The following is a 72,089-nucleotide window of genomic DNA, read 5'->3' as shown; positions in this document are numbered from 1 at the left end:
TTTGTGGCTTTTCGAGGATGCTGCAATCTGAATGGTCGAGGGGAGAGATCGATCCTCTCGCTTCTTCCACAGGTCCTAGCTGTGCTGGAGTTAACGCTGGGCTCTTCTCAGTTTCCTATTAGAGGAAGTGCCCGCAGTAAGGTAGAGGGTGAGTATAAATCTATGGAGCAGCAAGCACTGTTCATTCGCTGCTCAAAGCAACTTACGGGCCAATATTTAAAATGAACAGTTTATTGCCTGTACTAAAACAGCAGCTAAAGAAATGTCATACAAAATGCTTCTGTTCACATGCTAATATCACAAGAGTGATTTGTAGCCTAAGAGATCTGAGGGTGTGGGGGAGGAAGAGTTAGAGAGGAACTGAGAGGGTAGAGGATGGAGAGCAGGAGGGGATTTGAGAGGGTGGCGGAGGTAGAGGGGATCTGAGAGGGTGACAGAGGGAGAGCTGGAGGGGATCTGAGAGGGTGATGGAGGGAGAGCTGGAGGGGATCTGAGAGTGTGGGGAAGAGAGATTGGAGGGGAAGGGAAGGGAGAGCAACAAGTACTTTGAAGGGGTGGAGGATGGACAGCTGCAGAATATGTGAAGGAGTGCAATGGGGGAAAGTTACAGATTTAGAGAAAGATTTTAAGCAATGTAAAGGAAATTAAACTTTGTCATGAATACACCACAGAATTATATTCTTTAAATATCTGTTGAGTTTTATAACATATTGTGGGCATATTTGGAGTCCGTGGAGACATTTAATGACTAGGGGGTGCAATTTCCTATATGTTTCCCACGGGCAGTTAGTAAATAGTCAATAATCACGACATGTCGAGACCAGATTCTCACGTTTTCTAAAAAAAAAGAACAAAGGGATTTCACAAAGGAACAGGAGCAAATTCTTGAAGTAATACACACCACAGGAATAAGCCACTGTGGAGAAAACCAAACTAATAATTAAATTATTGGCATAAGTGGTGCACCACAAGAAGATTGCAAATGTTTCTGTTTGTAATTAATTGGTGTGGAGAAAGACATGTCTCTCAGTGATATTTCTAGGGCTTAAGATGCCATTTGCTAACTTGTACAAGAATCACAAAGCTCTTCTGTTGGCATTCTCCAAAGAGCTGCACTGGTGAGCCAGGTCAAAGCACCATGGAGCAATCTAATGCAGCTTTGTGTCTCCACAGCATGTCCTCAGTCACAGCCAGACAGTTACATAGAAGGTGCCAAGTGGAGTCTAGCCATTTACTGAGAGGATGAGAGAAACAAGGTGGAGAGTCTATTGGACTCATCTCATGCACCGTGCGAATATTCAGATTTAAATTGAAATTCATGGCTTTTTATTGTTCATATCGCACATTGTCAATCATAATCCTGTTTCAGTGCACAGGACCAATATGACCTCAAGCGCTGAGGTCATTTATTTAATTGTGTTTTTTTCAGATTCTCTTCACTTCTTTCCATTTACCTCTTAAAGGTGATAAATTGTGCCAGGGTTCAGTTCAATTGGCATTGGCAACATCTGGGACCTAGGCCAAGTTCCATACATTACATGTCAAAGGCTGTTTGACCAAGCCTGTGGTAGGGGAGAGATATCACCTGAAAATCTAGAAACATGTCCTTTCCAGCAGTAGTGACTGGAGGTGACATCATTAGTTGCCACCCTCACCCCCAAACCAGCAGTTGAACAGCTGGCTGGTACACACTGCCTAGGCTCATGCACAAAGAATAACAGCTTGGGTGAAGAGCCCATGGAACTGGACCCCGACAGGAGTCCACACCTTCAGGAGAAAATTTTTATAATGTTGTTTGATTTTAGTCTCCCTTTTTAAGCTTCTGATATATTGGCTAAAGCTCCCTCCTATGTGTCAACCCAATCAACCACTCTATTCTCTTCCCCACCTTTCCTCCTCATGGTCTATTCCTACTGGTCCCTAAGCAGCCATTGCAGGGTCTTGCTTAATTGATGTTGACTATACACTAACCAAAGAATTATAAATCAATAACAGTTCACAAAAGTCCTAACATCGAAAATCCTGTTTTGGAACAAATGAAAAGAAACTAATTTTGAAGCATGGAAATTTAATATGCTTTAAAGGGCTTGGAATATGTAATATTACAATGCATATCGTGCAATACATATTTTTTAAAAATTCATTCTTGAGATGTGGGCATCACTGGCAAGGCCGGCATTTATTGCCAATCCCTAGTTGCCCTTGAGAAGGTGGCGGTAGGCCTTCATCTTGAACCGCTGCAGTCCGTGTGGTGAAGGTAGGGAGTTCAAAGGTTTTGACCCAGCGATGACGAAGGAACGGCAATATATGTCCAAGTCAGAATTGTATGTGGCTCAGAGGTGATGATGTTCCCATGCACCTGCTGCCCTTGTCATTTTGGGTAGTCAAGATCGCAGTTTTGGGAGGTGCTGCCGAAGAAGCCTTGGCGAGTTGCTGCAGTGCATGCTGTAGATAACATACACTGCAGACAAGGTACGCCAGTGATGGAGGGGGTGGATGTTTAGGCTAGTGGGTGATGAGGGTGAATGTTAATCGTTTAAAGGTATGTATAAAATACTAGATTACTGGATGTGATTTCATTAACCATTGAAGGATTTACCACAGTTGGTAGAGTCTGATGATGGAGAAAGTCCTTGTTCCACAAGATAGAGTAATGGGGCAACCTAAGCTCTGGCCAGGTCAATCTAGTTTTTCCTTGGTAACATCTGAAACCACGTTAATGAGTCTTTCTTTGTTGAATTCTTTTTTTCACCATGACATTGATTATAAATTATTGCCGTTCTTGAAACTTTAGAAACTTTATTGATCTTCTTTAGCAGCAATGAACTGACCATAGGAAGAATAGAAAAACAGAATATTTTTTAAATGGTGAGAAACTATTAAATGTTGGTGTTCAGAAGAATGAGAGGTGATCTCATTGAAACATATAAAATTCTTAGCGGGCTTGACAGGGTAGATGCTGAGAGGCTGTTTCCCCTAGCTGGAGAGTCTAGAACTAGGGGTCATGGTCTCAAGATAAGGGGTTGACCATTTAGGACAGAGATGAGGAAAAATTTCTTCACTCAGAGGGTTGTGAATCTTTAGAATTCTCTACCCCAGGTGGCTGTGGATGCTCAGTCATTGAGTATATTCAAGTCTAAGATTGATGGATATTTGGACACTAAGGGAGTCAAGGGATATGGGGATAGAGCCCGAAAGTGGAGTTGAGGTCGAAGATCAGCCATGATTTTGTTGAATGGCAGAGCAGGCTCGAGGGGCCATTGGCCTAGTCCTGCTTCTATGTTTTATATTCTTATGTTCAGAGGGATTTGGGTGTCATTGTACATGAAACACAGAAAGTTAACATGCAGGCACATCACGCAATCTGGAAGGCAAATGGTATGTTGGTCTTTATTGCAAGATGGTTGGAGTACAAGAGTAAGAAAGTCTTTCAGCAATTGTACAGGGCTTTGGTGAGACCACACCTGGAATACTGTGTTCAGATTTGGTCTCTTTACCTAAGGAAGGATATACTTGCCTTAGAGGCAGTACCACAAAGGTTCACTAAATTGATTTCTGGGATGAGAGGGTTGTCCTATGAGGAGAGATTGAGTAGAATGGGCCAATACTCTCTGGAGTTTAGAAGAATGAGAGGTGATCTCATTGAAACAAAAAAGATTCTGAGAGGGCTTGACAGGGTAGACACTGAGAGGTTGCTTCCCCTGGCTGGGAGTCTAGAACTAGGGAGCATAGTCTCAGGATAAGGGGTCGGCCATTTAGGACTGAGATGAGGAGGAATTTCTTCACTCAGAGGTTGTGAGGCTCTAAGAGAATCAAGGGATATGGGGATTGGGTGGGAAAGTGGAGTTGAGGTCGAAGATCAGCCATGATCTTATTGAATGGCGGAGCAGGCTCGAGGGGCAGGATGGCCTACTCCTGCTCCTATTTCTTATGTTCTTATGTTCATAATGATGGCTGACAGTGGGAGGTAGTGGGCTTTTTGTGCCTAGCAATAGATCTTCTCATCATGTAAACTGCGTATCAAGTACTCTGAGTGCTGCAAAAAATATTTCTGCCGTCAAGTCTACAGTACAGAAACAGGCCATTCGGCCCAACTGGTGTATGCCTGCATTTATGCTCCACACGAGCCTCCTCCCTCCCTACTTCATCTAACCCTATCAGCATACCCTTCTATTCCTTTCTCCCTCATGCTTATTTAACTTCCCCTTAAATGCATCTATACTATTTGCCTCAACTACTTCATGTGGTAGCAAGTTCCACATTTTTACCGCTCTTTGGGTAAAGAAGTTTCTCCTGAATTCCCTATTGGATTTATTAGTGACTATCTTATATTTATGAGCTCTAGTTTTGTACTCCCCCACAAGTGGAAACATTTTTTTCTACGTCTACCCTATCAAACCCTTTCATTATCTTAAAGACCTCTATCATGTCACCCCTTAACCTTCTCTTTTCTCGAGAAAGGAGCCCCAACATGTTCAGCCCTTCCTGATAAGTATATCTGGTATCATCCTTGTGAATTTTTTTGCACCCTCTCCAATGCCTCTACATCCATTTTCTATAATATGAAAACCAGAACTGTGCACAGTACTCCAAGTGTGATCTAACCAAGGTTCCATACAAGTTTATCATAACTTCAATTCTATCCCTCTAGAAATGAACCCCAATGCTTGGTTTGTCTTTTTTATGGCCTTATTAATCTCTGTCGCTACTTTTAATGGTTTGTGTATCTGTACCCTAAGATCCTTTTGCTCCTCCACCCCATTTAGACTCTTATTATCCAAGCAGTATGTGGCCTCCTTATTCTTCCTACCAAAATGCACCACCTCACACTTATCTATATTAAAATTCATTTGCCAATTACACACCCATTCTGCAAGTTTATTAATGTCTTCTTGCATTTTTATGCATTCTTCCTTTGTATTAACAATTTGGTGTCATCTGCAAATTTTGAAATTGTACTTCCGATTCCCGAGACCAAATTGTTAATGTAAATTGTGAACAACAGTAGTTCCAGCATCGATCCCTGTAGAATGCCATTTCCCAATTCCTTCCATGTGCCTGAACTCAGTACTGTTTCCTGCTCTATCACCTGTGAAGGATGTAATAGAAGTTATTTGCAATGGTCAGTGTTTCATTTCCTATAGTTATAGTATTTTAGAATTATAGAGTGTTACAGCACAGAAGGCGGTCATTCAACTAATCAGTTCTGCTCTGGTGTTTATCTCCACATGAACCACTTAGTCTAATTCCACTCTCCTGCTCGCTTCCCAAACCCTTTAATATTCCTCCTTTTCAAACAACTCTCTAATTCCCTTTTAAAAGAATTTACGGACTCTGCTTCAACAACGGTTTGTGCTGAAAAAAATCCCACATTTTAATCCCACATCTGTGTAAAGAATGTTTTCCAAACCTCCCCTGTAATTCTTTTTGTAATTATCTTAAGTTCGTGTCCTCTCATTACCAGCTTGCTTGACCAGTGGAAACAATCTATCATATTTACCTTATCAGAACTTTTCATAATCTTGAAGACCTCTGTCGGTTTACTCCTTAAACTTCTCCACTTTAATGAAAAGAAAGCCCTAACTTCTCAAGTCTCTCTTCATAACTCTAACCGTTCATCCTCATGAACCTACATTGCATCTTTCCCATTGCTTTTTTTATACAGTACTTCTTATAACAGGGTCTCCAAAAGTATATACAGTATACTTACTGTGGCCTACCAAAGGTCTTGTCCAAGTTCTACATTACCTCCTTGCTTCTTGCATTGAGTTCAATGGAAAGGAAAATTATGTTAGGTGTATAATGAGTGGTTAATTCAGTATTGCCCATTTCACACATCGGCCAAAGTTAACATTACCCCCTATGGCTCAAGATATAAAACCAAGGATTTCATTTGCCTTTTCATGGTCTTATGTATTTGAGCTGTCATCTATTATGCCCTTTGTATCTGTACACCAAGCTGCCTCTGTTTCTCTACTTCATTATGAATTATTTTAGGTGCCTTATTTTTCCAGTCGAAAAATGTTTTCACGAACAGATTTTTCAGAGCCAACATGAGAAAAATACAGCATAATGGATATTTTTCCAACTGCTGAAAAAGTTTCAACCTCAACACTTTTCGACTCATAACCTGGATTGATTCCCTTCTTCTGTCTATGTAAAAGTTTTGAGAGTGTGTAACAGGCCAGATGTCATACTCCAAATGTCTCATTTCAAGGCATCAAAAAGTAAAAAGAAAGACTTGATATTAATTCCTGATCTGGAGCTGGAAATCTACAGGCACCAGGATTTGCTCAGTGACCTTAACGATACAGTTTAGATTAGCAGCTAAACATCACAAATGTGCTTCAGTCCCGAGATTACCCATGAGAAATGCCATAGGTGAAAAGAAAGGCGTTGGTGGAGATGAGGAATTTATTTACTTATTCTTCAATGTAGGTGTCATGTAGAGGTCAGGAATAAATAAAGTAGATGGACCTTTATGGTTCTGGGTTGGTCAGGAAGAAATAAAGGAGAAAGTAAACCAGAAAGACCAGATTGTAACAAACCTGTACCCTAGGAGGGTCTGCACCAACATGCTTTGTCTAAGTGTTGCACAGTGTGAGCTTCAGCTCATGGTTAAGATTTTAAGAGATAGAGAAAAAGTTTAATGGCAGTGAACAAAGGGACACCAGAGTTAGGGTAGGAAAGAAAACTAGAGCTCTAATGAAAGGAGGTAATAAATACAGGTGACTGCAAGGTTCGAGATGACAGACAGTGGTGTAACTAAGTTAAGATAATAAGATCCTGAGGTTCTAGCAGGTCTGCACCTTCAGTCCACCCCAGCAGACAAGCCAAGACCCTGTCCCGAATGACAGGGAAGGGGTCATTAGCACACGCAGGATGGGCACATCGCACCAGTAGGGGCACATCTGCAGGCTCCAACCCAGCGAGCCGCCAAGGAAGTTAGAGCAGCATGGTGCCACTCTTAGGTTGGAGGAGAGACCTGGGGAAGGTCCAACAGTAATAAACGGAGGAGTGTCTTCAGCTCCATTAGGAGGCAATGGGGCCATTGTCAAGGTTAATGGGTCCCCACAGATCAGTAACCCCTCTTCATGTTTGGGCCTTTTGTGATGTCTCAGCAGGATGTCAGCTGATGAAAGTTCTGCTGGGCCCACAGAGAGGTAGCTGGGTGGAATTCCTGGGGTAGCCCACAAACTCCCCTAGGCCCGCCCCCTCGATATGGGGGGCAGTGGGTGGAAGATCCATCATGCCCACCCCCTCTCACCCCCCACCACCAGAAAGTGACAGAATGGAATCCTGGCAGAACTGGCCCATTCTCCGAACCCCCACGGGGAATCGACTTTCGGGTCCAATCGGAATTTCATGCCCAAAGTGTCACCGTGGAAGGCTGGAGGACCAGACGAGCGGATAAAAAAGCTTCAATTGAAAAATATAATAAAACAGGAGATAAAAATAGGTTGGCTGCATTAATCTCCACAATTGCAATTTTAGGCAGGATAGTCCCTTCAGTTGGTAGTACGAGCTGTTTAAAGTGTGTTAGTGTGTGTGGGGCGAAGGGAGAGAGGACGGACATAAAGCATAATCAGCAATGGAATTTCCATGAAAAACAGTGTCATGAGCAAATTATCACGATCTTTTCGCAAGTTAAATAAAAGTTAACATTCCTTGGGCGGACTCTGTCATTTCTATTTATTATATGTCTGCCTGGTTTTAAACAAAGTAAAAAAGAAATGCTTACACGGGATGCAATGCTTTTAACTGCTACGGTGCCACAGGCTTTATTACAATAGAGCTTTGAAAGTTCACCAACATCCACAAATACTTCAGATGTTTTCCTTAGAAAGATTGGAAATCTTTCACCTTAACTAAAAAAAACATATTTCGGCAACACTCCATTTGCCGTGACTGGGGAGGAATTGCTCTGGAGCAACATTGCTCATGGAGATTTCCGCTCATAGATGTTTCTATTGAAATCATAAATGTGCTTATGATCTTACTAAACTTGGAGTTACTGTGTCAGATATTAGCATATGAACACTTGGCATGTTTGGTAGTATAATGGCTGTTATACTGCTACTGGAAAGAAAAAGATAACTTGCATTTAGATAGCACCTTTGATCAGTTCAAGACATCCAAAAGTGCTTCACAACCAACAAAGTGCTTTTGAAATGCAGTCACTGTTATAATGGCAGCCAATTTGTACGCAGTGAGTTAATGACCAGCTAATTTGTTTTAGTGATGTTGGTTGAGGGATAAATATTAGCCAGAATACGAGGGAGAACTCCCCTGTTCTTCTTCGAATAGTGATGATGTGGAGATGCCGGTGATGGACTGGGGTGGACAAATGTAAGCAATCTTACAACACCAGGTTATGGTCCAACAGTTTTATTTGAAAATCACAAGCTTTCGAAGCTTACCTCCTCACCTGACGAAGGAGGTAAGCTCCGAAAGCTTGTGATTTTCAAATAAAACTGTTGGACTATAACCTGGTGTTGTAAGATTGCTTACATCTTCGAATAGTGTCATTGGATCATTTACATCCACCTGAGGCAACAGGCAGGGCTTCGTTTAACATCTCACCTGAAAGATGGCTGCTCTGACAGTGCAGCACTCCCTCAGTACTGCACTGAAGTGTCAGCCTAGATTATGTGCTCAAGTCTCTGGAGTGGGACTTGAACCACACAACTTTCTGACTCAGAGGCAGGAGTGCTAATATTAAGCCACGGCTGAGACTAGCCACCATGGCAAGTTGTGAAATTGAATTCAAATAATCTGATAATTTGTGGGCTAGCACTAGGGGAGAAAAATCACCATGAAACTGTCAGATCGTCAAAAAAAAACAATGGTTTACCAATATCCTTCAGGGAAGGGAACCTGCTACCGTTACCTGGTCTGGCCTACATGTGACTCCAGTCTCACCCTCAGTAGTTGACTCTCAATGCCCTCAGAAATGGCCCGCCAAGCCTCACAGTTACAAAACAATTGCTATGCAAGTAGAAAGCTCACTACCACCTTCATAAGTCAGCTAGAGATGGGCAATAAATATAGCCTTGCCAGTGTCACCCACAGCCCGAGAAAAAATAATAATATTCTTATTTGAAACTCTTTTCTGTTTTAGAGGACGTACTAATCTATTTATTTGAACTGGGTTAATGTCTCCTCTAAAATTACTTACTAAGTAATTTCAGACGAGCGTTCAGGGTAATTTTAAGATAGTGACTAGAGCAACTCTCCTGTAATTTTAAGTTAGACCAATGCATCTAATTGTTGCTGCAAAATGCTCACAGTAATCACAATATGAACTGGACCTGATGGGCAGATGTAACTAACACAAATTTCAACACTACAAAGATTCCGTCATCTGGCACAGAATTCCTGGGACATTCTACGCAAACTCCCTCAAGTTCTTGGATCATTGTACGATTAGAATCAGAGGAGAAAAAACGCATTACTTCTTTAGAGGTTGGGGCAAGATTTCTTCAGTTTGCTATCGGTAGTGGAATTGTAAAGATGAGTGCAGAGAACGGGGGTAAAAATTCCTCTGGTCATTATGAGTAGTGAGGTGGTAAATGTGTTTGCGCAAGCTAAATAAAAGCTACAATTTCCTCTGATGCTTTAGCAAAATTATAAACAAGCTTTAAGGAAGCTGTTCAATTTGAAAATCATCAAATGAGTAGGAACAACAAATACCAAACAGAGGAAATCTTCCCTCCAACTGCCGACACAATTCACCAGCCCTGTTACCAGAGAATTTATCATATTTTCTTTTAATTAACCCACAGTGGCCTCTCTGAGTGTGACTGCAATTGCCATTTAAGCATGCTCTGTTCTCAGCCCCATTAGAAACTGAGATTGCATCTACCTTGAACTGGGTTGACATTTCTCAATCTGCAATACGTTGAAAGGCCAAACTTGGGTCGGGAGTGCAGTTTTCTGTAGAATCAGCAAATCTGCTGAGTCCTGTCGGTTTTGGAGCTTTGTGTGTTGCTGCTGGTTTGCTCACCAGTGCTGTTTAGGATTGCACTTGACAGTTTTCCGATCAGGCCCAGCCTGGCTGAGTTTTTTAAACAGACGGTCAGTCATGTTCAATACGACAGATACAAGAACCCAAGAAACTGTGAATCTGATTCACTGTTTAAAAAGTCAGAAACAGCAGTTCATATTCACAGTGTCAAGAAGGCAAAAACCCGTCTAATGGATTTTTTTTTTAGTTCTTAACTGTTCCCAGGTAGTGGTGCAGAGAAGGACGATCAGACTGATGATTACTGTTATTGGACTGAACTATGGGGAAAGGTCAGAAAAACCCAAGCTCCTCAGCTTTGAAAGGAGGGGATCTTATAGAGGTGAGGAAAATACTAAGTGGAAAAGAAAAGGTTAATCTTGAGCATAATTTCAAGTTATATTGTGACTGTAGGACAAGGTACAAACTAGTAAAAGGCAAGTTCAAGACTGATGTGAAGGAGCACTTTATCATATAAAGAGTGATTAATACCTGAAATAGTCTTCTGAGTAGGTTAGGCCAGAACTCTGAAATCATTCATGAGGCAGCTACATGCTGTGATGATGGACTACAGGTTTTTAAGGTAGGATGAGGTACATGGCCCAAATATCCTTCCTCATCTGGACTTATCTTTGTGGCATAAAGTTGGATATTTGATAAATCAAAGGATGTTGCATATGCTGTAGGAATGTGACTGGCAGGCCCGAGCTGGCAAGAAGTACGGCCAAGTGGCAACCCAATTTCAGGATATCATATTTAAATTGGAACCACCAGGCAGTACAGCTCCAACCCCTTTCACATTGGGCCTTCGAAACCATCAGAGAGAGGAGAGAAGCTCAAATCTACGTCCCAGAATTGAAAGAGTGCTGTTCTAACCCATTGTAGCTCTTATGCTCCTAGCTATACTCTTAATTATTATTATTATTGTTCACTTTAAACCCTGAAATATCAAACTTCAGAGTAAACCAAACAACCTGTCAATTAAACTCTCTCTCTCCCTCCGACAGGGAATGTGCTGTTTTCTTGATTGTTGTGAAATGCATTAAAGAAGGAGAAACATGTCAGCGTGATTTATGAAGAAATGTACTTCCTGGCTCCTTCCTAGTTATCTGAAGGATTTGCAAATTGAATTTTTATGTACTGTATTTCAACTCTCAATACTTTTCAAAGAATGAGGCTGCAGCTGTCTGCATTTAACAAGTGTTTGTCCAGTCAATCAAAATTCTTTAATAACCATTTTAGCAGTCTAGTAAACTGCCATCAAACCAAAGACTATCTCACAAAGTTTTGGATTACTGCAGTCTTGTTACGCACATGTCTTTAAGATATGTTTGTACTTCTCTTATGTTTGAGAACAAAAGAAAATGTCACAACTAATGCCACGTAACTTACTGTTATCAGTGAAATGATCAGATATTTCAGCTTTTCAGTTCTGGAACTCTTTCCTAACCATCAATTTATTTCAGTTAAAAGCAACCGATATTGTAATGATCACAGCTGCAAGCAGAAGAGTATGCATCAGCAGGAGAAGGATTGTGAGTGAACTGTAAAGATATTCATAACCACCGGTCTTACACTGTACCGTATATTTTGTCGAATGTTGAGTGATAACCAGGGCCATTGGATTATAGTGACTGAATAAGTCAAATTCTATTTTCATGACATGGGATTCCAAGATTTGTGTCAATGTTCTGAGGATTAGATTTCAGGTTTTACCATTTCTCTGAAAATATGGAGGCCTAGCCAGTTGAAATTTTAACATCAAATTGGGTTACCGCTGACATTAAAATAACACTATTTGGAAAATCTAATTTACAAGGCCCATTGCAAGCACGCATTATTTGGCATTTTAACACTCCTGAAAGAATGACATCAAAACAAGGCAAAGGGTACAGTGACTGGGAATTACATTATCATATTTTAGCTGTTCCCTGTCACCACAGCCCTAAACAATGCTTAAAAAACATTTTAAGGTGACCAGGAACAGATGAAAAAATATATATAAAAATGCTGTAACACTACAAGAACTCTACACCAGTCACCCTCCAGTACCTTTCCCAAGTGCCCGTTATTCATTGCTTTGTTCTTACAGTAAGTGCCAGCTGGCTATCCAGCTGAAGTTAACATCACGTGCAAAGCCAATCAGGTCCTCGCCGAATGACCACACGTGCACTTGCAGCAGGCTAGAGACAGGAGTGGAAACCCTCGTCAATCTTCCCTTCACAACCCAGGTACTGCAGCTAATTGTAGCACACAATATCACTCCTTGGCTCGCATCAGGGAGCTGAAAATGAACTTGCACGGGGGAATGCAAAATGGGCGGTAGCGGATCAGCCTACCATTATACACCCTGCCCGAGTTTCCTTTCCATTGAAGTCAACGGGTAGGAAAATACAGTACATGGAGTAAATAACCAGCGGCCGATCCGCGACCCACTTTTGTGCCCCTGCCAGAACTGAATTGTACCCCCAGATGTCGTCGCTGCCTATAAACATGGAGAAATGCCGTGCGCAAATGTTTACAATAACAATACCACCCTCTCCAAAGTAAGAGTAGTAGAATCATAGAATCATAGAAAGGTTATAGCACGGAAGGAGGCCATTCTGCCCATCGCGTCCGTGCCGACTCTATGCAAGAGCAATCCAGCTATTCCCACTCCCTCCTAGGGGGTTTCTAAATCTTCAGAAGTCTTGCTATAAAAACACAGGATTATCAAAGTTTTATTTCCACCAATGTTAGAACCCCAAATCAACATCTCCCCGCCTATTGTCACAGTGACCTCAAATGAAGCTCCAGGACTTGCTAAGAGATGTACATTTTCAATGGCTGATGTCTGCCATGTTTTAAACTAATTACAAAGATGTTTATTGCATTGTGGCCTGATTGCAATAAAATGTCACAGGTCAAATTTTATTTATTTTTTACCCTGCTAACAGCATTCCAGAAAGTATTCAGACAAGATGGAGTCTAGAGTAAATCACAGGTACCATAACTATCTACTGAGTGCTGAAGGGTTGGGCCATAATTACATGGTAAAGTGTTTGACAAGTTTACCACTTCACTGGTTATGTTTACCTCGACAAATGTTTAAAATAATATATTTTTAAAAAGTACTGCAGACGTCCATTACCACACACTTGTCCTGAGGCCAGTTTGCTGGATTTTTCAAAGCAGTCTGTTGCAAAATTATCCACCTGAAAAGTGTGACACCGCCCCTTTTAAAATCATTCCATTGAACTCAGTACAGGCTTTAAAACAGGAATAGATTTCAGATAACGAAAATGTTTGCACATTTTATATGTCGCCAACATTTTTCACCTTTTGCCTTCACACTTCCTACTATCTTGGTAAACTTTTCGTTCTTTCCTACATTTAATTGGCTTTTTCCAATAGATTGCTTTTCAGTGTCTGCCTCTTGATGCACTAAACTTCTCCATTTGTTGTTTATTAACTTCATTTACTTCCTTATTTCTTTTTTTTCTGATAGAAAGCTTATTTCGTCATCGGAGAGAGGAATGTTAGCATTAGAAAATGGAACACTTTCTCATTACTGGTTCCCAGTGCCAGCATCGGGCAATCCTAATAGAGGCTGAGTGCAAAGTAAAGCTTCCCCCCGCTCTACCACAGCCTCAGATGGTCAATGCTGATTGTACCACTGAGATACTTCCATTTTCCACACCAGCTTTCCTGGTTCATAATATAACCCTGGAAATTGCTGTTTTTGCGCTATTTGAGGGTGAACTGGGAGTTACTAAAAGTTTTAGGGAGGGTTTACTCTTGCTGGTTGACACACAGCTTTGCTGTTTTCAGTCTGTGAGCTAAAGTGTGGGAATTTTCCCCTCCACAGTGGGCCAGTCAATGAAAAGGGAGAGTCACCAGGAGACCGAAAATCTGCAGGCATCCAACGGAACAACTGCCAACTCAGCCGTAACCCAGAATTGCCTGGTCCCATCCTTCTGCCAGTGTTTCCTCTATAGCCTTGTTGGGGTAGAGTCTTTGGTGTTCCTGTAAAGCCATCAATGGAAGGGGGCTGGGCCGGGGGGGTTGGGCACTTTCTAAGTCAGGAGTAGCCGTACCCTGCCCTCAGTCAGGGCCCGGCATTGTGTCAGCGTGGGCACAACTGGACTCACAGGTGTATAGTTGCACTGGTGCCTCATTGACAGGGGTGGACGTGGGGAACACCTGTGATTGGGGTCTGAACCCTGAAGTGGAGGGGACAAAAATGTGACGTTTTTCCCCTAAGCAGCCCCCAACCTGCCAAAGGCCTGCAACTCATGGCCCCTCCCCCTGACCCCGTGAACTCTGGCTGGGTCAGAGACGGAGGCCGCAGACAAGCTCAACCAGCGCTTAAGCTCATTTCTGACGCTCAGTTGATTAAGTGCATGGGGGACTGTGTTTGGCAGCTAGGTAAACATCAGAAAAAAATACTGGGAAGGCAAAACCAGCTGTTTACTCACCAGATTGCTGTAGAATTGAGTATTACTGAATTAGAAAAGCCAGTTTGACAGGCTACAAGCTGCAAGCCGTGTTGCAAGGACTTAAGGGGAAAAGCACACAATTTAAGGGACTGACATCCCTTCACCAGAAGCAACTGGTGCACCAAACCTGGGTGTTAGTACCTGCCAACACCAGTCAGCCACTACAATCCTGGCCGTGGCTGACTTGTATGCTCAGCCTTGCAATGCACAGCTTAGGGAGGTCAAGGGCCACCAGCATCCCAGTAGGCTGACCTTGAAACTCTACAGCAAGCCAACACATGCACTTATTCCACAAGGGAATCACTTGGAAGGAGTCATAAATAAGGTGTCACATATATGAAACCAAGCAAAAACGTTAAGGAGGAGCACTGTGTCAGCTCAAACTGCCAACATTAGAAGGACTATGCTGCAGCTGACCAGTATTCTCTTAAACCCTAGGAAGGGAAGTCTGTACTGTAAAGCTGCCCCTGATCAATCCAGATATGTGAAGCACTGTTTTAAGATGCCAATAGTATATTCAATCATTCTGGCCAAAGCATGAGCTGCTTTGTGCCTATGCTGTTTTTGTCTGTGATTGGCACATGGATTTCATAAGTCATGGCCACACAGGGTAGTCTTCATCTGCCTGGAGCCATCCTTACACTCTCCATTCCCCTTGAAATAAGAGTGGCACAGATGATAGCCTTAAAATGATGGTATTACGAGAGCTTCCAGGGAAGTAGGCATTGATCTGATCTGCATGATTCTGTTCTGTTGGATATGCACCATGTCCACACAGAGATTTAAAAAAAACACTTCTTGAGTATTTTAGGATATAGTATTGAGCACTGGGGTCTGAATTGCAACATGGGTACTGCCCCCATAGACTCTAACAAAGCCAACAGTTCTGCAGAATTGTGTTACCTTTTCATATTGCTGCTCATGTTGGTGGCAAAAGTAGTAAAGTCATTGGTCCTGCTGGATAAAGTGAGCTCCTTGATACTGCTGTGGACAGCAGCCTGACTGACACACCTGATACATAGAAATTAAATGCCAGGTTGACTTTGGCAGCCACTGACAGTGCCAGACTGATGTTACATATTGTGCAGAGGTCTTTGTGAAGGCACAGCTCTGTTAATACCTCCCTGCTTAACCTCAGCATCCTTATGAGGTAGCTGTGCCTGGTAAGGGAGCGGTAAGACTTTACTGTACTGCATTCATTACACCTGACATCACAAAAAGCCCTTTTGTGTTCCTGGTGGTTCTTCTATGCCAAGTTCAGTGATAGTTGCTCTCTCCTCCTTCTGGAAAATGCATTTGTATGGACACTGGGTGGACAGGACCAGGCTCAGTTATGATTGCCTCCATGTTCAAATAGCCACTATTCAAAACCCACCACTCATTCTAAAGGTGTGCAAGTGAAGAATGGTCAAACAGTATTTGTTTTATTATACCTTGACATAATATATTTTAAAATGGAAATGTTTTGATTTATTCTGGCTAAGATTTTTCCTCTTGTACTTCCCTCTGTTACTCACTGAAGAGTATTAACTGTTGAAAACTGTTTATTCGCACAGTTCTGGCTTTATAAACAATTGTGCTCAGCTTGGCTCAGTGTAGCATTCGTGCTTCTGATTCCAAAGGCTGTGGATTCAAGGCCCACCCCAAGACTTGAGCATATAATCTGGGCTGACATTTTAGTGCCATAGTCAGGGAGTGTTGTATTATTGGAGGTGCTCAAAGCTCGCTTCCTCTCATTTTCACCACGTGGACTGAGAAGGCTCACCACCACCTTCTCAAGGGCAATTAGGGAGGGGAATAAATGCTGGCTTGCTAAAGATGCCCATACCCTGAGAATGAGAAAAAAAACATTCAATGTTGCAATCAAAATATTATATTAAAAAATGTTAGAATTCTGTGAGTTTCCTACATTACAAACTTTTATGATTAAAAGAATGGAAAATTCTGTCGGTTATGAATCATGCTTGCTAATCCCAGTACGAGAATTCCCAAAATGTACCCTTGTTTCACAAAGCTTTGTGCCAGGAGGATTACCCTTATCCCTTATAACGAATAGAAAGTGGAAACGTTTTTTTGTAGCACTCTCACCTTTGAATCAAAAGGTGGCTTCAAGTCCCATTCCAGGATCTAGGCTGACTCCAGTGCAATATTGAGAGATAGCTGCTTTGTTGGAGGTGCTATCGTTTGGATAGCATCACCGGCCTCTGCCCCTCCCTCAGCTCATCTGCTGCTGAAACCTTCATCCATGCCTTTGCTACCTCTAGACTTGACTATTCCAATGCTCTCCTGGCAGGCCTCCTATCTTCCACCCTCCATAAACTTGAGCTCATCCAAAACTCTGCTGCCCGTATCGTAACTCTTACCAAGCCCCATTCATCCATCACCCTTTTGCTCGTTGACCTACATTGGCTCCCGGTCCGGCAACACCTCAGTTTTAAAATTCACATCCTTGTTTTCAAATCTCTCCCTGACCTCGCCCCTCCCTATCTCTGTAACCTCCTCCAGCCCTACAACCCTCCGCGATCTCTACACTCCTCCAATTCTGGCCTCTTGCTCATCTCCAATTTTAATCGCTCCACCATTGGCGGCTGTACCTTCAGCTGCCTAGGCCCTAAGCTCTGGAATTCCCTCCCTAAATCTCTCTACCTCTCTACCTCTCTCTCTCCTCCTTTAAGGTGCTCCTTAAAACCTACTTCTTTGACCAAGCTTTTGGTCACCTGTACTAATATCTCCTTATGTGGCTCAGTGTCAAATTTTGTTTGATTATGCTCGTGTGAAGGGCCTTGGGACCTTTTACTAAGTTAAAGGCACTATATAAAGGCAAGTAGTTGTTGTTCTTGGATAAGATACTAAATCAAGCTTCAGGAGTTTGTTAAAGATTCTATGACACTATTTGAAGAAGAGCAGGGGTTTCTCCCAATGTTCAAATAGCACCATCAAAAATAGATTCACTGGTTGTTTGTCTAATTGCTGTTTGTGAGGATTTGCTTGTGCAAATTGTTTATTCATCTGTCTGTATAACAGTCAATGTAATTCTCTGTCTGTGAGTGCTTTGAAAATACAACTATCACCTTTCTTGTTATACCAGGTTGACAAGGTAAAAAGACCTGTACTAATTCACTGTATCACCCAATTCCTTATTTCATAGTTCTGAAAGAAGCAACATGAGTGACATTGGTCAAGTAATTTTTTTGCTCGCAGCCAGCTCTAATCTGCACAGGAGCATTGCTTAGAAAATGTTACAATAAATCAGAACTAAGTTAAATGGACCTTTGTTCACTTTTGGTAAACTTCACCATTACTTTATATTCACTCGGGTACATTTTTGTTCTAATGCTGCAGCACAAATATGTTTTAGCCCTGCTTACTGGTACTGACACATAGTTCAAGCCCGGAACTGTGACTCTTGGCATCCTCAGGGCTATTTTGTCGATGAGAAATCACTATTTCCACGAAGCAGAGTGATTGTTTTATTCAAACATGCCAGACTAGTGTCCAGAGGGAGCTGTGAGTCCCAAAATAATGTTGCTGAAGTTGATATTTGGGGTCAAATTAATTTTTTAAAATTAAAATAATGGAACCTATGTAGGTGCATTTAACTGCCTGAATTTTATATTCCACTTTTCTGTGCAGAGGCAACACTTACATTCTGTTCCCCCCATCAATTTTATTGTAATTACCAAAAACAGAACACTTAACGTTAAAATACCATTATTTGATTTTGAATTTTTCTTAGATAGAAGTATTTTATCTAAATGTGTCTTTTGATTTGGCCTTCATTCATTGGACATCACGCACACATGTGAAGCCATGGGTGGTACAGGTGACATCAGTCAGGATTTGGTTAATGGAAGGTATTCTTTACAGGGGATATTTCCTCAAATGCCAATTGATTTGAAATGGATTTAAAACATAACTGACGGGTTTGGGTTAATGGGATGATTCATTTCTCACACAATTTGGGGGCCGGGAGTAGAGATTTTCTCTGTTAGCTATTTTTAACAACGTTGCAATGACATTTTTTATACATTTTATGTTGCAATTTTACCACAAATATTGAACAGATGAAACCTGCTGGCATGGTTTCCTGGTAAGCAGTTTTAGTTTTCTGCTCTAGAAGCCTAACTGAAGGTGTCACTGCTTGGCCTCGCATGTTATACAGTGCAAATGTGAATGGCATGCAAATAATGAAAGTCTCCACTGACACATAATTATGGTCAGACACTGATACAATCCCTATTCACCAATAGAAAATCTGCAAGCAGATTTGTTGGTTTATGCTGGATTGGTGCTTTGTATGTCCATGTCTTAGCAAGTGCTCCCACGGGCCCATTTGTGGATTAGTCTCTTGTGATAAAAGCACAGACAATGAAGCACAGCGATGTCCAACACTGCTATGTCCCAATGTTCAAAATCCTTCATAGTAACGTACAGTATTCAGGCATCATGGGTGCAGACGGATTATATTCCTCATTCTCGTCTGGCCTGACTCATTGAACAGGATAGGGATCCACTCTTAACCTTGTATTGCAGTGATTGCTGGTTATGTTTCTCATGTGTGAGTAGAGTTTGCACAGCCTCCAACTATTGCCATTCAATACACCTATACCCAAAGAAGCTCAATGTTCCAGTTTAATTCAAATACAGCTTTACACCCTATTATTCCCCAAATTAAATCAGTTTCACAATAACATGCTAGATTTTATATACTTAGAAGAGGTGTTATCGAAAACTGGGAACAGTGCATGTCGTTTTAGAGGGGTTCCCTTAATAGGAAAAATTAGACAAGGGAGACATTTTGTTTGACATGAAGGAGTTTCACTCTACAACACAACTGCACAGAAATATTTATAGCTTTAAAATAAACTAGACAGAATTGCATGTATTTAAAATAATATAACAACTAGATAGCAATCCAATCTCTGTCACTTCCTGCTGGTTTTGTAATTGGGTTCTAAGTTCTTCTATAGGTGAACAAAATACCACATCAATCTGGGCCAAAAATATCTTACAGCCCATGGAGTTCTCATTTCTACTTATCTTTTGTACCACAGGTTAATGGTGACTAATTAAGAAAAATTCTGCATTTGTTACTTGGGATTATGGGATTTTTACTGGTATTTTCGGGTACATATTTTGTGGTTCTGTCCATTTTTCTGTGGAAGCCACAAACCAGTACCCTTGCTCATTATTGTTTTATAGCCATCCAATTGAGGAACACCAGATTCTTGAATAATGAGAGGCTTCTGATCTGTGACACCCATAATTTTTCTGACAACATATTTCAGCTTCACCCTTAAAAAAGTGTATCCTGTGCAACATTGAGGCAGTTTCAGTCTCTACGCTCTACCTCTTCAGGAAACCCCGAAGCTAGGTTTATTGATTGAATGACAGGCGGTTCTACCTGAACTTTCATTTCTAAAGGGATAGATTCAGCTCCAAAACAGACCTTGTCTACCAAATGGAATAAGCTGTTGATAGAATTCTAGCAAAGTACCAGAATCTGCTTCTAAAATATTTAGGAGCGTGATGCCCCTATAAAACAGAGCGCATTTTTACACAGAGGGTCATTAGATCTTGGAATAATATTATTTTAAAGGGAATTGGATATTTTTTATTCTTTCTTATGACATGGGTGTCGATGGCAAACTCAGCAATTATTGCTAATCCCTAGTTACCTTTGAGAAGGTGGTGGTGGCCTTTCTTCTTGAACCACTGCAGTCCATGTGGTGACTGTACTCCCACAGTGCTATTAGGTAGGGAGTTCTAGGATTTTGACCCAGCCACGATGAAGGAACGGTGATATATGTCCAAGTCAGGATGGTGTGTGACTTGGAGGGGAACCTGGAGGTGATGGTCTTCCCATGCACCTGCTGCACTTGTGGTGCCTATGTGGTGCAGATTGCGGGTTTGGGAGTAAGTATTTGAAAAAGAATATAAAAGTATGTGGAGAAAGGACTTTGAAATGGGATTAGAGTAGATAGTTCCAGTTGAAGAGCTAGCACTGGCTTGGTGCAATGGGCTTAATGGCCTCTTTCTATGCAATAATTTGTACAACTCATTATATTTGAGCATTAGCTGGTCTTCCTGTTAGTTGACAGTTATTGCCATTGGTTCACTGTGAAGTTTATGAACATCACCTCAGGGTAGGGTTAAAAACCACCACTGATCTCAGACAACTGTCACACACATAGGAGGATTCCACTCGGCTGTCTACAATAGAGTCAAGAACAAAAAAAGGAAACCCAAATGGAGCTCACTGTTACAGCGATCAAGAACAAAATGCATCCTAAAAATAGGAAATAGTTTCTCTAAGACTTTTTTTTTCTAATGGTTAGAGATATGCACAAGGCTGTAACACTCTCAGGACTTGGGTACCTTTTATGAATTAGGCCATTCAGCACCTCGAGCCTGTACTGCCAGTCATTTAGATCATGGCTGATCTGTATCTCAACTCCATCCACCCACCTTGGTTCCATAACCCATAATACCCTTGCCGAACAAAAATCTATCAATCTCAGTTTTGAAATTTTCAATTGACCTAGCCTCAGAGAAAGTTCCAGATTTCCACTACCCTTTGTGCGAAGAAGTGTTTCCTGACTTCACCCCTGAACGGACTAGCTCTAATTTTAAGGTTATGCCGCCTTGTTCTGGACCCCCACCAGAAAAAATAGTTTCTCTCTATCTACCTTATCAACTACTTTGGTCATCTTAACCACCTCAATTAGATCACCCCTTAATCTTCTATACTCAAGGAAGACAAGCCTCGTCTATGCAACTTGCCTCGTAATTTAACCCCTTTTAGCCCCGGTATCATTCTGGTGAATCTATGCTGCATCCCCTTCAAGGTCAGTATATTCATCCTGAGGTGTGGTGCCCAGATCTAAATGCAGTACTCCAGATGGGTTCTAACCAGAGCTCTGTACAGCTGTAACATAACGTCCACCCCTTTGTAGTCCTCATAAACTGCCTGCACCTCTTCTTGGTTTATCACAACACCCAAATCCTTGAATGAGCAGACAGCCTCAGGCATCATCACCTGCCAGTTCATATTTAACAAACTCAAAGAGGGATTTTTAATCAGATTTTTATGAAAAATTTTGTGATTTAAAAAAAGAGCTGGGCAACACAATAGATTGAAATCAATATGGTTTAATTTATCTCAGGATTGACTGTTATAACTCGTATTGTTGTCTGTGGGGAGAATCTGGATGTGTTGTTATAGGTTATATTTTAGCAATTCTGGTTGGCTTAGAGCATTGTAGTCCCCTGGTATTCTCAGTGAACGTCACAGGAACCTTTAACTACATTGTCCGTTTGGCTCTGTTTAAACACAAGACAGGAATCTAACATCCTTCAGCTGCCTAGGCCCAAAGCTCTGGAATCCCCACCCTAAATCTCTCCGCCTCTCTACCTCTCTTTCCTCCTTTAAGACGCTCCTTAAAACCTACCTCTTTGACCAAGCTTTTGGTCACCTGTCCTCATCTCTCCTTAGGTGGCTCGGTATCAAAGCTCCTGTGAAGTGCCTTGGGACATTTTACTACGTTAAAGGTGCTATATAAATGCAAGTTGTTGTAACAGCAACAATGAATGAGAAGGTATATGGACTCTTCCCGGCTTCTCCTTGTGCTTAAAATAAATCACGGTCATAGTGAAGCCCCAGATAGGCACAGGCCTTTTCATTCATTAGCGTGAAACAAGTGGTGAAATAGTACAGTGGGCACCACAATATCTTTTCACCTCTGAGACCTTAGTTTGAACACAGCTCTGATTGAAGGATGAAATCTCATTCCTCTGCTGGCTGTAAGCGTCCTAAATGAAAAGAGGCTCAGGGAGTCTCAACCAGGTCCCTTGTGGGCAAGAGACAACCGCACAAAACCACCCCTAATTTGGCGCTAAACTGGTAATCTCACATAGAGAGGCCCCAGGAACTTTTTACAATGGGTGAAGAAAATGTCGCACAGGTGCTGTAGGGGTGGTCGTCTGAGATTAGGGCTCAGGCAAATTGTTTAGGCAGAGCACAGAGAGCTTTACTCTGTATCAACTCCACTATCATTGTATAATGCGACCACCAGGATGGTAGAAGGCGAACCAAATGGACCTTGGTCTTTTCTCGTCTAGCAATTCCTATGTTCCTTACCATTTTGCCATTCTAGTTCATATCTTTCCCTGTTGGCAGTGCCAAATCTGGCTGTTCTGTTCCCTCCCAAGTGTGTTGCTATGGGTAAGCATCCTACATTACTTTGTAAAATTTAATTGACAGGATAAGAGAATGAGGTGAAGATTGCCCCACAGGCAAAATACATGAAACAGCATTAGAAAAGGTACTAACAGGTTACTGTTTGAAATGTGTTACCAAATTTGTAATTATATTGTACATTATAATACAATTATCATTCAGAAGGTGTGTATCTGTAAATAACCCTGACATGCATCATCCATCAGTATTGAAATTCTTATTCAGCAGGGTCTCGTTGGAGTTTACAGTCTGGCAGTTACATCAGAGAAAAGCATTGCACTCCACACCCCCAAGGGTTCACACAAGTTGGATACTGGCAAGTAGACTGTGCCAGGACATCAAACAGCAACTTAGAAACTGGCACCCAAACAAGTCATAAACTACAAACAGTGTTGCCAATTATTTCATTGTTAATCATGATTGCATTTTAATAGAAATAAGAGGCCAATTTTAAACTTGCATTGGTTAACTGTGGGCCTTGGGATTTACCAGGGAAGTTAATGGTTAAGCAGGAATACCCATATCACACCAGGGTTGGCTTCTTGTGGCCACTGTACACATCCCAAGGAAAAAATGAGCCGAGTGTTTCACTGTTTGGATCCAAGTGCGGTTGTTTATTCTGCACCATGCAGTTGTTTTCATGGTCTCTGGCAGCCATCGTGGGTTCAAGGTCCAAGTTTCCCACCAGGAATTTTTCTGTGGGAGGCTCCTGAAAGCTGTAGTGCAGCCGTGAGATCATCTGCTCATGTTGCCGCTGCAGACGTCTGTTTTCACTTCGCAGCATTCGAAGGGCTAACATGACCAACAGCACCAAGATGAAAGCGCCCGCAATGCACACGGCTATCACAGCTGCCCTGAACCAGATCTCCTTGGCATTGGCCTTCTGCTGGTAGGCCAGGTTCCTATTCCCGGAGGTCCTCTGCTTCTTGGCTCCTCGGTCTGAAATCAGATCGAGAGGTCATGTTAGCTACTTTTTACAACTCAGTTTATTTCTAATCAGTGTAGATTTTTGATTATTCCAAAGCAGAAGAGGAAAAAATACACCAATTCACAATTACATGCCTTTCACTGTACGGCATCAATACAGTGTACTGGTGTTAAATGTCAAATGTCTTAAAATCACAGAATCATACTGCAGAGAAGGAGGCCATTCTGCCCATTGTATCTGTGCTAGCTCTTTGAAAGAGCTGTCCAATTAGTCCCACTCCCCTGCTCTTTCCCTACAGCCCTGCAAATTTCTCCTTTTCAAGTACATATCCAATTCCCTTTTGAAAGTCACTATTGAATCTTCTTCCACCATCCTTTCAGACAGTGCATTCCAGATCAGAACAACTCCCTGCATAAAAAACAATTCTAATCTTACCCCCTATACTTTTTTGCCAATTATCTTGTGACAATACACTTATTAAGACTATACACTTGACAGTGTATATAAAAGGGTGAATTTACTCGTCTCGCACTCCCAGCAAGGGAGACGCACTCAAAGGGAGCACAGACTGCAGCAAAAGCCACTGCACTGCGGCGTCGAGTTTCTAACCTTTGAGCACAGCAGCCTGGTGGGACCACGGGATCAGTTGATCTACCCCGTGGAGTTAGCTGCAGTATGAGAACTCTTTTATTCAGGAAGTTATTATTCTACTCAACTTAAAGATAGTTTGATATGTGTAAACTGACAAGATTAAAGCTGAAGTGAACAATTAACAGATTAGGATTCACAACACCGCTAGAATTGGACTACAGGAAGCATGCCCTCAAATTGCATTTAACAGAATTGGCCTCCATATAAATGATGCTGATTTGATTGTCTTTCGAAATATTAAATTACATTTAACAGAAATATATTTAAATGAAAATGGTAGTATAGACAACATGCGTAATGATTCATTTTAATGCAAAAATATTCTCAACATTTATTTGCGAGTCTTATGTCCTCTTTCTTGAAGCCGTTCTGCAATACAGCTTTTCAGGCTGTTGACATTGTGCAATCTGTCTCTTTAATACTGTGGGGTGGATTGAACAACACTAGAGCAACAATTGTCTGTGCACTCATAGCTGTTTAAGATTTAGGGTTCGTGATTTTGGTTTCTGTATGTTGGCTGTATACAAGATAGCATGTGAGAAACTGTACCTCTGGCCTGTTCTGGTGGGATAAGCCACTTGGCCCAATGGAAGGCCTTTGGCCTCTGAAAGGGATGCTGCTGTATCCAGTGGTGCTAGCACTCTAAAGCACTGATATTGAAGTGATCCCTGTTACGTGCAAATCATTAGCACTAAAAGAAAATTCTGCAAACTGTGGCACTCAAGAGGGATTTGGCTATTTCACTGACTTAAGTGGAGACTTTTTGGATTGGTACAGAATGTTAATGTGAAGCGCATGTGTTCTCATAAACATGAATTTCAGGTATAAGCAGGAATAACTCTTGTAGGGCTGCTCCCTTGACAAGCTCTGTGATGTTGTAGAGGGTAGAAATAAGGCACTGAGTAGGCTACCTCATCCAGTCCAATGGCCTTAATAGATTTGGATCTGCATTGAGTCTAGGAGCAAGACATGGGTTTTCTCTGTAGTCTGTCAAATAGGATTACAGTGTTCCAACATGGGCAGTGAAAGACTTTGGAGAACATATAAATAAGGATCCCAACATTTGCACACTGCCTACAGTCGCCTCTTGAATGAAAGGAATATTCCAGGATAAAATTCTGGAGCAGCCCCATTCTAGAGTTTCCATAACAGTTGCATAGTCTCATCCTTGTCACTCTTAACCCTTTCGGGTGCTAGCCATCAGATATCTCATTTTGACAGTACCTGTTCTAATAGATAGCCTTTAAAAAAGTGTTAGTTTGGACCTGGTCAGTTCAATCACATAATGAATTCAAACTCGAGTGGTTGAAAAATGGCCATTGGAACCAACTTTCATCCAATTGGGGTCCCATCTCCATAGTGAATGGTACAATGCCAAATGTATAAGGGTTAGATTCATACCTTTAAACTACGTAGAAAAGCGAAAACATAGATTATTTAGAAATGTAAAAGTAAAATCAAAATAGTAAAGATGGAAGAGAGAGCAAATGGAGAAGAGACGATAGGAAAGAAAGGGTGGTCAGGGAGATTAAAAGTAAAGTAGAATGTTATTTGCATTTTTTCAGTGATTTATATTTTTAGTAAAATAATATTGCAGTAATAAAGATGTTCCTGATGTCTCCGTATCACTGTCTTGTAACTTTAGGATATGTTTCTGAATCATGGCGCATGGGTCAATGTCTTTAAAGAGTGTCCAGCCCAGGAATCAAAGAATTCCCTGGCTGTCAGAAATCTATGGGTTAAATAGTAACATTTAAAAATTAAGACTTTTTTAAAAACTGTATTACCATTTGTGGTGCCCTCCAGAGCTACCATTTTACCACTTGAAAGAGGGGAGGGAAGGCTTTCAAACAACTGAAGCTATTTCAAAGTTGATTCGCAGGATCTTACAATGGCTCGGGCTTGATCCCAGCAGTAGCTGAGCTGCACAGACCAGGAAAGTGCCAGGTTCAATCTCTGGTCTGTGCTGAGTTAGCAGATCTCAGCTTCGGCACTTCTGGGTTAGGGAGGGGGAAATGGGCCAGAGTTCCTTCTCCTGAGTTCTATGCAGGATCCCTTGCTGGAAGTATGTTTGTGCGGATGTCAGGATGAGGAGAAGATTGAGCTCAGCTGTGATGTCCTTCAAGGTTGAGCGCCATGCCGTCACTTGTGTTCTCAGCAAGGAGTCAACGCCTTCAGATGAAAAGGTGGGGGGGGGAATTTGGCAGAGAGAGAGTTGATCCATGGCTGTAGAAATGGCCCTTTAATGTAAATGGTATGGTTTCTACAGCATCAACCAGTACAGGAGAGCTCCTTTTGAAAGAGGTTTTCCAATATAATTGGGCGCCAGGAGTGCTGAGTTGCAGGAACATCCTGGTCTCTCATCTTTGAACACTTTCCAACACAACAATGCCATTTTGAAGGATCACAAAGGGGTCTAGTTTAATTATAACAAAGATAAAGTTCATACTTCTTGCAATACTCCTCACCGTAAAATTTGTTTTCTTTCCAATACTTTAATTAAGAAATTACACATGAGCTAACATATAGTTAGATAAGGGTGGAAGGTGCTTAGTGATTATGGGTAGACGATTCAGTGATCATAGAGAAGCATTTTCAAAAGGATCATTTTTTTTTCTCTCAGGTTGTGCATCACATGGTATTTGAGAGTGGTATCTGCCTTCAGATTGGTGCAAGCCAACAGCACTGAGCTATGGTGTGTTCTACAAAGAGAAGCAACGCATTGTACATGGGTAGTCTAACTACATCTGTTATGTTCCACTAACCAGCAGCAAAGTGCTGGTAAAATTTCCCATATCCCTTTGGCTCTTTACTAACATTAAAACCTTAAGATGTTTCAGGAGATCACTTGGGAATTCCTTAACCTCTAGCTTTAAAAGGTTAAAAAGTTGGCTTTATGTTCACTGGTTGTCATTATAGTGCGGCTGAAGTTGTATTGGAATACCTAATCAAAGTGATCTCATATCTCGAAGCCAAAACCTAAACTCACACTGATTTTGATAGTTATGCTGCATATTTTTGCATTACTGTGCTGACAAAACCACTTCACAGCCATGTAAAATGTGTCATATAACAGATCCATAAACTCACTGTTTACAATGATTACCTCTTCAGAAGGATTCAGCTACTGGAATCAGCTATCACGGAGTTTATACTTCATGTACATGAAAAGTCAAATGAAGATTTGAGTTCTACATTCTGTTGTATCTTTACATGTAGGGGTAGATTTGTGTCTTCACTGTCTGGGTCGTAATCTGTTCGAAGGGGTAGACCGCCCTTTGTAGAGCCTGCCCGATTTTCATGCCATTGATTTTAAATGATTCCAAGGATTTTGCCTTCATTACACTACCATGTTATCATTTCCATATGTTGATCTCCCTCTGTGTGGAGAACAGCTTCTTGATATCAGTCCTAATTTTCTCTTTCACCAGTTTGAGCCTGTGCTTCCCTTGTCTTACTGCTGTGGTTTAATTTGAAGTAATGTTCTGAATTTACCTATTCTATTCTGTTTACTATCTTATACATGAAGTGCACTGCCTTTTCACCATCTCCTTCCGAGGCTGAAGAGTCCTAATTTTTCTAGCTTTGCCTCATGATTCAGCAAATTGACTTAAGGGGTCAGCTACATGGCTCTTCTCTGCACTGCCCCCAAGGCTTGAATGTCTCTCCTTGCGTTTCATTGGTCAAAACTGGACACAAGTACCCAAGATGTGGTCTGGCCAGGTCACTGTACATCCCCCAACTTGTAATCTTGTAACAGCAATACACAGAGGTCTGTGGTCAAAAATGGCTGGTTGTGTTGGACTTCTTCAGATCAAACAGGATTTCCTGAGGGTAATTACTCTAAACAGCTTCCACTGCAGCAAGAATTTAATGTTGTAGAACTTCTGGCATGGATCCCTGTACACTGCAATCTGTGAAACTATAGTAAAATTACTGGTGCATATTTTGAATACCAAAGGTGAATTATAAACTTACATGTCAAAACATTTATTATTTAATGAGCTATTGACACGACCAATTCTTCTGTTACTGACAGTATTTAGTCTGCCTCTGATTGGAGAATCTATATTTTCCTTACATTTGGTATGCATCGCCTTTATATTATACTCATAAACAAGTATTTTCCCACCAATTCACACAGCAATATTCCAATGCAATAGTAGCGTGTAGTTATTCAACCCCTTAAAGATCAGGAACGCTCATAAACAAACACCAAGCACTCAGGGCAAGAGGTTAACTTGTACTTGCACAGCATCACTTAACTCATTCTCTGCTTCACGAGTTTTCTCACATCAACGCTCAGTCATTACTGCTCATGCCGAGCCCATTGACTGGAGACAACATAAGAATTGTTAGGAACAGGAAAAGGCCATTAGGCCCAACAAGACTGTTCCTTCTTGATAAACCATACCTACCGATGCTCCTTCTCACCATTTATCTCAATTTCTACTGTCCCCAAATACATAGTTTTCTCTTGAAGCCGTTTATTCAATCTGCTTCAGTGGCTTTTCTCTATGATTTTTTTCAGAACAATAATACATTTGGAGTGAAAAAGTCCCATGTGACCTCAAATCTGACTCTTGTGCCCCCTGATATTTGGACACTTCCATCATTGATAACAGTTTTTCCTGATCACCTTTGTCAATTGTCTTCATAATCCCAAAAAATTAAAAGACCTAAACTTCCAGGCTAGCTCAAAATATCCTGTTTTCTAAGGTAAACAAGGGTATTTAGTCTGGTCTACAAAAGGGATTTTCCTCAATTTTATTGATTCTCACTTTCTCCAATATACGCTCCCCAAGTTAGTGGAAAGTTGTGTGGAATACTACACACTGTCTGCAGTATTACTGGAAGCTTTTCTCATATGCAACATTGCAAGTTGGATTTTTTTTTCACAACATGGCTGAGCATGGCATGCAGAGGGCTGAAATGTAGTCTTGTAACTCAAGTGTATAGTGATACTGGCCCTGAATGAGGAAATAAAGAAACTTAATAGTGCTTAGCAAAAAATATGCTTCCTTCTAATGACTAAATGTGGTATGGTGCGGTACTGACTAGGAAGAACCCAAGTTTGATCCCTAGTCTGCTAAATTGACTAATCTCTGCCCTGATAGCAAGTGGGGATGTTACAATTGGCCTTAATGACACAAGCTACAGAAGGGAAAAATCAGCCAAAGTTCTTGCTCCTGATCTCTGTTAGAAAGTGCGTGTTTGTAGGCATTGGATCAGGACAGGATTGGGCTTGGCTGTGATTTTGTACCCCACCCTCTAGTCAACTTGCCTGCCAATATGGATCGTCCAGACTCTCACACATGAAGGCCGCCCCTTCAGGCAACGAACCAGGGACCAGATGGCTGCCAGCTTTCAGTGAACCAAATCTCAACAAGAGTCCCACCCTCACAAGAGAAAATTAGGAAAGAAAATACAAAGAAGGCTGCAAACTGTGGAGCAGTGGCTGATTTTTATCCTCTGTAACTTGTGTCAATAAGGCCAATTGTAAGATCCCCACTTGCTATCAAGGCAGAGATTAGCCAAATTAGCGGACCAGGGATCAAACTTGTGTTCTTCCGAGTCAGTACTGCACCATAGGGAACTTAGTCATTAGAAGGAAGCATATTTTTTGCTAAACACTAATGATACAAAAATGTTTGTGCCATGGCAGATATAACAACAAACTAGGCTTGTCCACGACCTGAACCTCCATGAAGGTGGCTCAGTCCAGTGACCACACATTTTAAACAAGGCAAGTTCTTCTTTGGACACTGATGGAATCAAGGAATAAGGGGATAGGGTGGGAAAGTGGAATTGAGGTAGAAGATCAGCCATGATGTTATTGAAAGGTGGAGCAGGCTTGAGGGGCCGTATGGCCTACTGCTGCTCCTATTTCTTATATTCTAATGTTCTTAAGAAGCAGAACAATTGGTAAAAAGATTTCTGCAAGAGTTATAGGACTTTTAAACAGAAGGAGGATCAGGGTGAAGTAATTAAAGCCCTATAAATGGTTCACCATGGCTTATAAATCAGTGGTTTCTAACTGCTACAGTTTAAGCTGATGGTTAACATTCAAGTTGCTGCTATTCATTATTCTAAACAGACTCTGTTTCAAAAGATTTATATTTGTAAAATTATGCTCCTTCAGAAAAAAGTTACAAAAAGCTTACCATTGAAAGTAAAAATAACAGGATGTTTGTGTTCAATGTCAACTACCCATCTTAAAACTATTACATTTCTCAACACCGTAACCCTCTCTGTGCTGAATCTCCTTTGCAATTCTTTCGAACCCACAGATGTTTATGATTACAGATGTAGTCTTTACAGATTTTATATCAATTTCAAAATTGGAATGTTACGAATATCACACGTGTGCGTGTATTTATTTATATATATATATACATATATATATACACACACATGCATGCATGCACATACCCCAGTGAGCAAATCCTTCATGCTTTTCCTGCCTCCTCACAGTGTCGAAATGAACATCCACCAGACTGCTTCCTATTCTAAGTCTGCACAAGTACTGCACTACCAGTAGCTGTAGAGTGAAACAGTTTGCAAGACTTATGTTACATTGTAGGCTGTGGCTGATTGCTGTCTTTCTGTCTGCTGTCCATATGCAGGGCTCTGCTTGTCTGCTAGTTTTTTTGTTGGTTAGCAGAGTGCAGGTGACATTCTATGCTTTCTCTTCACATTAAAAAGGTTCAATACTAAGCTTATAAAGATCGCAGATCCAAGGCGCTAAAAGAGCACTTTTTAAATCTGCCTTCACATCAGACAGGAGTTATACTCCACATGGTGCAAATCCAAAACAATGCGAGATGGTTTGGCTTTAGTGCATTCAGGAATCAGATCAGGACCCATCATCACCTTTACATCAATGCACATCCAGAACAACTGGACATCAATACAAAAGGCAGGATCACAGAGAAGAATTCCCTCCCCCATCGTGTCATAGAGCTCGAGGCTGAAGCAGGGTCTTGAGATTCGATCACTGCCCATCATCTGCCAACAACCAGCTGGTATTATTCATATCATACAGAAATTAGTCCTTTTCTTAATTATTTAATTTAGTGATTCTGTTTCAAGTGCGATATCAGGACATCAGTAGTAGGGAAAAAGCTAGAATCTATTATTAAGGACGTAGTAAAAGGGCAGTTAGAAAATCATAATATGATTAGGCAGAGTCAATATGGTTTAATAAAAGGAAAATCGAATTTGACAAATCTATTAGAGTTTTTTGAGGGTGTAACTAGCAGGGTAGATAAAGGGGAACCAGTGGATGTAGTATGTTTGGATTTTCAAAAGGCATTCGATAAGGTGCCACACAAGAGGTTGTTACACAAGATTAGGGCTCATGGGATTGGAGGTAATACATTAGCATCGATTGAGGATTGGTTAATGGACAGAAAACACATTAACAGAAAATAAACGGATCATTTTCGGGTTGGCGGGTTATAACTAGTGGGGTGCCGCAAGGATCAGTGCTTGGGCCTCAGCTGTTTACAACATATATCAATGACTTAGATGAGGGGACAGAGTGTAATGTATCCAAGTTTGCTGTTGATACAAAGCTAGGTGGGAAAGTAAGCTGTGAGGAGGACGCAAAGAGGCTGCAAAGGAATATAGACAGGTTAAGTGAGTGGGCGAGAAGGTGGCAGATGGAGTATAACGTGGGGAAATGTGAAATTATCCACTTTGGTAGGAAGAATAGAAAAGCAGAATATTTTTTAAAAGGTGAGAGACTAAGAAATGTTGGTATTCAGAGGGATTTGGGTGTCCTTGTACACGAATCACAGAAAATTCACATGCAGGCACAGCAAGCAGTTAGGAAGCCAAATGGTATGTTAGCCTTTATTGCAAGAGGGTTGGAGTATAAGAGTAAGGAGGTCTTGCTGCAATTAAATAGGCTCTGGTGAGACCACATCTGGAGTAGTCTATACAGTTTTGGTCTCCTTACCTGAGGAAGGATATAATTGCCTTAGAGGGAGTGCAACAAAAGTTCACTAGATTGATTCCTAGGATGAGAGGGTTGTCCTATGAGGAGAGATTGAGTAGAATGGGCCTATACTTTCTGGAGTTTAGAAGTATGAGAGGTGATCTCATTGAAACATATAAAATCCTTAGGGGGCTTGACAGGGTAGATGCTGAGCATCTGTTTCCCCTGGCTGGAGAGTATAGAAATAGAGGTCATACTCTCAAGATAAGAGGTCGGCCATTTAGGATAGAGATGAGGAAAAATTTCTTCACTCAGAGGGTTGTGAATCTTTGGAATTCTCTACCCCAGAGGGCAGTGGATGCTCAGTCATTGAGTATATTCAAGCTTGAGAGCAATAGATTTTTGGACGCTAAGGGAATCAAGGAATATGGGGATAGAGTGGGAAAGTGGAGTCGAAGTCGAAGATCAGCCATGATCTTATTGAATGGCGGAGCAGGCTCGAGGGGCTGTATGGCCTATTCCCGCTCCTATTTCTTATGTTCTTATGATAGTACTACGGTAATTTTGTTTTTACAGTGAAAAATACCCTTTTCTGTCTTAAGGGATAGAGTTAGCACTGATAATGCGTAATTTTGACTTATGAAGTAGTGTAAAATGAGCGATATCAATTCAGCCGCCCGTTATAAATCTCTCCCGATTGAAGTCAATAGAAATAAAAAATTGAGGAGAGATATATAACAGGCGTCTGAATCAATATCGCCTGTTTTACACTATTGGCCAAAGTCAAAATTACGCACATAATGCGTTGCAAGGCGTAAGTCCACGTTCATGGATAAGGTTTCGTCTATAGCTTCTAGTGACTGGGGTTCAAAATTGAAATAACCATTTATAGCCAGAGATTTACTCCTCCATTACTGGGTGGGAGCATCAGGATAAGACTGGGCTGCAGTCTCAGTGAAAGTCAGGCATGATACCCCAAACCACCAAGTGCCATGGAAATAAAACACATTAAAAAAAAATTAAAACGAAAGTATCTTTTATACTGCAGATAATGCTCCAGTGGTTTTGCATAAGGTTACTATTGTCCTATTTCTTTAAGGAAAATTGAGCTCCATTTATTGGCCAATAAAAATCGTTAAAAAGCTGAGCTCAGTCAGCTTTCAATTGCAGGAATCCATAGAATAAACTGAATTGGAGTTTTCATTTCAATCATTTTTGGCCGAAAAGGGCGACGGAAAAGGGTGACGAGAAGCCAAAAGCAGTCAGAGATGAGCAGGGAAGGAGATGGCAGGGCAGAGATACTGGGAAATGAGGTCCAGAAGGTAAAAGGAAGGTGGTTGAAGGAGAAAGCACTAATAGAGGAGCCGAGAGAGTGGGCAAGGAGAAATATTGAAGGTCTGAAAGGTGTGCACGGGGACCATAGGACTGGAGAACATCTTGGAGGTCGGGAGGAGCTCGGTCATGGAAAGATTTGAATGTGAGAATGAGAATCTTAAAAGTTGATTCTCTAGGATTTGGGAAGCCAGTGAAGCTTGACGAGGAAGGGGTGACGGGGATGCAGGCTTTCATGTGAGTGAGGACTTGAGCCACAGTACTCTGGATGACTTGTACTGCAATGGAGAGTAAAATCGGGCAGGGTGTAAAGCCAACGTTGTACCCGATCCCGTCAGTTTCCCAATGGGTGGGATAGGTTAAAATTGCCCCCGTTGTTTCTAATTTCTATCTAGAATCTAATGAAGCCACGGTTGTTTTCTCCAAGAGGATTTTTATGGAACACAACAGAAAATAATAACAGCACAAACTATCTCGACTCATGGGAATCGTGGAATGTTACTCCTGCAGCAAGGGGACAGCACTTGAGGTTGAAGAATTTTGTGAAGCATTAGCAAGACCACACATGGAGTATTGTGTACAGCTGTGGTCACTGTACTTACACAAGGATATAGAGGCAGTGGAAAAGATTTAGAGAAATTAAATGGATAATTCCTGGCTTTAGATCATTGAGCTATGAAGAAAAACTAAAGAAATTAAAACTGTCATTATCAGAAATTATAGGTTAGTGGAATCCCAGACTTTAACATAATGAAATGGATTGATAATGTAGATGTAAAATTACTTTGTGATTAGAGATACAACACATTCAAAGAGTGGGTGGGAGGGAACACAATGTCAATTTGTAGCAAGGGGGAGAAGACATAACCAATGTCCAAAATATTGGAGGAAGGGGGAAATACATCCCCAATACAAACCCTCCCACTTCCCCATTAATAACACCTATGATTTTTTTTTATTCGTTCATGGGATGTGGGCGTCGCTGGCAAGGCCAGCATTTATTGCCCATCCCTAATTGCCCTTGAGAAAGTGGTGGTGAGCCACCTTCTTGAACCGCTGCAGTCCGTGTGGTGAAGGTTCTCCCACAGTGCTTTTAGGTAGGGAGTTCCAGGATTTTGACCCAGCGACGATGAAGGAACGGCAATATATTTCCAAGTCGGGATGGTCTGTGACTTGGAGGGGAACGTGCAGGTGGTGTTGTTCCCGTGTGCCTGCTGCCCTTCTCATTCTAGGTGATAGAGGTCGCGGGTTTGGGAGGTGCTGTCAAAGAAGTCTTGGCGAGTTGCTGCAGTGCATCCTGTGGATGGTACACACTGCAGCCACGGTGCGCCAGTGGTGAAGGGAGCGAATGTTTAGGGTGGTGGATGGGGTGCCAATCAAGCGGGCTGCATTGTCGTGGATGGTGTCGAGCTTCTTGAGTGTTGTTGGAGAGTATTCCATCACACTCCTGACTTGTGCCTTGTAGATGGTGGAAAGGCTTTGGGGAGTCAGTTAGAAACATAGAAACATAGAAAAATAGGAGCAGGAAAAGGCCATTTGGCCCTTCGAGCCTGCTCTGCCATTCAATATGATCATGGCTGATCTTCTATCTCAGTACCATATTCCCGCTCTCTCCCCATACCTCCTAATGCCTTTTGTGTCTAGAAATCGATCTAGCTCCTTCTTAAATGTATTCAGCGACTTGGCCTCCACAGCCTTAGACAATTCCGCAGGTTCACCACCCTCTGAGTGAAGAAATTTCTCAACATTTCAGTCCTAAATTTCCTACCCTGTATCCTGAGACTGTAACCCATCGTTTTGGACCCCCCAGCCAAGGGAAACATCCTCCCTGCATCCAGTCTGTCTAGCCCTGTCAGAATTTTATATGTTTCAATGAGATCCCCTCTCATTCTTCTAAACTCAAGTGAATACATGCCGAGTCGACCCAATCTCTCCTCACACGACAGTCCTGCCATCCCAGGAATCAGTCTGGTAAACTTTCGTTGCACTCCCTCTATGGCAAGTATATCTTTTCTTTGATAAGGAGAACAAAACTGCACACAATACTCCAGGTGTGGTCTCACCAAGGCCCTGTATAACTGCAGCCACAGTATTTATGTGGCTGGTCCAGTTAAGTTTCTGGTCAATGGTGACCCCCAGGATATTGATGGTGGGGGGTTCAGCGATGATAATGCCGTTGAATGTCATGGGGAGGTGGTTAGATTCTCTCTTGTTGGAGATGGTCATAGCCTAGCACTTGTTTGGCGTGAATGTTACTTGCCACTTATCAGCCCAAGCCTGGATGTTGTCCAGGTCTTGCTGCACGCAGGCACAGACTGCTTCATTATCTGAGGGGTTGCGAATGGAACTGAACACTGTGCAATCATCAGCGAACATTCCCATTTCTGACCTTATGATGGAGGGAAGGTCGTTGATGAAGCAGCTGAGGATGGTTGGGACTAGGACACTGCCCTGAGGAACTCCTGCAGCAATGTCCTGGGGCTGAGATGATTGGCCTCCAACAACAACTACCATCTTCCTTTGTGCTAGGTATGACTACAGCCACTGGAACATTTTTCCCCTGATTCCCACTGACTTCAATTTTACTAGGGCTCCTTGCTGCCACACTCAGTCAAATGCTGCCTTGATGTCAAGGGCAGTCACTCTCACCTCACCTCTCGAATTCAGCAGTTTTGTCCATGTTTGGACCAAGGCTGTAATGAGGTCTGGAGCCGAGTGGTCCTGGCGGAACCAAAACTGAGCATTAGTGAGCAGGTTATTGGTGAGTAAGTGCCGCTTGATAGCACTGTCGACGACACCTTCCATCACTTTGCTGATGATTGAGAGTAGACTGATGGGGCGGTAATTGGCCGGATTGGATTTGTCCTGCTTTTTGTGGACAGGACATACCTGGGCAATTTTCCACATTATCGGATAGAAGCCAGTGTTGTACCTGTACTGGAACAGTTTGGCTAGAGGTGTGGCTAGTTCTGGAGCACAAGTCTTCAGCACTACAGCCAGGATGTTGTCGGGGCCCATAGCCTTTGTTGTATCCACTGCATTCTGAAAATCAACAATAGAACCAGCATTCTAACCTAAAGAAGCCACAGCAAAATTTAATAACCTCTTCACAGCTGGATTTGGTTAGACTGTCTCCTGGTAATGTGTGCTGACTTGATTGAAACATTTAAATTGGAATTGTATCATTTCCCATTTCAGCAGCAACCAGAGAGACCTGGGATTGGGGTGGGAACAAAGATGAAAAATGGCCAGATTGGATCGTGAACAGAAACTGGGGAACGGAATGAGCCAAATGGACAAAATGTCCTTTTCCTATTCCTACATCCTTACATTTTTAAGGCTATAAATGAAAGCCCATTCTAGAATTCTTAAACTTGCTCTAACACACCAACGACTACTTAAAGCTATGTACCATCTTTAGATTCTGCAATAATTGTAGTTTTTAATTCATAAAAAAGATAGAAAATAAAGCATGGAGAAGAAAAATAAGAAACAGAAACTAGAACAAGTAAGCTGAGAAAAATAGAGTACAGTTGGAAAAATTCTACTGGAAGTGTCCAGTGTCGCAGTACATTGTGATACTGTCCTAAGTGCAAGACCAGTGCAGTGTGATCCCTTATTCACTCTTTGTATGAGGTGGCAAAACCCTATTAAAGTGATTCTCAAATGAACCATGCACTAGTAATGCTCTGAGATTCATTACCTGACATGCTACTTCCAGAATGCAGCAAAACTTCCTGTAACCCTTTATAATTACACATGTCTTCCCAGCAGCACTCTAAGAGTGACCAGTGTCCTTTATGGTGGTAGGAACTTTGAGAATGGCAGATCTCCGTCGTGTTTGAGAAAGTGTCCATACAGCCATGCAATAAGGGAGAATTGATGTTCTGAGGGTCCAGTAGTCTGGTAAAGCAGGCAGAGAGCTGGGACTTGCACATGTAGCCTGTCGCTACACACTGTGGGCCATCACAGTAGCATCTGATTTCACCTGAAAAAGACAAGAAGTTTTGATGAATGAGAACATTTACTGAGGGAAATAGAAAGGCCATAACCAATGAGTAAGCTGGAACAATCCATCACTAACATTGTTGGTTGAAGGTTCAAAGTCTCTTTAAAACACAGAACCATTGAATAATATTTTCGGATCTTCGGAATATTATTTTTATCCCCTTGAAGGAGAGTGAAATATTAACAATTCCCATATGATACAACACCTTCTACTTTGGGCAGCTGTAGTGATAAACATTGAACCTCCATTCAGGCTTTGATTCCCATTTTAGTTTAGTTCCCCTCCATACTCAACTTTCACTGGCTCACAAGGGAGCCCTTGTGTTGGTGTGGAAAGGAAAACTGAGACGGGGGAAGAGTTTGAAAGAGACCTGTGCTACTCTAAGAAGGTGCACCCTCCCTGTCAGCTGATGTGGAGGAGTGGTGACAATAGCAATGGAGCAAGTCATACCGAAACCTTTGAATGCTCTGGCCCAAAGGAGAAAGCTGAGGCGGCAAGGGTAAAATTGGAGATATTAAAAAATGAGGTGGGAAAAGGCATTTATTAATATTTTTGAAGAACTAAAATGCCACAATTGGACAGTGAATACATTTTGCAAATTGCAAGAAATGCATAGCAAAATAAACCAACGATGTGATAATTCAACCAGGAAGGATTGCGTATCAAGCAACTTTTTCCCTTACTCTCCTGAAGCTAGTGATTCGTGTTTGAGTTTGGTTCTACCATCACAGGGATCTTTCCGGTACTTCAGCCAAATGGCTATACTTGATGTGTATGTCCAGACTGTGAAGGTCAGCAGACTATTTGACTGTCAGGAACACCTAATGGAGCCTTTTCCTGTCCTCATCCAACATCCACGCACTTGCATTTTCTTACTGAATAGCAATCAGAATCAGGAGCTCTGCCTGATTAGCCTGGGGATACTCAGGACAACGTTAATGCTCCCACTGTCACCCTGGCAGAGATCACCTAACCCAGCACAGACCAAGGATCAAATCTGGACCCTCTTGCTCTGCATGGCTCAGTACCACACCAGGTAGTGCATTTACTCAATTAACCATTGAGAGAGCTCAAAGTTATATTTAAATGTAATTTTTTCCCTGGATATAGCAAACATATTACACACTCCTAATTCCATTAAACATGGGTTGGAAGTACAGCTGAACTCCTTTCTGCAATAACAGTTGGCACTAACTCCAAATTCAGGAGAAACCTGAAAAGAGTGGTAAGAATGTAGAACTCACTACCACAAGGAGTATTTGAGACGAATAGCATAGATGCATTTAAGAGGAAGCTAGATAAACACACGTGGGGGAAAGGAATGGAAAGATATGCTGATAGGGTTAGATGAAGTAGGGTGGGAGGAGGCTCATGTGGAGCATAAACACTGGAGTTTCTGTGCTCTACATTCGATGTAATTCTATGTAAATTCAGGCATCTCTTTACCAAGACTTGAGTTTCCTCAAAGACGTGAGGTCAGTCGGGGAGCTCCAGTCTGTTACTGTTGAGGATGGCGACTGTCACTTGCTGACAAGCAGCATACCGTCAAATGCAGTACCAAATGCTGGCCCGGGTACCTCAAATGGAAAAATGCCCAGTATTCAACACAGGAATGCAGTGTCCAGTTTCAGACATGTGTTTTAATGTAAGTTTGGCATTTTCACTTTTTATAATTGCCACGCATTTCAAGATTTGATTAGATTGGGAGCCAGGCCAGGGTCAATAGTCAGCGACGTTAAGACATGTATGTTTCAGATCTGCTGCTGTATCTTAAGCTGTCAGTTTGTAATTAAACAAAAAGTGTAAAAACATTTCTGGTTAGAGACCTTGGAATCCCAAATACTTCTTTAAATTGTTTGGAAAATGCTAAGCATATAGCAAAAATGCACTGGTGCAAAAAATTACAGCTTTACATCTGCGTTGAAGTGAGCAACAAATGAAAAAAATTAAGTTTAAAATAAATTGTTCATTGATACAGTCTTATCCAATAGGCCAGTCACCCTACACTATTTACATTGAAGGATTGACCGTGTTGAGCTGGCTGATGTCAGCTGAACCACCAATTGGCCTCAGTTAGCTGGAGGCAGAGGAGAGGTCACTATTGCGTGACCTGTTCTGGAAAATGCATGTGGAGGGACCCCGCCCTGCAAAGTGCATATATGTGGACATTACGCTAATGAAAGAATTAGGCTCAATTGTGATGCGCCTCCACAGTCAAACAGCCTGCTAACACTCACTGTCCAAGCTTGCACATGAAATCGACCTCTTGGGCAAGGGCTGCTGCAATCTGTGGCAGAATACCCGACTGTGAGTTACCACTTTCAGCAGAGGAGATGCAAGGGGGAAAATCCAACTGAATTGTTGACATCTCTATATTGTGTCAAGAAATCTCAAAAAAAAAGAGGCCTCCCTCAACAAATGTTATAAAGTAATATGGCCCTAGTGGATCTCCCATGGCATTAAATAAGTCAGGGGATAAGCTGTTTAATAACAGGAGCATTATACTATGGAACATACAATTTATTAGTGATAATAAAGTAGAGCTATATTTAAGGCTACAATGTATAACTATTACAAGTAAGCACATCCTGAGGTCACTTAAAGGTTAATTGCAGTTACTGAAGGAGGTTTATAGATTGGCAACTGCTTATAAATCTCAGGCTGCAGGTCAGAAGGGAAAAAAACAATAATGACTGGCCTTTCTCTTTTTGTTATTCTTTTTTTCAAAATGCCGCTTAAGTCCTTTATCTTCAGTTGTGATTTATTATTATATTATGGATATGATACTTGAACTAATTAGGAGCAAGTGCGACACAGACTTTGCATGTGTGACACTTTCAAGTGTGATGCATGCACTAGAGCAAGACTGTTACATACATAGATAAGAGATCATTTAGTTAATGGCTGTATTGAACAACGAACCCCTGATGAAGGGATTGTTAAGAACACAATAGCAATGACATTACAACGTGAGATACTGCTATATACGCACTTAATGAGCTTGTCTGAAGTTCTTCACTCTGTTATTTTAGCACAGGCATCAACCCCATTAAAATAAATGGATTAAAGCTTCCACTAAAGTTGCAGAGGGAGAAATTTTGGACGAGTGTATAAAATATTTGTACACTGGTATCCATGGTGTAATTTCAATTTCTATGAAGGTAAACAAACTACTCATCAAACCTTACCTCAGGTCCTGAATCCAAAAAAATGCCTGACTTCAGAGGACTTTTATCTGCCAGTATATTCAACTGTCTTTGATTTACTACTTTGGTGACTAAAACATATCAAAATGGAGAAGTACAAATCAGCTTCATACAGATGCAGATGTGCCTGGCTTGTCATTCCAATTGGTATTATGACTGTTGCTGGTGCCCTGAAATTAACTTGTTATTATGATTCTGATTCTGATAAAAGCATTTCATAAAGTGCACCTGTTCAGGAGAGGGAGTCCAGCCTCAACTAGTCTGTCTTTGAACATTCCAAACAGCTGTTGCATTCGAAAAATGGTATCGAGCCCTGCACGCTAAATCTTGGGGGAATGCACCAAAAAAAAATCAAAACTGAGGGAAGCTACTGACTTTGTTCTCCAAGAATATCTACAACAGTTTTGCTTCTGTACATTTCTCAGATTCTCCTTCAGAAAATTATTAACTTGAAATTCAGAGTAAAATCATATGGAGAATGTAGACTGGTCATTTGGTATTCAGAGCTTCAATTGTTACTCAGGCCACAATGAAGGATCCAATAAATTCTTCTGCTGCAATGGAAGGACAGAATGCAAAAATGTTGACAAGTGACCCAAACAAATTCAGTGGATTCACCTCCTTCCCTTTGTTCCCTGCTCCAATTCATTTCCCCTCTCTTTTCGGAGGCTCACTTTTTAAAGTAACGGACAGATAACTGGGAGTGCTTGTCACCCCCTCTTCTGCACTCCCAAGCTTCAACCAGGATGGCCTTGTCTCCAGGTTACACAACAAACATCCAGGTGATCCATGAAATCTCATTCTATCCTTTTCACTTTATGTTTACAATGTACAGATGGTGCCTACCCACTGCATCTGTAAATGTATCTCATTCCCTGATCTATACTAGTGTAAAATAGCTAAACATACAAACATACGAAAATAATGGGCAGGAATAGACCAACTGGTCCATGAAGCCTGCCCCACACGCATTATGGCTGGAGTCCAGGAGATGACCAGACGTTATCTGTAAAACCATGTACCTTCTATACAATGCGATCTCTGCCCCAGTCGAGAACCGTTCGAGCTTGTAGGTGTGCATAGAGTCTGCACCCACCACACCAGCTGGCAATGTATTCCAGAGGCTCACTACTCTCTGGAAAAAAAGAACTGCCTAACATCCAATCTATTCCTACTCTTGTATTGTTTAAACCCATGTCCCCTAGTCTTCCCTAATCTGTCATACTGCTGTTACTACCTCTTTTTTGGCTATGTACGTTTAGAAGTTCCTTTTCTTTTTCTGTTCTTTTTCTACAATAAAATTCTAAATTAAAAAGTGTTAAACACAACAGACAACTTTTTGAATACTCTCCATATCTCCTACTGTGACACCGAACCTGCTGGATCTTTATCTGCTGCCTGTATTAGATCAGATCTTATGACTTGACTTTTATAATTTTTTTAATATTCGTTCATGGGATGTGGGCGTCGTTGGCAAGGCCAGCATTTATTGCCCATCCCTAATTGCCCTTGAGAAGGTGGTGGTGAGCCGCCGCCTCGAACAACTGAGTGGCTTGCTAGGCCATTTCAGAGAGCAATTATGAATCAACCACATTGCTGTGGGTCTGGAGTCACATATAGGCCAGACCGGGTAAGGACAGCAGGTTTCCTTCCCTAAAGGGCATTAGTGAACCAGGTGGGTTTTTATGAAAATCTGATAATTTCATGGCCACCATTACTGATACTAGTTTTTTTTTATTCCAGACTTTTATTTAATTAATTGAATTTAAATTCCCCAGCTGCCGTGGCGGGATTTGAACTCATGACTCTGGAATATTAGTCCAGGCCTCTGGATTACTAGTCCAGTAACATAACCACTATGTTACTGTACCCATTCAAATTCAAAGCAGTGAGGAACTAATACAGATTAATGCTGCTCCAATTATGTTTTATTAATCCATCTACCAATGTATTATTATCCATGTTCTATTTTCTCTTTCCCTCTAGTTATAGTTTTTACCTCTTCCCTTCATCATGGATCATTCTTCAGATGGGAGGAAGTGCGGCTGACTTTCTCCAAGGTTTACTCTTGAATTTTGCTTCAAGGTGCAGAGGAGCATCTCTCCCTGGGAGGAAGTATCTGGGGTCGTCCACCCCAACAAGACTGTAATCGCCTCAGAAGAGGAAATGAACTCCATGCTGCTCATTTCAAAAGGTTTTCAGTAAAAAAACAATCAATTAACAAGATTGCTTCTTAAATTGAAAAAACGACCTGATGGGCTAAGGCCTATAGTGCAGGACATCACCAAGGTTAATGAGAGTAGGAGAGAAACAAGCATAAATCAAGAAGCAGTGATTAGATGATTCTAAGCTTGGATTTTAAAAGCCTGAAAATTGTAGCAGGACGGAAAGGCTCAGGGTACGTTAGGAAGTCGATATTTTTGAGGTTCGGGCAAACAATGGGGTAGAGTAGGAGACCATGCAATGAGCCTTCATCTCAATGAAGTGAAGATGCAGGAAGAAGATTGTGTAAAATAGATACATTTTGATAAGAAACAACTTTAAGTGAAGAATTTTATTTTTGCCAAAAGACAAAAAATAATCAAAAACTTAGAAAACAAACTATCAAATATGTTAAAGGAATGCAGTGACCACCAGAATCCTTACACTAAAATTCACTTACAAAGGATTACTAAACATCAACAGGCCGAAAATCCACAGGCTGCGCTGGGGTTGTACCCACGGGTGACCTCCAACGCTAGGGTTTGCAGGGTCAATGGAGCGCATCTCATTTGCATGGGGCCAGCCAATGCCTATCCCACTGCTGGCACACCTTGGGTCCCATTTTCACCCTGGCTGAAATCAGCTGACTCGCTACAGTTTCGGGATTACTTCTGTGAACCTTCCTTTTCTGAGTTTTCATGGAGCTCACAGTCAAAAAACTTAGTGCTTTAACGCTTCCTTTATCTGATGTGGTAATGGCACATTCTGTCCAAAACATCTTTCTCAAGAATGAACAAGAAAAGGCCTTTCAGCCAATTAAGCTTGCTCCTTGCACAGGCTCTGTACAATCTCTCCTGTCACGGACTCTTCGCCTTCCAATTTAATCTACCGAGGCAAGGTTCTGCAGAATTATGCTTTCTTCCCCAAAGGTATTCCAGCAAAAGTCCAGCATATTAATTGATTCTCACCTGCCTACTATTCAGTGCTGACCTTCTGCTCTCTGAACAACCCACCCCACCTCACCAGCACAGGAACCATTGTGTCCTGTGGAGTAGTTAATCGTCTTATGAAAAAAATTATGTTTAGCATAAACATTTCCACATCAGAAGCATTTGTTTTAATAAACTAATGGATCACCCATGATGTTACTCACATTAAGTTGGATGATGTGCTATTTTAAAAGGACAGAAGCATTATACCATGTAATACACAATGTATTATTCTGCTGCTAAGGCAGAGCTCTGTCCCTGTGTCACAAAGTCTAATGCTGTTAAATAAAGACAGGCTGAGATCAATTAGAGTTCAATTGTTCTTTTGGTGAGGGTGGTTTGAAGATGGCAAGGTGCTTGCAGATTTCAGGCTCCAGGTCAGAAGAATCCAGCATTAAATGTAAAGCTCTTTCTCTCTCTTTTGTTGAGGTTATTTTCTATCTGTAACATCACGTGACACTTTAAAGTGTGGCACTGAAGTGTGACAGGTAGGTGCTAGATGCAAGATTACATGAAAAAAGAAAGAATTTGCATTTATATAGTGCCTTTAAACTCTTTCGCAGCTATTGAATTACTTTTAAAATGTAGTCACTGTTATAATGTAGGGAAACACTGCAGCCAATTTGCATGCTCCAAGGTGCAACAAACAGCAATTAGATAAATGACCAGATCTGTTTTAATGGTATTGGTTGAGGAATAAATGTTGGCCAGGACTCCAGGAGAACACCCCTGCTTTTTGAATAGTGGGATCTTTTATGGCCAACTGACAGGTCTACAGATCCTTGGATTTACATCTCATTTGAAAGACGGCACCACCACCAGTGCAACACCCCTTCAGGACTGTACTGAAATACCAGCCTAGATTACATGCTCAAGTCACTGGAGTGGGGCTTGAACCTACAACCTTCTGACTCGTAGGTGAAAGTGCTATCATTGAGTCAAGGCTGACTATAATCTTTTGTGACATTGCTCACAGTAGCTGGACTGAAATGCTGTTTTAAAATGGCTTGTAGATAAAAGGTCAGATAGACAGAAAGACTGAAAGATGTAATTTAAGATTTTTTAACCTAAGTTTTTATCTCTGCCATGATTAGTACAATATTGATTTGTTCCTGCAATCAGGTAATTCCTCATAATCCTCTCAGATACCTTAATTTGGAATAAACTGCATATCCCACTGCCTCCATCCACTCTGTGGAAGCCCATGCTTTAACATGGATATCATTCTTAAGAACTTCCCCCCTGCCCCAGCTGCAATATTCTCCTCTCTCCAAGACAATGAGTTATGCAAGGATGCCAGAGGCCTATGGTGCATCGTCCAAGTGGCCATTCGGTATGCAGCCTGTTCCAACATGGGAGGCATCACAACCAAGCCCAAACATGATCTCAACTAATGTCCACGTACATGAATCTTCGAACAGGGCTCATTAGGCAGTGATCAGGAGTGGCAGCTCTGGCTGCCTTTTAACCTTCCCCAGTTTATGGGCACTGGGTCCAACTGTATTGCCACAACACCTGAGACCAGCTAACTCAACACAGTCCAGGGATCCAAACTTTAAGCCCTGATTTAACTTAACACGCCAGGCACAAACAGGTCGGATGCCCAGTTTACACCCTCTAAGATTTTATGTTGCATTGACTTCAATGGAGTGTAAAGTGAGGCAGGGTATAAATCAGGTATCTGACCCAAATCTGAACTGTTCTTGCCAGGCATGTTAGGTTAAAATCCGGCCTTTCATTTCTTTTTTTTGAGATGCAGTGTTTAACATTTCCAAAGTTTGTTAGTACAGTAAAGGATAATTGGCATATTGGATAACTATTCATAATCCACAAATAGTCTGTGCATGAGCCACAGAGTCACTGATGTTCAAGGCACCTTTTTGGTTAAAACATTTATAAATAGCCCGGCCGCAGCAATATTTAATGCAGCACATTAATAAAAGATGAAACAGACACGCACCTCTTAACAGAACAGATGTTAAGGATTCCCTGCTGCTTTCTTTATGCTATGAATTCAGTTGATTCCTTGGAAGAGTGAGCAGGATTTTCCCAAAGCTACAGCTCACATTATTACTATTAATATGGAAGCATTTTTACTTAAAAGAGAGTGACTGAAACTGTTTGTGGAGATAGGAAGGAGGAGGAGGAGGAGCCTAAAGCCATCCTCTCTGTCACAATGACATTACATACAAGAAATTCAATTACTTGCACCACAATGTACATTAGCATATGGTACAGTAGCCTAATGGCTATGGTACTGGGCTAGCAAGCCAGAGATTGTGAATTCGTAATTCCACCATGGCAAGTTGAATTCAATATTTCTGGTAATTTGCGGGTTAACACCAGAAAAATGATAGCGAAAGCTGCAGGATTGTCGTAAAAACCCAACTGGTTCACCCATCACCACTGTGCTCACTGACTTACATTGACTCCCGGTCTGGCAACGCCACGATTTTAAAATTCTCATCCTTGTTTTCAAATTCCTCCATGGCCTCGCCCCTCCCTATCTCTGTGACCTCCTCCAGCCCTACAACTCTCCGAGATCACTGCGCCTCTCCAATTCTTGCCTCTTGCGCGTCTCCGATCTTAATCACTGCACCATTGGCTGCCGTGCCTTCAGCTGCCTAGGCCCTTAGTTCCAGAATTCCCTTCCTAAACCTCTCTGCCCCTCTGCCTCTCTCTCCTTCTTTAAGATGTTCTTTAAAATCTACCTCTTTGACCAAGCTTTTGGTCACCTAATATCGCCTTATGTGGCTTGAATGTCAAATTTTGTTTGAGAACACCCTGTGAAACTCCTTGGGACATTTTGCTATGTTAAAGTTGTTGTTGTTGTTGTTGTTGTTGTGTGGGACTGTTCTTCAGGGAAAGAAACCAGCCAGCTCTACGCAGTCTGGCTTACATGTGGTTAATGCCCTCAGGACAACTAGGGATGGGCAATAAATATTGGTTGGCCAGTGACGCCCACATCCCAAAGACAAATAAAGAAAATAATTGCTGTTATAAACAGTGGGAAAAAGTCCCACAGGAGTCCTTTAAAAGAGAAGATGACTGGAGAGACGAATCTTGTGAATGATAAGTACTTACCTCAGAACTATCGCAGGAAGTTGCATTTTAAAAAGCATTTCCCATTTTGAGCCTGGCCATCTCCATTTCCCCAATAAACACTGCAGAAGACACTCCCTGGTGATGCCAGCCAAGAGGATTCTTTTGAAACATCCCTGCTTGTTTGAGACTGCCCGTGTGGTTTCTTTCTGCTCATTTCCCTCCTTCATTCTTTTCTTTGTCTTATGACAAGAAGTTGGGGAAGAACTGAAGGGGGAAGAAAGATTCCCTGTGATTGATCTGAAAACTGACCAATTGCATGGATCCTAGGGATCGGAGTGGGCGTGTTCTCAGCCAATCAGCAGAGAGCACGCACTTCACTAAGCAAATGGAATAAATATGGGGCTATATAAAGAAGCCCGTAAATGAGATTTTTTTTCTCCTTCAATTTTCTCCTCCTCTCTCTGAACAGTGATAAATCTGTATACCCTATGCCACAGAGACATGCACCGTATACATCCAATATGTTTCCATGGGCGATGACATCTTACTACAAATCACTTATTGTCTCTCCTTTCTAAAGCCCAGTTTTCTCTGATAAACACTTCCCTTTTTATGTGATATCGCTTTTTATTATTGACTTTTTCTTTAAAAAACACTCTGGGGTTGAAATTGTGTTGTGGTATCAGTAACAAATGGGTTAACCAGTTTTTATGAAATTCCTCTGTCTGCTGCTTAATAAAAGTGTTAACTTATTTAAAATGCCTTTGTTAAAATAGTGGAATTTTATACGAATGCAATAATGCATCTGTTACCAATATCCCACAGCATGACTTCAGTCTAATCATCACTGTACTCCTCGCACAGCCTCTCTTCATTAGAGAGTGTAATCAAGGGCACCACAAGATGTGGCGGAGGAGTCACTGTAAAAACTATCCAGCTTCCTGCAAAGTGATGTTCCTGCAGAGTGATTCCTCTTAACTGTTTCTCAGAGGAAAACCACTTCACATTGGAAAGAAGCCCTGGGAATGTCACTTCCTGCTTCTAGTTAGACATCTATCTCAGAATCTGAAAGCGACAGCAACGGGAATCCTCTGAAATTCCAAAAGTATCCCAGATCTTGTGCTGACTTCAGCCGTAACATTTCCCTAGCTTGCACTAAATCCATACAGGGTCAGCTTTCGATGTCTTGATAACAAATTGCTGTCAAAAATTCTAATCTAAGCTCCCTGATGCCTCGGTTGTTAAATGCAGTGCCTAGAAATGAACCATACAGACCAGGAAAGTTCTAGTTTTGATGTCAGGTCTTGCCAAGATCGCAGCTTGGGCATCAGTGGGGTGCCACAATTGGTCCTAGTGCCCTGGAAGGATATATTGGCTTTGGAGGGAGTGCAGCGCAGATTCACCAGAATGATACTGGTTTTATGCAATGAAGGGACAGATAACAATCTCCAAAAAGAGCTAAGACGTAAAGGAAAAGGGCGTCAAGTAAAGCATCATTTAATCAAAAAATAAAGTTGCTCACTGTTCCATTGCAAATGCTTTAATGCATATTTATTTAAAAGAAAACTTAACAGGAAAAGGTTTTTAAAATGTTCAAATTTTGGCATATTTACAACCAAGTGGCCAACTATTACTGTCACTCATATAGATAGGCAGGAAAGTGCCAGAAGATGAATAGGATCCACAGATGGATTCAATAATTGACTAATTGTCTTATTGACCCAGCTGGCTATGCCATGATGGAGTAGTTTACATACACTTGAACCAGCCGTTCAAATCCTGTTCTACCAAAAGGCTGGTGGCATCACTGCAACAACAAAACAAACAGGCAAATGTATTTTTAATCTTTTGTTTATTGGGTAGGCAACATGTAATTGTGTTAAAAGAAACATTTAATCCATGTGCGCTAAGGCTCATTTGTGCGTGGTCTCCTGCAGATCAACTGCCTCAGCTCACGCAGCAGAGCTAACTTAGCAACTCAAGATGAATATTTAATCATAAGAATAATCAGTTGGCACAATCTTAAAAAATATCATTTTGAAATTTGTACTCCTTACATTCCATCACTTAAAGTGCAATGATAAACATTGAATCTGAGCACTGCACATTCCTGTTCCTGTGTAAAGTACTTCGGAATAGACAACAAAATCTTTCCAAACATGTTTTTAAAGGGCACTGGGTGGTGCAGTGTAATTAGATCACTTGCCTTTTCGCCTATGGGATCTGAGTTTCATTCCATCCCAGATGGATGAACAGTCTCCTCTTTCTGACAGTCATACGGGTCCTGAGTAAAATGAGTTTGGGTCCATGTAGCAATCTTAACAGATACTCCTTGCATTTGAACAATGGAGCATTCCAAATTTCCTGCTCAATCCAGTAACTGGCAATAAAGAGAGTATAACATTGCCAGGAGCAAACTGGAACAGACTCCAGACATCCCTTGATAGGGCTTCTCCTGTGCTGCAGAGAACCCAGTGCAGTGAAATCACTGACCCATTTCGCCACTCTGATTTGGGTTAGGGTCATATGAAGTTCCTTCAGAAAACAGCAGAGTCCGAAGACTGAGAGAGAGGAGTTTACAGCAGGCATCAGACCTACACAACTGCGCATTTGATGCAATCTGTTCCTGGTAAAGATTCTAAGAACGAATGCCAATGTTTTTGGTGCAAAATAATTACGTCACTGCAGCATCTGTCAGCCCCATATGCCTACTCATGTTGAATATTCTATGCAACCGTGCAACCTACATTGGTAAAACTGCCCAGTTGATCCAGGGAACAATTGGATTGATCCAGGATCACCTGATTCAGAATCCAACGTGAAAGGAAGCATCTTCGGAGGCAGTTTTAGGGCCCAGTAATTGGCAGTGAGCTTAACTTTACACCTGACCCACGCTATGTCTGACTTGAGAGTGCTTCATGTCAACTAATGCAAACAATGAAAACACTTTCTATTCCCCAGTCACTGAAATCCTTAATCTTGATGGGCACAAGAATTCACAAATAAAAAGGTTTTAAAATAATACAAGGTATAGATAAGACTGAAGTAAGCAAATTATTTAACTTGGACAATAATTATAATACTAGAGGACACCAGCAGAACATTCAGAACTCTTGGGCAAGATTAAGATTAGAAAAACTTGTTTTACCAGACTCCCAAAGCAGGTACAGTAGTTGATATGGGGTCAATTGGCACCTTTTTAAAGGGAGTCTCTTTATTGAAAAGAGTGATTAAAGGCTACGGAGATGTTAATAGTACTGATGTATTTTTTTAGGGGAAATAGTGGAAGGAACTTAGGGGTCTAAATTTAACACTGTGGCGCTCATTTAATGGGCCTAAAATGGGCGCAACAATAACCGAGGCCACTAGTAAATTGGGCAGGCCTTTTTTTAGGAGGCCCTAGCCCTATAGTTTGTCAAGCTATTTAACTATAAAGGCATCGCCAAAATCCATATCTCCTCGCTTTCCAGCAGGGATCACAGGATGGTGATCAGGAGCTCTGGGAGTTCTTTTCTACTGTCTTCACAGCGACATCACTAGAAGGAGTTACAGCCCCACTTCTGTCCCAGTGAACACAACACAGATTAGGAACACAACCTGGGGCCTCTCTGCTCTGCATGACTCAGTTACCACACTGGTAGCGCAAATTTGTCGAACTTTTTTTGTGGGAGTATGGTGGGGAATGTGGAGTGCACCATTTCCACACTGATGCAACTGCCTTTTGACACAGTAAAAGGGATGAAAATTCCTTTTAAATGAAAAACAGGATATTGGTTGGGAATTTCCTCACAGGTTTCTGTCGCACTTCTGGTGCAGAACGCCGTCGAAATAGGAGCAGCTCCGAGGAATTTCCCAGCCAAAAAATGTTTTTATATCCTCCATAACTCGTGGCTCACTAATTAAATCTCATTCTCATAAATCATGCAATTCAAAACCACATATTCCTGCAATTTTGTCAACAGTTTATTAATTATGAGGCAAAACATTCTCCTGTTTATTGTTAATAGGAAATTTCATCTCCTCATGTATGCAGACTTGATATTTATTTCGATAAGTAAGGTAATAACTGATGAGTGCAAATTAAAATCTTTTTCCACTGAATTCCATCACATAAGAGCTTTATAGCACGCAAGCATTTTAATCACAATGTTTCCACTTTTATTACATTTTCTGGCACAGAGAGTTGTTTATGTATGGCTGTTTTATATTTTATCCTAGTCCTGTCCTTTAGGTCTCCTGCACTATATGTGAGCTATATTGTATGTACCCTCCTACACTGTACTCTACGACACTGTACACTCCTACACTGTACTCTACGACACTGTACACTCCTACACTGTACTCTACGACACCGTACACTCCTACACTGTACTCTACGACACCGTACCCTCCTACACTGTACTCTACGACACCGTACACTCCTACACTGTACTCTGCTACACCGTACACTCCTACACTGTACTCTGATACACCGTACACTCCTACACTGTACTCTGCTACACCGTACACTCCTACACTGTACTCTGATACACCGTACACTCCTACACTGTACTCTGCTACACCGTACACTCCTACACTGTACTCTGATACACCATACACTCCTACACTGTACTCTGATACACCGTACACTCCTACACTGTACTCTGATACACCGTACACTCCTACACTGTACTCTGATACACCGTACACTCCTACACTGTACTCTGCTACACCGTACACTCCTACACTGTACTCTGCTACACCGTACACTCCTACACTGTATTCTGCTACACCGTACACTCCTACACTGTACTCTGATACACCGTACACTCCTACACTGTACTCTGATACACCGTACACTCCTACACTGTACTCTGCTACACCGTACACTCCTACACTGTATTCTGCTACACCGTACACTCCTACACTGTATTCTGCTACACCGTACCTCCCTACACTGTACTCTGATACACCGTACACTCCTACACTGTACTCTGCTACACCGTACCCTCCTACACTGTGCTCTGCTACACCGTACACTCCTACACTGTACTCTGCTACACCGTACACTCCTACACTGTACTCTGATACACCGTACACTCCTACACTGTACTCTGCTACACCGTACACTCCTACACTGTACTCTGCTACACCGTACCCTCCTACACTGTGCTCTGCTACACCGTACACTCCTACACTGTGCTCTGCTACACCGTACCTCCCTACAATGTACTCTGCTACACCGTACACTCCTACACTGTACTCTGATACACCGTACACTCCTACACTGTACTCTGCTACACTGTACACTCCTACACTGTACTCTGCTACACCGTACACTCCTATACTGTGCTCTGCTACACCCTACACTCCTACACTGTATTCTGCTACACCGTACACTCCTACACTGTACTCTGCTACACCGTACACTCCTACACTGTACTCTGCTACACCGTACACTCCTACACTGTACTCTGCTACACCGTACCTCCCTACACTGTGCTCTGCTACACCGTACACTCCTACGCTGTGCTCTGCTACACCGTACCCCCCTACACTGTACTCTGCTACACCGTACACTCCTACACTGTACTCTGCTACACCGTACACTCCTACACTGTACTCTGCTACACCGTACACTCCTACATTGTACTCTGCTACACCGTACTCTCCTACACCGTACCCTGCTACAATGCACCCTGATACACCGTACTCTCCTACACCGTACCCTGCTACAATGCACCCTGATACACCGTACTCTCCTACACCGTACCCTGCTACACCGTACCCCCCTACACCGTACTCTCCTACACTGTACCCTGCTATACCGTACACTCCTACCCTGTACTCTGCTACACCGTACTCTCCTACACCGTACTCTCCTACACCGTTCCCTCCTACACTGTACCCTCCTACACTATACTCCACCTGTCAAGATAGGTACACAACCTACTCCTAGTTTTGTGCCAATGTGGCTCTTCCAGCAGCAGGTGCCTGTGAGTGTCCAGAGCAGCCACTCCCTACTGGAAGCATCAGTTTCCATTGTGGCTCTTCACCCCCACCACCCGCACCCCCCAACCCAGCCCCATGCCATGGTTGAATTTGAGAACTCAGTGTGTGGCCAATCACAGATGCAAAAACAAACAGACTCCAGTTTTTAAAATGCTAATAATGTAGATGTGAGCAGATTATTTAACTTGGATTGAGAGGACAGAACTGGAGAGCAGAAGTACAACATTAAGTAGCCTCAAGTGAGACCAGTGAGTAGGAGGACTTTTTTCCCTACAGAGATGAGGAATTGACTGTGAGTTAAAGCAGTAAACACTGTTATAGCACATTTTAAAAGCTGGATAAAATATATGGTCAGGAACAAGAGCAAGAGTCATGTGAATTAATGCAGGTAGAAGTGATCAGATGTTGTGTGGATTATCATAGCTCCTAAATTGCTGGGACCATGGAAATGTGCCAGTCTGGTCAAGGATGTATATTTAAGCAGATATTTTGGAAAGCTGCCTCATTTACCTTTGGTGGCCGGGTGAAGGGGGGGCCGGGGGGGGGGAGGTACTGCGGAGAGTTAAATGGGCATGACAAGAATGGAGATGGTGGGTAAGATGCCATTTTCCTGTTGGACACTTTATTACATCCTCGTCCCATCACTCAGTGCTACAGAGCATTGGAAAGGCAACATACTGCCTGTTGTGTGACTCTACAGCTTAAATTAAAACATTTTTTCAAACTCATGTTGGCTGCTGCTCAGAATGAGAACCCCTTTCGTTGCGATGATCCCGTAAAGTGGGCTTTAAAAGTTGTACAACACCGAATGTAGCCAGAAGCTGCACGTGTGTTCAGCAATCAGACAAAGACGGTCAGTGTTAGGAAAGACTATTTTTATATTTCCACAGTTGCCAGACCACACAAGTGTTAGAGGCATCTCCACAGCTCGGGGAGTCCAGAGCAGCAGCTTTCTGGTTGGGAGTCAATGGGATCAATGCAAGTTATTGAGTTGCCTCTTGGAATTCAATTGCTGTCATTCCATTTGCGTTTTCATTTTTTTTTCCAGGATATACAACTTGTTTATGTAAAACAAACATTAGTATTTTCATCAGCAATGAATCAAATTTCCTTAAATTAAATATTTCAATCAATTCTCCCCAGCCTCTGACTTCATTGGAAGTTAGGAATCTTCTGAAATTTCCTGATTCTTTCCTCATCATTTATTGAATCCTCCGGAGCATATTTTACAGAGAGGACACTTAATAAATCATAGCTGGACTAGATACAATAACTTTCAATCAGTTAATTATTGCGCAGACCTAAAAACGGGTGATTTAAATTTTATTGTTAGTCGGTGTAAAACCAACTCACATGGGAAATAAAAGACATCGCCATCCAAATGTGTCATTTTTTATAAATTGAAATGGAGCAAACCTTTTTAAATTGTTACATTCAGAGGTTTAAAGAATTGGGGCAGACATGGGTGCGTTTATGGGAGTGGGGGAGACAGGGGGAACATGACCCATCCCAAATAAAATGGGGGGGCACATCTTCTCTCTGCCCCCCTCCCCACCAGCGGTTGTGCCAATTAATTTAATGATAAATTTTCAACCAGATTATTCTATATATGTAGTTAATGCTTTTAGCACATGTTGGTACAACAGCAGCAACAACTTGCATCTATATAATGCGTTGGACATAGAAAAATATCCCAAAGCAATTCATAGAGGCGTGATCAGAAATAAATGGACACCAAACCAAAGAAGGAGATATTAGGAGGGATGACCAAATGCTTGGTCAAAGAGGTGAGTTTTAAGGAGCAGAGGACGATGGAGAGGCAGGGAGGTTTAAGCAGGGAATTCCATAGCATGGGGGGCCAAGGTACTGAAGGAATGGCCGCCAGTGGTGGGGCAAAGGGAGGGGGATGCACTAAAGGATGGGGTCGGAGGAACAGAGAGTTCAGTGGGTAGGGGGGGTGGTTTATAGGCCTGGAGAAGGTTATATCGATAGGGAGGGTTCAGGCCATAAAGGGATTTAAACAGCATAATTACTTATTATATAGTTATTAACTTAGAGGGTGCATTATGTGCTACTAGTTTTCAAAGGCTTAACATGTTGCTATGAAATTACTTTGCTATTTTAACTGGGCTATTTAAAAATAAACATGCCAATGTTCCCATTAATATGGAGAAAGTAATTTCATACAAATGTGTTAAGCATTAGTGTGCCAATATCACAGCGTGTAATTTCTGGGCTGTTATTAATGATAATGAGGAGGACCCTATGGGTAAGTAGCTGAAATAGGAAACATTAATGGTTAGTGTCTTCAACCCAATTTCATCCACACGCTTTGTAAACTTGAAACAATGTTTATAACAATGACTGACCCCTAAACAACCCCTTTCATCAGATCATTGTCAGCCTGGCTGGCTTAGCTCGGGTCATTGGAAAGAGCCTGAATTACTGAGGCTTTCATCTGTAACAAATTAGGACTTTTCAGCTTTCCTTCGAGAATCAGTTGAAGTTAATAAAGTAAAACATGAAATTTACAAGAGTTGGATTTCAGTTTGATAGTTTGAGAGGGAAGAAAACATAAAGAAACGAAAACGCAATGAATAAAATAAAAAGAAAAAATATAGTGTCTGTGTTTTGAAAAGGATCTTTTATTCTAATTTGCTCGAAGAACCAATGACAAATATTCTCCTGCAATTAGTGTGAGGCCAAGCACTTGGTCAATAATCTAATCGGTTTTTTTTTGGTTCCACACTCCAGGAAACTCACTCAACATTCATTAGTGAGCTTCCACAGTGAGTCCCTGTCACAACTCATTTCATCCCTCGCTCCTTAATTACTGGCCAGCGAGGAGCGCCGCAAACCCCGTACGGCAAAGTGCAGCTTGAAACCTCTTGTACTGTCAGGTTACACTTTACAAAATAGGAAATATTTATCTATTGGTTCAAAGAGCGGACATCTGTGCATTTCTAATTTCGCTTATAGAATTTCGATAAAAGACAAATATCAGAAAACGTAAATTAAAATTGAAAGCCAGAAATAAGAAATAGAGAGAACTATTCGGAAACTTGAGTTTATAAAATACATTTTTTAACTTTAAAAGTTTATAAAAGTTGCTTCGCCCGATTTGTTCCCAAACGTGTTCAATATGATTATTTCAGTTGTTATTTGACAGTAACTTTACTTGCCTTTTGTAAACAGGATGGTAATGACACATAATTCCAACTGCAGCCACACAGCCATCAAGTTTGGATGTCGATCCATTGACTAAGTTTAGGTCACTTTCCCCCCAGTTCACTGCACTTTTATCCCGTCGGAGCAGCGCCTCAGTCCCCAGCAAGAACCCCATGTAAACACCAGCTCCACTTTTATTCTCAACTTTTCCCCTCCTCCAAGGCACTGAACTTTTTTTTCTCTCTCTCTCTATTATTTCTTTGTTTCTGCCGCTGAAAATCCGGCTAACTGCCACGCCAGAGCAAGTTCCGAGTAGAGCGGATCCACGGATGATGATGGTGATGTCGAGAGAAGTTCACCTAGAAATAGCCCATCTTCTCGGTCCTTGTGACCGTGCAGCAGCATCAGCGAGTGGGCTCACTCCGAAACTTCCTGGTTTCACACTGAAGCTCGGTACTGCCCTCTGTCTTTAAAGATCGGCGGTGCTGTGATAACTTGACACTGAGATGCTCATGACCCAACGCCACCAGATAGAAAAGAAACTGACATCCATATAGAACCTCATCACATCTCTCAGAAGGTCCCACAGACAATGAGTTACCCTGAGAGGCAGTGACTGTTGCTGAATTGGCAAACGGGGCAGTTATTTTATGATGTGGAGATGCCGGTGATGGACTGGGGTTGACAATTGTAAACAATTTTACAACACCAAGTTATAGTCCAGCAATTTTATTTTAAATTCACAAGCTTTCGGAGGCTTCCTCCTTCCTCCTTCCTCAGGTAAATTTACCTGAGGAAGGAGGAAGGAGGAAGCCTCCGAAAGCTTGTGAATTTAAAATAAAATTGCTGGACTATAACTTGGTGTTGTAAAATTGTTTACAGTTATTTTATGAACAGCAAGATCAGCAAGGGGACAATTCTGTTTTTGATGCCGTTTTGAGGGTTGTTGGCCGATTGAGGGGTGTGCACTGGGAGCACCCAGGCTCCTTTGTGAACAGGCAGACAGAGCCTCTAGTTAAAGTCCCATCCAAAGGAAAATCATATTTAACCCAAATGCATATTTACGGAGCAGACTCAAAAATAAAATGTTAAGAAATCAGCCAGGGGCTCCCACTATGGATTGCTATCCAGTGACCCCTGCTGGAAAGTGTGTGTAATGTGGATGTCAAGTGAGGATATGGCCCCTTGACTGAATAGGTTGCCAACACAAACAAATGAAGAATGGAGAGTGGCTGATGCCTGTAGAATCATACTCTAACACAAAACAGCACATATGGAGGGAAGAGCAAATTGGAGAAGGAGAAATGATCGGCCCTGATCTATTTCTTTAAAACTATAAAATGCCTCACTGATTCATGGAGGTAGCCGTTGGGGATTCCTCCCCTCCCACGTCTTACATTATTGCAGTTCACCCAGATTGAAGCCACTGTGTGGAAATCGTTGTCTCCTGGCCTCAATGGATTTGCCCTTAACAGGTTGCCCAGTTTTGGAAACTTGCCACTCACAGAGGTAAAAATGTAGAGAGGTGAGAATTCCAAATAAAAATAGTCACCCTCGGATAATGCTCCTCTTTAGATAAAGCTGACAAATTTGGCACTTTTAGATGCACTGATTATTTTTCTGAGAAATATAGGCCTTCATGTATGCAACAGATGGTCGTTCGTAGGTTTTTTTAAGCAACTGTGTTGTTTCAGTTCAGAAATAGAACTCTGTGAATGGCCTTGGGATGTTTTTCTGCGTTAAAGGTGCTGCATTTATATAGCTGTATTTGGCAACAATTAAACAAAAGTTTTAAACTGGATAAAGCGTTTTCATCATAGTTAGTGAAACCAAATTCAATACAAGGGTCAACTGTGCAAGGCCAATGTGTCGGCAGCCAGAACACTAAACTAAAGCAAAAGCTCTTTTTAATTACCAGTGACGTCAGCAACCATCTCTTCTGTGGCTGAGGTGCCCCTATCCTCTCCTCTCCTCATCCCAATCCAAAGGGCCATGTTCCCAAAACTCAGCAGCCAGTTTTTCACAGATATGTAAACAGAAACATTTTAGATCTCTTATCACGCCAACTCACGTCACTATGATGATATTTTTGTTTGGTCAATCTGTTTCATCTTTTGAACATATTGTTGATTTCTTGCACAGAATTAGTATAGTATTGTAGACTTTGCCTAGAGATATTTTACATATCATCTATCCATTTAAAGTTACTACCTCAGATAAAGACAATTAATACTATATTACTTTTATATGCACAATAACATTTGATTTACCTGTAATATTGTTGAGGTGAAATGCATTGGTGCATTAGGTCTGTTGTCATGGCTGGGCAAACATTGGTAGCAATGCACGTTTAACAGTTGGAGCAATTAATTTGGTCTCGACTCCCAGGATTTAGATGAGCTGTGAGGGTGTAGAAGAGGGGATCCTCTCCATATGAACAAATGGCCCTGTTTAGTGGAGGTCCTTATGCTACAGCTTATTTCTTGATAGACCTGTTATAATAACATCATAATTGTTAACCCTCTTGTGTTGTCACATATGAAGGATACAGTAATGTGCACTGGCAATTGGTGTCTGCAGTGATAGCTTCTCCTGACAAAACTAGAATAAAACCACATTTAAAATCAAATTTATTATAAATAATATATAAAATATATCAGTGAATGATATATAGGATGTAACCAAATCTTGGGGTTGAGGTGACAGGTTTAAATTGCTTAGTTTATGGAATTACTGACTTTCATGATTACATGATTGCAATGTAAATAATATGTATGGATTGTTTTCTATAATATCCATTGACTCAAGTATTAAAGATTGTGATATAATCAGTGACCACATCACAATCATTAATTCTTGAGTGTGGACATCAAATACACAGAGCACAGCAGATGCTTGTATCTGTCATTGAAATCTGTCACCGGCAAAAAAAAGCTCTCCAAAATGGAATAAAACTTGTCTCAATCCAGCTCCAAAAGGACATCAAACCAGAGTGCAAAATTGGTCCTATTCAGTACCAATTAGTAGTAAATTGCAAATCTCACTTAGAGAGGCTGGTGCAAAATGTCACACTGGCGCAGTAAGTTCTGCTCTTCCAAAGCTAGGGATAAAGCACATTGCTAATGCAGAGCAGGGGAGAGCTTTATTCCACATCTAATAGTTCTTTGTCTGAGCTGAAATTGCTTGATGTTGATGCATGAAACGGAAAATGTACCGCTCCCCAGTACTACGATTCCTCATCCGAAGAAGCACAAACTTCTCAAAAGATTAAGAAAGAAAGAAATGAAACTACCCAAAGAAACTTAATAGTATAGGACATTATCAGAAAATGGAAGAGCTTTGTACACATTTCCTCTTGCCTCCAATGCAATGCAAACTCAAGTAATTTTGTGCTGAAACAAAAAACATTCCCCTGGAAGAGGCAGCAGCGGCACTTTAACATGCGGCGTGGGCAGAATTCTCACTCCAGTCAATCAGGATAATGTCTAGACCCTCTGGGAGTGTTTTTCCTGCAAAGGAAGCCTATTAAAATGAGGAGGGTGGGTTAACAAAATTTTGTGTGGCCAGCCTTTCCTACTGCCCACACACGAATGACCCAATTTTTGCTATCCTCACAAAACCAGAGCTTAAATATTTTTATAAAACCTTTTCATGTATCTGACATGATTGTCGTTTATGTTGAGAACCATTGAGTTTGACAATTTTCCTCTTCACCATTGGTTAAGTCTTTGTGTTTTCCCTATTCTATTTGGTTATTTTTCACTTCATCAATCATATTCCACAAAACCTTTCTCCCTAATTTCAATTTCATACCCAATTGCATTCTACTAAAACAAATCTACCCAACCATATTTGGCGAAAAAAACTCTCTGAGATATAATTGCCACAACAATTCTTCACCCCAATGTATATCCCATGCAAAAATTATTACATAACTAACAAATAAAAATTCTCAACTTTACTTATAAATTTGACTTCAACAACTTCCCTGCCTCCTCCCAAACAGCATGACACACCCAGTTGGGTTTCTGCATGCTTTGGGCCTCCAGGTCACCTTCTCATCTTATTCCACAATCACTGCCCAGCCAGCTCACTCCCCATCTTTAGAGGCCCAATGCAACAGCCCTGCCATAAAGAAACAAAATCCACATAAGAGGACATCCATCTGCAATATGAAATATTATGATTCTGTGGACCTGCATTCACAAAGAAATGTTTTGATCTTCATATGACCAACAAATGCCCTGATTTGTGCTGACACTGGCGTCTGCCTTTGATGAATGAACTCCAGACTTTTTTTGCTTGTTTCAGTAGTACTGCAACCTGGGGAATGGGGAGCAAGAGTCAAACAGAGACAGACAGATGCTCTGGCAGGTGCAAAGGAAAAAGCAAGAGAGAAATCTAGTTGAGGATGGAAAGTGAAAGAGAGTGAGAGAGAAAGAAAGACCATTACATCGAATTACATAGAATGTACAGCAGAGAAACAGGCCATTCGGCCCAACAGATCCATGCCGGTGTTTATGCTCCACACGAGCCTACTCCCTCCCTACTTGCTCAGGGGTCGCGTAACTATTTTCCCATAGAACCATAGAAAAGATACAGCACAGAAGGGGGCCATATTGGGGAAAGGGACAGGGAGCGAGAACCTCTTGAAGGGAAGTGAAGGGAGAGAGAGAGGCCATGTTGAGAGGAACATAGATCCTATTTTTGCAGGGGAGGGGTGAGAGAAAAACTTGAGATATGGGGGGAGAAGAGGTACTCTGTTGTGGGGAGTGCAAAAAGAGAGCCTGCTGCTGGAGGGGAAGAAAGGGAGAAAGAGAAACCATCACAGAACCCTGTCGAGCAGAAGGAGGCAAGGAAAAGTGTGAGAGACCCAGCTATGAGGGGCATCACTGGCTCTGTTCTTAGTAGGAGGGATGTTATAAAGCGGTATATCTCCCAACTCACCATGAGCAACATCACAAGAGGTCACTAGTATTGCAAATAATTGGTTACATGAGGTGATTCAGAGTTGTAATTTCGCCCTTAGGATTTAAGTGATAATTATAAATTACTGAAGTTTTGCTCTTTAAGAGAAAGGTAGGCTAGGGATCCGGGTGGCATGTTTCATCAGACCTTGGATCTGATGAAGGGACACAACTGAAACATTAACTTTTCTTACTTTTTCTGATACTGACTGACCTGCTGTACATTTCTAGTCATTTCGGTTTTAGACCAGGTTTCCCAACAGTCCTGATTTTTTTCTTTTAACTTCCACTAAAACTTTGCTCTTTATAACTTAATCGGAAAATGAATTCAAAACTTCTTGATGTTATTTCAGATGTAATTTCACGGTCACAGGTCATTTTCAAATTCGTGAGCATGAAGCTTGCTGTACTCAAGTTGACGTACAGCAAGTAACAGTGCGCTGAATCCCATGAAGAAAAGTCAGCTTTCTTCAGTAGCTTAGTATTATGGGGTAAATGCTTCAATCAGGTGTGCCAGTTGTGCAGGTGCAGAACAGAGATTGGGAAATTGTGTGAATAGGCCTTTTGGTAAATTGGGGCTGAAATTCCTGGGATACCTTGTGACCCATTGGTGTTGTTACCTCGCTCGGCGAGGTGGAATTTGGGGCATGGCCCAGTTACATCAGGTCTCCACCCCGATTCCTGACCACATTTATCCCTCAACCAACAAGACTAAAACAGATTATCTGGTCATGTAACTCATTGCTGTTTGAGGGATCTTGCTGTGCCGCATTTCTCTATATTGCAACAGTGACTGCACTTCAAAAAGTACTTCATTGGCTGTAAAGCGCTTTGGGACATCCTTGGGTTGTGAAAGGCGCTATATAAATGCAAATTCATTCTTTTTCTTTCACTGAAACTTCCACTGAAAGCAGGGGTAGGCACTTCATACACCTGCCCCCTTCTGTGCAGACGTCACTGAAAGCAGGACTGAGGGGATGACGTCAGCTGTCAAGATTCCTGTTACTTCCACTTCATTTGTCCCTACTGTAATGTATTCCAGCATAAAGCAGGCATACTTTTTTGCCAGAGTTTGATACTGGCAGAAGTGGAGCCTCTTGTAATTTAAGGGCTGATTTCCCTATATAGCATTTGGTCATGGAGTGATCGATTGCCATAGGGAAAACTGCAAATTCAGAAACTGGCCGGTACAAAATATTTTTGCACCAATTTTTTCTGCCTGCAATGTTCTATATGGCTGCATTCACTTGCTTTGAACATTTCTTGCTATAGCCTCATTAAAGTCCCAGAATTCATGAAAACATATTCAAATCAATACCTGGTGCAATTTTCCAGCTTTTGAACAAAGATTACACTTTTTACATTTAAAATCCACTTTGAACAGGTGCAAGGGAAGTTCCATATGCCATGGAGCTCTTAAAGGGGAACAGACTTTATACCTTTTGTTACAAAGTTGGCAGTTCTCTTTTAGTATTGTATTTTTATCAGCAATATTTTAATAATAGTGTATTATTTAAATGGAGAGAGATTGCAGAACTCTGAGGTACAGAGGGATCTGGATGTCCTAGTACATGAATCACAATAAGTTAGTATGCAGGTACAGCAAGTGATTAGGAAGGCAAATGGAATGTTGTCATTTATTGCAAGGGCACTGGAATATAAAAGTAGAGATGTTTTGATACAGTTGTACAGGGCATTGGTGAGACCACATCTAGAATACAGTGTGCAGTTTTGGTCTCCTTATTTAAGAAAGGACATAATTGCTTAGGAGGTGGTTCAGAGAAGGTTCATTCGACTAATTCCTGGGACGAGGGGGTTATCTTATGAGGAAAGATTGGACAAGTTGGGCCTATTTACACTGGAGTTTATAAGAATGAGAGGTGATCTTATTGAAACATATAAGATCCTGAAGGGACTTGAAGGGGTAGATGCTGAGAGGATGTTTCCCCTTGTGGGAGAGACCAGAACTAGGGGCCACAGTTTAAAAATAAGGGGTCTCCCATTTAAGACGGAGATGAGGAGAAATTTTTTCTCTCAGAGGGTCGTGAGTCTGTGGAATTCTCTTCCCCAGAGAGTGGTGGAGGCAGGGCCATTGAATATTTTTAAGGCTGAGTTAGATTCCTGATTAACAAGGGAGTCAAAGGTTATAGCAGGTAGACAGGAAAGTAGGGTTGAGGTCACAATCAGATCAGCCATGATCTTATCAAATGGCAGAGCAGGCTCGAGGGACCGAATGGCTTACTCCTGCTCTTAACTTGTTATGTTCGTAATTCTGAATTTTTTATTTACTAGTCAATCTTCCATGGTGTTACGCAAATGGAGTCAAGGCCAAGTGTAGTTTTCAGGTGAAGTGGGGTCAGAGGGCAGGGGATATTTGGAACAGGGCATGCAGATGTAATTCAGTCCTCACTTTAAAGTCATACATTCCATTCTTATTTTTATAAAATACTTTGGATTTATAGTTAAATATCAAAACTAACACAATTTGGGAAGCAGAGATGTAGAATTGGTTGGAGCACAGCAGTTTCTCTCTAGTAAAGTTTAGAAGCTGGGAGATGCAAAACTGATGCATATAGTGCCACCACTGGTAGGAGGGCATAACTACATTGTGACACATTTACATAGGCAATTTGCATTATAAATGTGGACATGGGTATTTATAATATAAAAGTCAACAGAGTGGTACAGACATAATTTTTTAAAATACATTATAGATAATGTAGGGCTGATTTTATGAATGCGCACTGTTGACTGTGATGTTCAGGAAATCATGGGTGCACTGCCTACGATTTGTTGTCCATTCGTAAAATTGACCCTTATGTATTTTTCCAATAATGTTTTGGAGGACAATTTTCATTTATTCATTATGGTAAGTTTGTTTTTAAACGACCTGAAAATATTAGTCCATTGCTGTCAACTTACCAAGAAAGTGATCTCTTAATGAACCACTTACAGGACTTTAGCACAAACAGAACAGATGAATAAAAAACAGGCAGGGGGCTCTTCCAACACAAACTTTCGTAGGAGCTCAGTGGACCACCTAGATGCAAGCTGCAGAGTCCTAGCACTGGGTGCAATGTGGGCTGGAACTTGATGTGAAGAAATAATGACGACCAATGTTGGGACTTCAGCCTGATGAAGACCAGCAAGCATTGTGCTCAGTGAATGGATTCTTCATCAGTTTCTGTGGCCCCCCAAGTAGAACTGACCCTCATTCAACATCAACTTGGGATAAAAATTGTTTATCATCTGATCTGTTTCTGTAGGTTTTCTTCTCTTGTTCTACCCAGTCAGAGCAACTTGTTGCCATGCAGCTCCCTACTGATGAGCAGTCAAGATGCCTTCCCCATAAATTTGCCACTCTGCAATCGGCTGACAAGAGATGATAAACAAGTGATCATTTTAGATAATTGAGCTAACAAAAGGCTAGGGAAGCTGAATCTGTTCTCATCAAAACACAAATAAAGGGGTAAACCAAAATGAGTTATCGCTGGAGTTAAAATAACACCGATCAGAAAATTTAGGCTTGTGAGTTCATGAAATAAAAATAGATGGAAATACACAGTAGGGGCATCAGCAACTGAAAAGAGTAAAGACAAGTTCATGTTTTGGGTGTAGATCCTTCATTCGAACTGGAAACTGGAAGACAAGCAACTCCGTTTAAAATGAAGAGGGAAAGATAGAACAAAAGACAAAGTCAAAAGTCAGGGGGGAATTGAGGGGAAAATTTTTTTACGCAGAGTGTGGTTATGATCTGGAATGCACTGCCTGATGGTGGAAGGAGATTCAATAGTAACTTTCAAAGGGGATTTGGATATATATGTGAAAAGGAAAAAAATTGCTGGGCTATGGGAAAAGAGCAGGGGAGTGGGACTAATTGGATAGCTCTTTCAAAAAGCCGGCACAAACACAATGGGCCGAATGGCCTCCTTCTGTGCTGTAAGATTCTATGATTCTATGTATACTAATTACTGTTACAAAGAAGTAATTAATAGATTTAACAACCTGTAAACAGATTCATACTGAGTTATTCTTATCAATGCGGATTAACATTATTGCAATTCTCGATTTAAAATTTTTATTTCATATCTATTTCCCCCTATTTGTGTGCATTTCCCTCATGGTATGTTCCATTGCCCGACTGAGAGAACAGTCCTGCTGCTGGGATTCTGTCAATGCTGCTATGGAGCCAACTACGAGAAGTGACTGAACGCCCATTGATTCTTACACTGGGGAAACCTCTCAGCCTCCGCCTGGCCTGACTCAAATCTGGAACTTGCCACATGAGAGGATGAATCATGCACCTGCATCCTACCCCTCTGTGGCACAGGGCCTTAATACACTAAGGACAGCCTTGAATATAAGCTATTTCACTAACAAGATGCCTCAAAGTAAATATTTCTGCTAAATGAATAGAAATTGAAAATCTTTGTCTTTTGGATTCGTTCCTATTAACAGAACCATCTTAGGTGTAGATTTCTGTTGTGAGAATTTTATTTGCCCAGATAACAGGTTTTCAGTCCAAATGACAGTCACCTTCACTATTACAAGTTGTGTAACTCCAGTTGTTTATAAAATCAACCCACAATATTATCACTGTCAAAGAGTTTAAATCTCCCAGCACAGATATAGAAAGCCACTAACTTGTACAACAGAAAACGGTCTTAAAAATGCCACTGTACAATTGGAATCAGCAATGCCGGAAGCATGCCAGCAGTCAAACTGGGGCTTGGTAAATGTTTTGTTTTAATAGGTTTGTACATGTGGTGATTTAACCGTGTCTTTTTTTTCTATTTTTTTTTAATTATCTAAAATCAAGCTCCATTCTCCAATCTGGTGTTGACATCTGCTACTCTGTGATTGTTCCCTCTCAACTGTTGCAGCAGATGTCTGGGTTTTCCTCCTTGCTCCCTATGCGTTCACCTAAAGGGTAAAGAGTCAGACTTGTGATGCGAGTGCCTCCGCTTAATAACGGTCTGCTAATCAGGCAGTTATATCAGCAACAAAACATGTAATTGTGGACAGACCCTAATTAATCCCCTTTATTGTCATAACAGTACAATTATGATTCCTGTTGTATTTTTTTGGATAGAAAATGGATTACTTTGTCTTTTCAGCTTGTAGGGGATCACACTGTCTACTCTAACCCTGAACATATGAGGCACCGATGCAAATTTTGGACATGTCTGTCCAAACAGAGTATGTTTTATTTTCTTATCAAAAAAATCTATTTGGGATGATCTAGGCTAACTAATCATAATTTTCTGCTCCATCTCCCTCTTTCTTTCAGACATAACAAAAATATTATTGTAGCCCAGAAGAGTCCCATGTTTTTTGGCCCATGTTCGTAGAGATAAAATGAGCACCAAACCAGCCGACTCTATGGGAGTCATTAAAGAAACATTTCAGTCAGCATTGACTTTAGTTGTCTTTGGTTCTTCATAGACCCGTTGTACTGATGCATTAAAATGTTATGCATTGCTTGCTGGAATCAATTAATCTTCCTCATTTAGTTGTCACGTGTGAGCCCTTTGTTGTAAATATTCACAGGAATGATCTGTGTGATTTTAGCAGCGATAGCGGATGGAAGTGTAGGGTCTGATTTTAGATCTTAAGGGCGGAAGGGTGGGGGGGAGAGTTGTATAATGTACTGAAGCTGTGTTTGTATCCTCCAAATAATTTTAATTTCACATATAGTCTTAGCCCCTTGCTGCAATACAGAATATGAACACTACTCGTTCGTGCTATCTGACGAGGAATGCATTTTGACAGCGGTGTCACTAAGGACAAGTTATGATCAGCATCAGCGGGGACCACCTCCCTCCCCTCTTCATTTTTTGTTGATATGTGGAATTTCTTCCAGCTGCTGATACAAATTTGGAATATCCATGGTACTTTCGAAGATTACAGCAGCCACAACAGCTGACTCTGGGTTGAGGAAGCCTTAAACAAACCAACAATCAACACTCAATTCAGAACCTGTGACTGTCACCAAGGGAACCCATTCAAAAGAACACTCATTACATTACTCAGGAGCAATAATCTCAACACATATACAGGGAAATTAAGGTTCAAGTGCATCGGATGTTAATGGCTCACTACTTAAGAGTCCTTATGCATAATCAGAAAATTTTAAATGGTGATGGGAACCCAATAATTCTATTGGTGCCTGATTGGAAACAAAGGAACAAATCGTGGAAGAATTTCCACACAGCAATGAAAATGACAGGTCCAAATTTATAATGTATAACCAGCAGATTTTTTTTTTATTCATTCATGGGATGTGGGCGTTGCTGGCAAGGCCAGCATTTATTGCCCATCCCTAATTGCCCTTGAGAAGGTGGTGGTGAGCCGCCTTCTTGAACCGCAGCAGTCCGTGTCTTGAAGGTACTCCCACAGTGCTGTTAGGTAGGGAGTTCCAGGATTTTGACCCAGCGACGATGAAGGAACAGCGATATATTTCCAAGTCGGGATGGTGTGTGACTTGGAGGGGAACGTGCAGGTGGTGTTGTTCCCATGTGCCTGCTGCTCTTGTCCTTCTAGGTGGTAGAGGTCGTGGGTTTGGGAGGTGCTGTCGAAGAAGCCTTGGCGAGTTGCTGCAGTGCATCCTGTGGATGGTACACACTGCAGCCACTGTGCGCTGATGGTGGAGGGAGTGAATGTTTAGGGTGTAATGTTATTCATTGCGAGTCAGAGAATACACTGTTTCATCGCAGTAGGAGAGTTTTGCCCTGTAACACACAGTGCATTATTATCAGAGCCACAGATTTATGGTGACTGAATATGTCAAATTCTGTTCTGTCAAATCAACAAAGTGTGACAGCAAAATGTGTCACAGGAAGTAATTATGACACTTACAGGAAGTAAATGTTCCACAGCAAATGCACTCTATACATAAGACCTTTTTTATATCATAGATAGCACAACTAGAAACAGTCTATTAAAACAGACTCGTCTATCCATCTTTAACACGCACTATCAAAGACCAAACACGTCTATCCATCTTTAACACGTGCTATCAAAGACCAAACACGTCTATCCATCTTTAACACGCACTATCAAAGACCAAACACGTCTATCCATCTTTAACACGCACTATCAAAGACCAAACACGTCTATCCATCTTTAACACGCACTATCAAAGACCAAACACATCTATCCATCTTTAACACGCGCTATCAAAGACCAAACACGTCTATCCATCTTTAACACGCACTATCAAAGACCAAACACGTCTATCCATCTTTAACACGCACTATCAAAGACCAAACACGTCTATCCATCTTTAACACGTGATATCAAATGTCAAACATGACAGCAGGGCTATAATTGTAATGATTATGACATCATTCAATAAACACAGCTGCCAACAGTTGACTACCTTGATTGGTGTTTCGAACCAATGCCCAGATTCTCACGCAGAAGCTCTAGGCAGTCTATAGTTTGTATTTAAAGAGTTAGGACATAGTTTGACTTTTGTTGTATTAGATGGTTTTTAAATATATACACACATAAAGGTATATTACTATTCCCCGCCCACCTGAAGAGGCTTCTCAGGGATACCTCCACTGAGCCATCTATGTGAAATCCCGTGAGTCATTCTTAATATGACATTTTCATTTGTTGAATGCTCTACAGTGCAGTGAGTGGAGTGTTATGGGCCACTTTTAATAATTCTGTGCAATACGCAATAGGTACTACTAGTTGCTGAAACACTCCTGTTCCCTTACCATTAGTTGATTTGGAGCTCCATTCTGTACTGAGTAACCCTTCCTTATAATTGAATAACCCCATTGGTCCGACCTGTGCCTCACTTCATCCTGCACAGTCCTTGGCGTGGCCTTTAGCATGAGCACAATTTACTGAGACACAACTTGGCCTTTGATATTCGTGCCCCCACAAGCTCATCTGGTCAACTGTACTTTGTGTGATGTTGTATGAGGGAACTCCAGCCCCTGTGCACACTTGCAATGGATTCTGATCAACCGCAACAAAGTCCTTGTCAACGAGCGGCATGGCCTATCCCTCCTGTTCAGGTTTACAATACAATTCAGCATCCAATGTAAAAGGCAGCTTCATTGGCTTAGCTGTGCTTTTCAGCCCTCATCTGACTCTGAGTAGCCGACATGCTGTCTCCATGTTGGTAATATATGTGGCCTATTAATGATCATTAACAGTAACCCAATGTGAGGTTCACTCCATATTATGGGGGGTGGGTCCATCCCGTAATTTGTGATCTGCTCAGGTCTCACAATGGCACTCGGTCTCCTGACTTCACCCCACACCCTCTCCTGGACTAACATTCATTTGTTCTGCATTCCATTTCTTACAAGTGGAATCCCTAATTGATCTGGAATCAGACAATCTCAAGCTGTTGGGTTGTACAGTCCCCAGCTCTGAATCATAGAATCATAGAAGTTACAACATGGAAACAGGCCCTTCGGCCCAGCATGTCCATGTCGCCCAGTTTATACCACTAAGCTAGTCCCAATTGCCTGCACTTGGCCCATATCCCTCTATACCCATCTTACCCATGTAACTGTCCAAATGCTTTTTAAAAGACAAAATTGTACCCGCCTCTACTACTGCCTCTGGCAGCTCGTTCCAGACACTCACCACCCTTTGAGTGAAAAAATTGCCCCTCTGGACCCTTTTGTATCTCTCCCCTCTCACCTTAAATCTATGCCCCCTCGTTACAGACTCCCCTACCTTTGGGAAAAGATTTTGACTATCGACCTGATCTATGCCCCTCATTATTTTATAGACTTCTATAAGATCACCCCTTAACCTCCTACTCTCCAGGGAAAAAAGTCCCAGTCTATCTAACCTCTCCCTATAAGTCAAACCATCAAGTCCCGGTAGCATCCGAGTAAATCTTTTCTGCACTCTTTCTAGTTTAATAATATCCTTTCTATAATAGGGTGACCAGAACTGTACACAGTATTCCAAGTATGGCCTTACTAATGTCTTGTACAACTTCAACAAGACATCCCAACTCCTGTATTCAATGTTCTGACCAATGAAACCAAGCATGCTGAATGCCTTCTTCACCACCCTACGCACCTGTGACTCCACTGTCAAGGAGCTATGAATCTGTACTCCCAGATCTCTTTGTTCTATAACTCTCCCCAACGCCCTACCATTAACGGAGTAGGTCCTGGCCCGATTCGATCTACCAAAATGCATCACCTCACATTTATCTAAATTAAACTCCATCTGCCATTCATCGGCCCACTGGCCCAATTTATCAAGATCCCGTTGCAATCCTAGATAACCTTCTTCACTGTCCACAATGCCACCAATCTTGGTGTCATCTGCAAACTTACTAACCATGCCTCCTAAATTCTCATCCAAATCATTAATATAAATAACAAATAACAGCGGACCCAGCACCGATCCCTGAGGCACACCGCTGGACACAGGCCTCCAGTTTAAAAAACAACCCTCTACAACCACCCTCTGTCTTCTGTCGTCAAGCCAATTTTGTATCCAATTGGCTACCTCACCTTGGATCCCGTGAGATTTAACCTTATGTAACAACCTACCATGCGGTACCTTGTCAAAGGCTTTGCTGAAGTCCATGTAGACCACGTCTACTGCACAGCCCTCATCTATCTTCTTGGTTACCCCTTCAAAAAGCTCAATCAAATTCGTGAGACATGATTTTCCTCTCGCAAAACCATGCTGACTGTTCCTAATCAGTTCCTGCCTTTCCAAATGCCTGTAGATCCTGTCCCTCAGAATACCCTCGAACAACTTACCCACTACAGATGTCAGGCTCACCGGTCTGTCGTTCCCAGGCTTTTCCCTGCCGCCCTTCTTAAACAAAGGCACAACATTTGCTACCCTCCAATCTTCAGGCACCTCACCTGTAGCTGTCGATGATTCAAATATCTCTGCTAGGGGACCCGCAATTTCCTCCCTAACCTCCCATAACGTCCTGGGATACATTTCATCAGGTCCCGGAGATTTATCTACCTTGATGCGCATTAAGACTTCCAGCACCTCCCTCTCTGTAATATGTACACTCCTCAAGACATCACTATTTATTTCCCCAAGTTCCCTAACATCCTAATCAAGAACGCAACTCCCCCTCCTCTCTTACCTCCTGCTCTATCTTTCCTATAGCATCTGTACCCTGGAACATTGAGCTGCCAGTCCTGCCCCTCTCTTAGCCATGTTTCAGTAATAGCTATAACATCCCAGTCCCATGTACCCATCCATGCCCTGAGTTCATCTGCCTTGCCCATCAGACTTCTTGCATTGAAATAAATGCATAGAATCATAGAATCATAGAAGTTACAACATGGAAACAGGCCCTTCGGCCCAACATGTCCATGTCGCCCAGTTTATACCACTAAGCTAGTCCCAATTGCCTGCACTTGGCCCATATCCCTCGATACCCATCTTCCCCATGTAACTGTCCAAATGCTTTTTAAAAGACAAAATTGTACCCGCCTCTACTACTGCCTCTGGCAGCTCGTTCCAGACACTCACCACCCTTTGAGTGAAAAAATTGCCCCTCTGGATCCTTTTGTATCTCTCCCCTCTCACCTTAAATCTGTGCCCCCTCGTTATAGACTCCCCTACCTTTGGGAAAAGATTTTGACTATCGACCTTATCTATGCCCCTCATTATTTTATAGACTTCTATAAGATCACCCCTTAACCTCCTACTCTCCAGGGAATAAAGTCCCAGTCTGTCTAACCTCTCCCTGTAAGTCAAACCATCAAGTCCCGGTAGCATCCTAGTAAATCTTTTCTGCACTCTTTCTAGTTTAATAATATCCTTTCTATAATAGGGTGACCAGAACTGTACACAGTACTCCAAGTGTGGCCTCACCAATGCCCTGTACAACTTCAACAAGACATCCCAACTCCTGCATTCAATGTTCTGACCAATGAAACCAAGCATGCTGAATGCCTTCTTCACCACCCTA

General features: G+C 41.7%; 1 protein-coding gene across 1 annotated transcript; it reads right to left on the bottom strand.

The window, feature by feature from the left end:
• Positions 1 to 21,617: 21,617 nt before the first annotated feature.
• On the bottom strand, positions 21,618 to 56,645 carry LOC137299980 (BMP and activin membrane-bound inhibitor homolog). The gene is made up of 3 exons (XM_067969033.1): positions 56,198 to 56,645; positions 37,277 to 37,561; positions 21,618 to 23,659 (listed from the first exon to the last, which is right to left on the bottom strand). The coding sequence occupies exons 1-3, from the start codon at positions 56,271 to 56,273 to the stop codon at positions 23,244 to 23,246; spliced, it is 777 nt and encodes a 258-aa protein (XP_067825134.1). The 5' UTR covers positions 56,274 to 56,645; the 3' UTR covers positions 21,618 to 23,243.
• Between the last annotated feature and the right edge of the window lie 15,444 nt (positions 56,646 to 72,089).

This window comes from Heptranchias perlo, chromosome 30 (genome assembly GCF_035084215.1).
Source record: "Heptranchias perlo isolate sHepPer1 chromosome 30, sHepPer1.hap1, whole genome shotgun sequence".
Lineage (NCBI taxonomy): Eukaryota > Metazoa > Chordata > Chondrichthyes > Hexanchiformes > Hexanchidae > Heptranchias > Heptranchias perlo.
This window is presented reverse-complemented; position numbering and strand designations above follow the sequence as displayed.

What these genes read in the sequence shown, in the direction of transcription:
- LOC137299980 (XM_067969033.1), bottom strand. Translation starts at nt 56,273, where the DNA reads ATGGATCGACATCCAAACTTGATGGCTGTGTGGCTGCAGTTGGAATTA. An exon ending in TACCATCCTGTTTACAAAAG is followed by an intron (nt 37,562 to 56,197) that starts GCAAGTAAAGTT and finishes TGTCTTTTTCAG; the next exon opens with GTGAAATCAGATGCTACTGT. An exon ending in TTCTGGAAGTAGCATGTCAG is followed by an intron (nt 23,660 to 37,276) that starts GTAATGAATCTC and finishes ATCTGATTTCAG; the next exon opens with ACCGAGGAGCCAAGAAGCAG.